Source organism: Nicotiana tomentosiformis, chromosome 5 (genome assembly GCF_000390325.3).
Source record: "Nicotiana tomentosiformis chromosome 5, ASM39032v3, whole genome shotgun sequence".
Lineage (NCBI taxonomy): Eukaryota > Viridiplantae > Streptophyta > Magnoliopsida > Solanales > Solanaceae > Nicotiana > Nicotiana tomentosiformis.
This window is the reverse complement of record NC_090816.1, coordinates 113,664,811-113,736,899: the sequence shown is the minus strand read 5'-3', so window position 1 is coordinate 113,736,899 and position 72,089 is coordinate 113,664,811. Positions and strand designations below refer to the sequence as shown.

The 72,089-nt window shown below is 38.3% G+C and overlaps 2 protein-coding genes across 2 annotated transcripts; one reads left to right on the top strand and one right to left on the bottom strand.

Moving 5' to 3' along the window:
• Positions 1–16,429: 16,429 nt before the first annotated feature.
• On the bottom strand, positions 16,430–23,009 carry LOC104107001 (WAT1-related protein At5g64700). The gene is made up of 7 exons (XM_009615678.4): positions 22,719–23,009; positions 22,159–22,221; positions 21,940–22,056; positions 18,485–18,731; positions 17,813–17,971; positions 17,202–17,353; positions 16,430–16,966 (listed from the first exon to the last, which is right to left on the bottom strand). Exons 1-7 carry the CDS (start codon positions 22,886–22,888, stop codon positions 16,774–16,776), a joined length of 1,101 nt encoding a protein of 366 aa, XP_009613973.1. The 5' UTR covers positions 22,889–23,009; the 3' UTR covers positions 16,430–16,773.
• A 28,104-nt stretch (positions 23,010–51,113) lies between these two features.
• LOC138893019 (uncharacterized) lies at positions 51,114–51,803 on the top strand. Its single transcript, XM_070176783.1, has one exon. The coding sequence runs from the start codon at positions 51,114–51,116 to the stop codon at positions 51,801–51,803; it is 690 nt and encodes a 229-aa protein (XP_070032884.1).
• Positions 51,804–72,089: the final 20,286 nt, after the last annotated feature.

Sequence of the window (72,089 nt, the reverse complement as noted above, 5' to 3'; positions counted from 1 at the left end):
TTAATATCGAGGATGACTCGAGTAAAGGAATTTCTGGATACAGGTTATGTTACACTTTATGGGTATATGGGAATCATGAAATGATTGAGTTATTATTGTGGAAGATGTAGTGCGTATAGAGTAGGACTTTGCTCGATTGCATTAAGGTGGGGTTACTTCTTTGGGTGTTGTCGTGCTAATGGGGCACAAGTCGTTCGGACCGTTTGATCGGTGCAATTGAGATTTAAGCGGAGTGGATGACTCTCAAAAAGGTTCTAAGAGATTCAAGATTTATATGTAGCAATTTAGAATTTTGCGGATTAGTATATGGCTGGAAACTAAGATTTACATTGGATGGTGTCGGGACTCGCGGTATTTCTATATCATTATGGATTCTATATTTCAGTATAGGAAGGTGAAGGAAATGACTTTAGACTCGCAAAAGGTCTCTTTAGAGAGAGTGTCTCGGTTGTGGTACTTTTGGGATGCTTAAAGAGGAATACGGCGACTTATGGGCCTTAGGGCGGTGTGATTTTATTCTGGGATCTCGTGGGGTGAGTTTTGGTTAAATATCGTGGTGTTATGGCAAGGAGAAGTGTCATCTTGAGGGTAATTCAGAAGGAACTCGGAGAAATAAGATATTTTGATAGTAGGTTGGATCAGCACGGTAATGGGTATGATCGGTTCTTTGAGTACTTATGATGTGGTGAGTCTCTACAGGTGTTTCGTAGAAATGCTCTTGGGTTTTGGCGACCTGCGTGGCTTGGTTGAGCTAGAGGAATTCAGTTCTGATAGCTTGGGTATGTGTAAATGGATTCCAAAGAGTTCTCGATAATTTCTATCACGGTTCGAGGTGGATATTTCCTACTGGCGTGAGGAACATGTTGCGTATTGGGATTTTCTCCTGGATGAGATCAAATAGAGGGTTTCCGGCTGACCGAGTATGTGTTCTGCTTGTGACTCAGAGTTGATTATTAGGCTCTCGTACTTTTCATATGATGTCATGATAGATGCGGTGTGTTGTGTGGGATTGAGATTTGCATGTGCAAGGTCACAGTTCAGTTTTGAAGGGAAGGTCACAAACTAAGATAACATGGACGGTTTCAGATGACAAGATGAATGCTATTACTACTTGGTATTGCATGAGAAGGGGCGCATTTTAGAAGGCGCACTGTGTTTTGACTTACAGATGCTTCATTAGTATTGCGGTACTTGCCTGGTTGATCGACTGCTAATGTTTAGATTTTGCTATGTGGCACGGAAGAATTATAGAAGTATTTTCTCATGAGAATGATTATGTATGAGAGACGTGTTAGTCATTCGAGTGGTGGATTTGGGATCAGATATGGTGATGCGTGTTCTATGGATTTTGAGGCTAGGAGTTCTCAGAAACAGATTGTTTCGTGGTTGTGGACTGTGAAGATGTGGCCAAAGCTAGCTAGATGATAGTATGTGTTATGGTTCAGTCATTGTGGACTTTATAAGGGTTATTCATGTATTTTTAGGCGACCAGAGTTGATTTAGGGTCCATTGGTAGGCCCAATGAGGGTGTGTATTCTATACCGAGTTAGATTGGTTGACTCCATACTGATGTTGTTGAGGGATGTGCCATTCGGTTAGGATTGAGCTTATTCGTGTTCTGATACGTTCTCTGAGTCCCTATTCTATGCTACGAGGGATTGTGCACACATGGTGCAGCTCTATTTGGGCCTTATAGCGGAATTTGAGCGAGATAAGTTTTAGGGTGTTGAATGATTGATTACGCATTGGTTATGTTCTTTCTGGACTGTGGTGTTGTGTTATTTGCTTTTCCGTGATTATAATCATGCACTGTAGGTACTTGTTGTCGAATTGCGCGCGATTGTTGATTTTGAGCATGGTGGCTTGAGGTATTTCATATGGACCCGTATTTGGATGGGGTCACGTAATGTAGCTGGGCTATGATAGGACATGATCCTTTGTGTTAGACTCGTGTGTTTTGGTTCTACTGTGTGTGATGGATACTTATCATTGCGTTGTGGTGGTACCTGTTGAGCTTTCAGGACGGTTCTCTCCTTTGAGTCATTTTCCATTTTTGGGTACATTTAAATTATTTCTTATTGGTGCACGGATTGCACAGGCTGTGATTCTAAGTAGTATTGGTGTGGCATGTCAATGGAATAGTTGTGCTTGATAAGGTAAGGTCATTGGACCTATGATGGATACTATCGTATTTGATTACGGTATGTTTGGAAGAATAATATCGACAGTCGGCTTAGGACTTGGCTTTGGTTCCCGTCGGACGAGAGAGAGCTCCATGACTTGTTGATATGATGAATGGTTATGAGTTCTGCGTGTTTCTTTCATCATCGGAAGTGTACGAAGGTTTTAGAATGAGGTTTAGTTTGATATGGGGTTATTACCGGTATTGGGTTGCTTTGAGCAGCTATTGTGATCAGAAATTTTGCTACGAGTATGTGAGTTGTGTGGTATGTCATGTGAGTATATCTTGGGTTATGGTTATGGCTTGATACACCCTGTTCAGACTTATACAGTGTGTAGATGCGAGGTTCGGGTCTGGTAGGAAATTTCGGATATTGGAAATTGGATTCCGTGGTTTACGGGCTAAGGTTGGAGTAATGATCTTCAGTATGTTGTGTTGTCAGGCCTATATGGAATAGGGTGACATGGGATCATACCCAGGTATGTGCATGGTAAGGTTACACGGTGATTTGATGGCTTAAGAATAATTCTTGACACGTTCGAGGACGAACGTATGTTTAAGTGGGGAGGATATAACGACCCGACCGGTCGTTTTGAACATATGCATTCCGCTCAGCTATTTGAAGTCTTGAGCAGTATCGTATGATGTATTATGACTTGTGTGAATCGTCGACTTTGTTTCAGGTTATTCAGAATTGATTTGGATGAATGAATTTCATGATTTAAGCTTTAGAGTTAGAAGAGTTGACCAAGTTTGACTTTTTAGTATTTGACCTCGGATTAGAGTTTTGATGGTTTTGCTAGGTTCAGATGGTGATTTTGGAATCAGGCATATGTACGAATTTGCATTTGGATATTTCAAAAAGATTTCGGCACTAATTGGCGAAAGTTAAAAATTTGAAGGTTTGAAAACATCATAAGTTTGACCGAGCGTTGACTTTGAGGATATCGGGTTCGAATTGTGGTTTCTGGGATTGGAATAGATTTGCTATGTCATTTGGGACTTGTGTACAAAATTTGAGTTAATTCCGAGTTGATTTGATATATTTCGGCGCGAGTTTTAGAATTTGAAAGTTCAAAAATTCATTAAGTTTGATTTGAGGTGCGATTCGTCATTTCGATGTTGTTATGCGTGATTTTAGGCCTCGAGTAAATCCATGTTATATTATGAGACTTTTTGGTATGTTCGTACGGGGTCCCGAGGGGCTCGGGTGAGTTCAGATAGGTTTGGGTTGTGTTGCACTCGTTTTTTTATGTTTCGACGTCGTTTCTTCAAGCATAAATGGTACCATATTAAGCAAATGATCTCCAATTTATATTTGATTAAATCGTTAGATCCGTATCGTAGTTTTGGAACCATATAAATTGGAATCATCAAGTTTTGACATCGTATGAGAAATTTATGGTCATTTTATTAAGAATTGGGTTGCCATATTGTTTCAGAGTAATTACGAAATTGCCACTAAATTCGTATTTAAAATATACACTATTGTAAATATTGAAACCAACATATCTCCTTCATTATAAGGTCAAACGGAGTAATTCAAAAGCCTAACTTGAGTGGAATTTTACAAGGAATCCATTGGAGGCATCAAAAACGAGTTTCGAGATCGTTTTTCATACAAAACGAAGTAGAACAACTGGACAAAAATATTTAATATCGAGGGTTTGTTCATTTGGTCATATTTTGAGTTGGAGAGCTCGGATTTGGGCAATGTTTGAGGTAATTTTCACCATATAGATTGGGGTAAGTATTTTGTACTCGGTTGTGATTATATTTCGTGAATCTATCTTCATATTTGGTAATTGGATTGTGAATTTAAAGAGAAATTGGGGGGGTTTTGCCTAAAGTTTTATAGAGTGAATTTTTGAGTTTTGAACGTTGATTCGGAGTCGTATTTGAGTGAAATTAGTATGGTTGGACTCGTAATTTAATGGGTTATCTGATTTTGTGAGTTTCATCAGATTCCGAGGCGTGGGCTTGGGTTTGACTTTTTGGTTGACTTTGGACTTTTGATTAAAGATTCGACCTTTATCATTTGGAATTATTTCCTTGGGCTTTATTTGATGTATTTGAGTTGATTTTGGCTAGTTTCGAGCCGTTCGGAGTTCAGTACGCGCGAGATGGTATTTTTGGAGCATCAGTTGGCTTGCTCGGTATTGTATTTTACTTGTTCGGGGTAAGTAACACTTCTAAACTTGGTGTTGAGGGTATGAAATCCTAAATTACGTCTTATATGATGGATGTTGAGGTGACACACATGCTAGGTGACAGGCGTGTGGGTGTGCACCGTGTGAATTGTGATTTAGTCGATTCCATAGAAATGTGTAGCTATCTTATCTGAACATTTTTACTGTACTCTGTGTGTTAGAGCGCCTGAGCTATAATTGATGCTATAAATCATGTTTAGGCTATATGTTAGTATTATTGGGACCCATAGTGGTTGTTCTTTGCTATTGAGTTATTGGCTTAATTGCAATTATATACTTAGTCGCATTCATCATTACATATCATATCTCAGTCTCTATTATCGTATATTGTCACATCTCGTATCATTTATTAGGACTGCTTAGCATGAGCATTGACTGAGTGAGGCCGATGGCCTGATTGTGAGTGATAATTAAGGGATTGGGCTACATGCCGCAACATGTTTTATTTATTTATGCCTGGATCTAGCTTACTATAACGCTTGGGTTGAAGGAGCTCATCCGGAGTCTGTACCCCAATTGTGAGCGCAGTGGATATTATATTTGTGATGGAGTTCCCTCGACATAGAGTTGCCCTATATATTCACATTTGGGATGGAGTTCCCTAGGCATGGAGTTGCCCTATATTTTTATATTTGGGATGGAGTTCCCTGGGCTGGATTGGCCCTATACAATACTGAGTGACTGACTGTCAGTCGATATTTATATTGAGGGATGAATCTTCCCTGGGCTAGATCTTCCCCGTACAGTACTGAGTGATTGAGTACTCTGAGAGTGTGAGTACATGAGTTCATCATTGAGATGCATTGCATTTGACATGCGTATCTGAGATACATGCATAGAGATGCATTTCCTTCTGCTAACCGGTTTTTGGCAACATTCATGAATATACATGTAGGCATAGAGATGTATTTTCCTCATGCTATCTGAAAATGAAACATCTTATTTATTGTCGAAAGGTTTTTGGGAAAAATCACAGTTTTCAAACTTACTCATATATTTTGGGGGGTTTTCAGTGAAAGATTTGGGATCTAGTGTTGTACTTGAAAATCATGCCTATTTTCCGTAACTGTGAACGAGCCGAGTTATTTCTTGTACCATCTTTATTATACTGTTATGAGTTGTTGCTGGTTATTGGAGTTGGAATCTGACCATTGTCCCATCTCATCACTACTTTCAACCTAAGGTTAAGTTTGTTACTTATTGAGTATATGGGGTCGGTTGTACTCATATTACACTTCTGCACCTTGCGTGCAGATATTGGATGCTGATGTTGCTGCGTACGCGTGAGCTGGATCAGAAGATATATCTGCGTTCCAGTTATGGCTATCACTTGTCCTTGGTAGCATTAGATTCGAATTATGTTCATTTACATTTCGAACAGATGTTGTAATTATTTCACTTCAGTCTTGTAACAATCTAAATCTTAGATGTTCGTGATTTGTACTACCAGTCCTTGGGGAGTTGTATAAAATTCAGTTATCTCATTTTTTACTCACATCAATATTATTATATTGTATTTTATTATTAGTTGACTTACCTAACAGGTGAAATTAGGTGTCATCACGACAGTTTGGATTTCTAATCGTGACATTTGGACATTAGTATAAAGGAGTATTCTTTCCCGGGCAAAGGAGTACATCTAAAATGGTTACTTGTTTATTCAGTGCTATTGTTGCACCACAATGCCCATTTTACCCTCTTAAATTAAGAGAAAACCAAATGAATGAGCAAAAATAAATTTACATCTCAAACTTTGTACAGAAGTCAAAACTCCACGGCTCCACCTTTAACATTAAGCTATAACATTCTCCACTTTTCTCAATTAAATGTTATAAATGCTTATTTTACCGAATTATCAATTTTTCTTTTTATAATTCTTAATATCATCATTTTATTTTATTTATTTATTAATCAATAATATTGGGTTCAACTATATAATAAATCGAATTTTCCTCCTCTTTTCTCTTTTTTTATTTATTTTAAGTAAGAGTTTATGGTTGCCAATAACTAAACGAGCAAAGAACATGTAGTTATGAGTTGGCCACGTTAACTCTTTGTTGGGGTCACGTCTTATCATGGTCACTTTGATTAAGTCAGCATGCATGATTAGAAGGTCGATATCCTTAAGTTTGGGTTATTTTGTGACTGAAAATTACGCACTATTAAAAGCAAGGGAAGCTGTAGACTCTTGGACTTTTCTCTTCCATTAAATTGGGGAGGGGTTAGGTATATTTTTGGAATGGATTAGATTAAGAAGAATATTTCTTCACTTTAGGTGCATGAATTAATTTCTTTGTTTCTCTTATAAGTAGTAAACACTCCCTTCATTTCATAAGGGTCCAATTGAAATTTAAAAACATAATGTTGGATATATAAGGGTCCATTTAATAGACATTAGAATTAAGAGAGTAAAAAGTTCAAAACTTTTAAATTATAAAATAAGTAATAAATGTTAGGATCAAAATAATTAGATGTCAAGCGAAAATTAGTGAAGCAAGCCTTGAACAACGACAAATCACACAATAAAAGAGAAATATATTAAAAGAGACACAAAAATTTAACGTGGTTCAGTCTATTGGCCTACGTCCACGACGGAGCAATCCACTATATAAGAGAGAGTACAAAATATCGAGAGAACAAACTCACGAAGAGACAAACACAAGTGACATACTAACACTTGTCCCGTAAAGTTTTCTCTCTAAACACTACTCTCAAACTCCATATGGCTACATTGTGAATGCTACTGAATGAGAAGGAAAGAGGCCTAATTTATAAAAGTAAAAACTTTTTCCTCTAAGAAAAAAGACTAGCCAAATACGAAAGAATTATATTTTTTTTTTCGTAAAAAAAAGAATAATTATGATAAATATATTGTCAATGATGGGAAAATCAAATATGATAAGAAAATGAATACAAACACTCAACAATATAATAAATTGTGATACGTGTGAGTTTATATTAAAATACATAACGCCAAGTCACTCCATTTAGGTAAACTAGTTTTCCCCAGGCAGCGAATAATTTGCCACGAAAAGAATTGGGAGAGGTTCATGCGAGTTTTGCAAGTATACATCATTATTTGATGTGCCAACTCTCAAAGAAACATAATTTGTAAAAAAGATTTATTACTTTCTTTTTTGTTCATAGGTTAATTTCATATATAGGTATCAAACTTTAGTTTATTGCATCAAAGACATAAAATTTAAGAGACTGTTTGGAAATTATTGTTTAATTACTTAGTTGTGTAATTATAGTCAAACTTGATTTTTCTTTTTGATTTTCACTATTAGAAATTCGGCTAAAATCAACCGCGGTCTACCAACCAATTTTGGTCTGTCAAAAAAACGGCCAAAAAATCGACCAAAGTCGGTCGGTTTTTCAAAATATTTTATTTTTTAATCTTTTTTTACGAAATCGACCAACTTTGGTCGGTTTTCTTTGGCGCAAAAATGCGAAAAACTATTTTTGAGTCCCGCGAAATTTATTTTTCAAGAAACCGACCAACTTTGATCGATTTTTTATTTAAAAAAATCTACCACAATCTGTAGGTTAATTAGTCCGGTCATTTTTTTAAAACCAACCGAATTCGGTCGGTAATTTTATTTTTTAATAAAACCGACCGACATTGGTCGGTTATTTTCGTGCGAAAATACAATTAAAGAGTATAAATGAAATAAAAGACTATCTTAAAATAAAATGTACCAATGGTCTAGTGGTAGAATAGTATCCTCTCATAGTACAGACCCCGGTTCGATTCTCAAATGGTGCACTTTTTAATTACATAATTAAAATACCGACCTACTTTGGTCGAAAAAAACCGATCAACTTTGGTCGGTTATTTCGGCAATTTTTTTTTTTAAAAATTTAATTGACCAACCAAAGTTGGTCGGTTCCGACCAACTTTGGTCGGTATGCCCTTCCGACCTTCAAAATACCGACCACACGTTAATGGTCGCGTATATTGGTCATTACCGACCTACTTTGATCGGATTTTTTGGACGATTTTTGCCGAATTTTTAGTAGTGTTTTATAGCGATTAGGTGTTATACATCTATAATAACATTTGACATTTAAATACTATTTGATAGTTATAGATAAAAATTATCCAAAAAAATTAATTTTTTTCATTCTTTATATTATAAAAGATAAGAAGATTATTTAAATATAAAATCTCAAAATATATAAATATATTTGGCTGTAGTATTCTTTATCATAAGTGATGTATTAAAGTTTCAACACATCGGTCAATATCTCTAGAACTACTATATTGATAATCTTAGATGTTCTATCTCTAGAAAGATGGTTATTATATTACAACAACAAAAAAAAGTTGTTATATAGGAGTAAGTTTAAAAGGAGCGTACTTTTAGAAAGATGGTTGTTATTGTTATAGGAAAAAATTTATTATTAAATATAAAATAAAATATAACATAAAGATCGATTCCAACAAAAGCTTTACTTTTATAGTGAAATATTATTATATATGGTGACCGTTATGGAGAGATCAAAGATCTAACTGTATTAGGATAATAACTACACAATCAAGAAATTACAAAGTATAGTAATATCATGATATATTTGTTTACTATAGCGTAACTATAGTGTAATACTAAGTATAACATTTGGTTGTACAAGTGCGATTACATAGTTTAATATTTTTTTATTTTAATTATTAAAGCTAATTAAAAAAATAAATATACTCTGTTCATTTGAACATGTAAATAAATGTTAACGTGATAAATATATGTGTATATAAGAAATATATATTTTAAAATACAAAAGAAAGAATTTGAAAACTTATTATTAATTATACCATGTAATTACTATCAATTTCTTGCTCCCTTTTGAAAATTAACGTGTAATTATTCCCCCTCAATTATATCCAAATCCTAGATTGCCAAGTAATTACTTGGCTAGCTAAATATGCAGGGATGTAATTACAGCTTAATAAAACCCTGTAACATTGTAACATGGCACATTAGGAAAGACACGGGGTATTAGGTTGGATTATAAAATGATTCTTTTTTATTTTTAAACTGGTGTTACATGAGCCATGAGGTGACTTGCTGATGTGATTATATTTACATCAATTTTTTCTCATGTCTTAACTGTGCTATCACGAACTGGATTATATATTTTTTGACATATTTTATTTTTATGTTATATATAAATGTGATCAGGGACGGATTTAGGAGGCGGAAGGGGGTTCACCCGAAAAATTATATTGTATATATTAGGCAAAATCTATTTTTTACCTCTATATATTATGTTTTGAATCCCCTTGACATAATCTAAAAGCATAGTTTAGTGGTCAAGGGCTTCAAAATCTTTGTAAGGTTGTTGGTTCAATTCTCACTAGTCATATTTTTTTAAAACCTTTTTTTTGAACCCCTTTAGTGGAAATCATGTCTTCACCACTGAGTGTGATTGAGTTATTTTACCGTTAAAAAAGATAGTTTATAACTTTGGTACAGTAAATTAGATGTTTGGTTGAACATTCATCAAATTATCCCTATGTTCATATCATCACTTCCTTGTTTTATCTTTTTCTCTTTTCCTTTTCTGTTTATCCCCCCACCCCCAGCCTTTTAATTTCACAAGTAGGTAAGATTTCTCCAGATTTTATGTTTAATGTTACATGATACATTAAGTACAACAAAATATTGGTTACTAATTTAAGGCCAAGAAGTAGTTATTGGGTAAATTAATTAGTTTTGGTGAAAAATGAATTGATGTTGGTTAGGATTTAGGAGAGGCCATAATCGTAATCACATAAGGATTTCTTATAATAAAGATACATCTGCATCCATATAAAAATGTTCAAAAAAGTTGCAATGATTTATAAAGTCTCCATTTTTGGGGCAAGTGCACATATAGTCATTTTCAAGGATGTTATATAGAGATTAGTTTGTACTTATTTTGTTTTGAAATTTTAAACTAAAAATCTTAACTTCATGACAATTAGAGACAATTTTTGTAACAACCCGACCGGTCGTTTTGATCTCTAGTGCGTCGTTCGGCGGTTTGAGGCCTTGAGTAGTTTCATTTCAGGTATTATGACTTGTACGTATGGTCGGAATTGAATTTCGAGAAGTTCGGAATTGATCCGGATGAAAAATTCTCAATTCGGAAGTTTTAACATGGAAGAGTTGACCAAGGTTTGACTTTTGAGTAAACGACCTCGGAATCAGGATTTGAGGGTTCCGATAGGTTCGTATGATGATTTCGGACTTGGACATATATTCGGGTTGAGTATCGGGTGATCCGGGAGCATTTCAGCGCTTATTATGGATAATTGGCATTTTGAAAGTTTAAGAATTTATTAACTTTGATTTGAAGTGAATTTTGGTGTTATCGATGTCCGTTTGAAATTTCGAGCCTTGGAATATGTTTGTATTGTGATTTGTGACTTGCACGCAAAATTTGACATCATTCCAGGAAGTTTAAGTATAATTCGGACGCGTTCGACGAAGTTGATTGACGTGATTCAAGGCTTCGACTAGGTTCGTATTGTATTTTAAGATGTGCTGGTACGTTTGGATGGGGTCCCGGAGGCCTCGAGTTTGAAACGGATTGAACTTTGGATTTGAGAAAGTGCTATTGTTGCTGAAGACTGGTGTCATCGCACCTGCGGAAGGAGTGGCCGCATGTGCGGTCATGCAGGTGCGGAGGGGGTCGTCGCTGGTGCGTTATTCGTGGAGGGGACCTAGGAGCGCAGGTTGAGGAATATTCCGCACCTGCGAGGTTGCAGATGCGGAGAGGAGATCGCAAAAGCTAAATTGGCCAAGAATGTCTAGGCCGCAGAAGCGGACTTGGTCACACAGGTGCGTAAGCGCATAAGCGCTTGTTGTCCGCAGAAGCGGAAATGCAGATGCGCTATTTGGGCCGCAGAAATCCACAGGTGCGGAGTTGCAGAAACGACTAGTGCATATGCGAAAGTCACTGGGCTGTGGGGTGCTTTTAATTCGAGACTTAGCCCATTTTTTTCACATTTTTATTTGATTTGGGCGATTTTTGGAGCTCTTTCAAGAGGGAATTATCATCATCTACTGCAAAGTAAGTACTTCCTACGTATTGTAAGTTGATTTCAAGGATTGCATAAGGATTTAACATGGAAAATTGTGGGATTTTGAAAAAAATCTAGAATTGATAATTTTTGGATTTTGACCACGATTTTGGAAATGGAATTAGGAATAAATTATATATTTGAGTTCGTAATGTTATGTGTAATGTTTATCTTCGAATATTTTCAGAATTCGGGGCACATGGGCCTGAGGATTGACTTTTCGAGCGGAGTTAAAAAATATTATAAGTTAATTAATTATAATGTTGGAGTATATTTTTACTATTTTTCATGATTGTTTGACTAGTTTCGGATCGATGAGCATTTGGTTTGAGGTGCTAGAGAGGCGTTGAAACCGGTTATGGAACTTCGTAGTGAGGTAAGTCTCTTGTCTAACCTTGTGAGGGGGAAATTACCCAGTAGGTATTATATTGATTACATGCTACATGTTGTGGGAGCTATGCACGTACAAGGTGACGAGTGTCCGTGCGTATACTACAATTCATGATTATGTCCGGATAGACTAAGATTCACGCCATGTTTTAAATGTGCTATTTGAGATATCCTTGCCTATTTAATTACTTTATTCCGCATTAAGACTTAGATTAGACTTGCGTAGAGTAATGGACTCGCTATTTTAGAAATTGGATGGGCTACTTGATTAACCGTGGAAATTGTGCCTCCCTTACGAGTTTCTTTTGTGTTGTGCGTATTCATCGAAATATTTCCTTAAATTTTATAACTCACACGTACATTCGTGAGTGGGGTCAAGGACCCGTTAAAGTTTCTTATTCTAATGGGATCTCGTCGTTCGCCTCGGTGGGATTGTGTACCACACTCTTATGCGATCGGGTCGTTCGCCTCGACCGGATATCATTGTAACATACTCTTATGGGATCGGGTTGTTCGCCTCATCATTGTAACACTCTTATGGGATCGGGCTGTTCACCTTGGTATTTCTACAAAAATATTCTTATGGGATCGGGTCGTTCGCCTCAGCAGGATATCATTGTAGCACACTCTTATGGGATCGGGCCGTTCGACTCGGTATTTCTATAAAGAATACTCTTATAGGATCGGGTCGTTCGCCTAGGCATCTATCATGTATCATATTCTTATGGGATCGGGTCGTTCGCCTCGGCAACTTTATGAAATACTCGTATGGGATCAAGCCGTTCGCCTCGGCAGAATTGTGCGTAATATTTGACAAGAAGCGAGCTTTCCGCGAGTTTTTCCTGATTTGAGTTGTGACGACCTGTCTGGTGGGGACCATTATATATATATACTCCGGTTGAGGAGGTATCCGATAATTGAAAGCTAGTGTTTACCATTCAGAGGAGGATCGTACCACGTACCTATATTTGCTTACACTGTTTATTTACCATGCCTCATACTTGTTTACTTCTTACTGCACTTGATTTATTGGACCACTAGTAAGTGTCGATGCCGACCTCTCGTCACTACTTCTCCGGGGTTATGCTAGATATTTACTGGGTACACGTTGATTTACATACTCATACTATACTTCTGCACTTATTGTGCATGTATATATTTTTGGTGGTCTTTTGGGTGCAAAAGCGCGGCTATTGCGAGGACTTTACGGTGAGCCGCATCCTATGTTACGATCTGCAACATACAGAGTCTCCATCGTAGTTATTTATATTTTTTCTGTCTAACTTGTATTCCAGATATATGTTATACTGTTATTATACCTTCTAGTAAATGCTCATGTACTTGTGACACCGGGGTTTAGGAGCTTGTTCTAGAAGTTGTTTTTGGATTGTTTGACATTGGCACACTTTTACTCTATATTTTAATTAAACTGTAAGAAATTATGATTTATTTTAATGGACTGACCTCTATATCTAAATAAGATTCATGATTTTAAAACTAATAAAATGAATAATTAAGTGTTGGCTTGCCTAACGACGACGTTGGACGTTATCACGGTCTATAATGAATTTTGGATTGTGATAATTTTATCCTGAAAAATTGAATTGAAAAATTAAAATTAAGAATTCGTTGGCTAATTGCTAAACAACAACTATTTAGAGTGACTACCTTCTATCCAATTTTGCAAGAAGTGATGCATTAAAAATATCAGGATCGTAAGTGGAGAAGTTGTCTATCCACTGCCAGCTAAAAGTTCTATGCATCATTGTATTATATCAGGACCCTCAAATAATGAAAAAGAATTGTTTATTGTTTGGTAAGCACATTACTGTATTTTATTCTTGTTGCTTTTTTCCCCTTTTAATCTTAGTTTTCTTAAAAATTTTAAGGTGAAAGTAGGTTCAAAGGTGCTTTCTGCTCGCACTAGTCGTGAATTATTTATAACTTTGCTTTTCTTAATTTTTATTCAGTTGTTTTGCAACATTAAGCCCTCATAAAATGACAAGTATCTGGAGAATCTACCCGCGATTCCATAGGATCATTTTCATGATAAAAGCAAAATATTGATGAAGTTTGGGAAAACAACATTATATAGCCACTCTAAAAAATAATAATCAATATATATATATATATATATATATATATATATAACAATATATATTTTTGTGTATTAACTAACGGATATAATTATTTTTGATAACTGATCAAAAGTGTAACTTGCCTATAGGGGTGGTAATTTGAGCCCAAACCCATTTGATCCCCCCCAAACCCGCCTAAGGTCGGGCTGGTCATTGACACGCTCATTTGTTGAACTCAACCCATCTTGACCCAACACATTTTAGCCCATCTAAAGTTGAGCTAATTTTTAGCTCAAATTGATCCATGAATAACTTTGCTAAAATATCTTTAATTTTTTTTTTTTTATATTATATATGACCATAACAAAAAAAAAATGTCTTATTTGATAATTAAACAATACACAGTAATCAAAGTTTGGTAAGAGTTGGACGGGTTGGGTTATAACCCAAATTTTAGCTCATCGTGACCCAGTCCATCTCAATCCAAATTACTTTTTGGCGGATCAATTGATCTGTCCATTTATTGACTCAGCCTGTTTTAACCCGTCCAAATCAGCCCAACATACCCATTTGACAATCCTGCTTACCCATAAAGTGATGCACGGGCGTCCTATCTTGCCGTTCTGGCCCGCCTCGATGGGCCCTAAGCCCAGAGCCCCAGACCATGAGAATTACGCACTTAATAGAATTTCCTTCCATATGTCCCTATGCGGCTAGAAGAATTTTCATTTGGCGGCCTATTTGCGTAGCCACATTTAACGCATAAGTCAGTTCTTGACAAATTTTGCAGTCGTAGTCAGTTAAAAAAAATTAGCAATAAAATTATTATTATTGTAACTTGTAAGTTTAATAAAGTGTCTTGAATTTTAATTATGAAAAGTGAGTTAAAATTAAGTGGATTATCAGAACTTTTTATGCAATGACAACGATGTGCTCAAGCTCATCACGTGAAGGAGCTCGGCATTAAGTGGGATTTCTTTTTTAAAAAAAAAAAAAATACCATTCAAGGTTTTTGAGAAAAATCAAATAATAAGTTTGTTAGATTTGTTGTTATTTCAATAAATTAATGATTATAGTTCAAATTTGAGCTTATTTCGAGTTAATTTGAATTTTGAATCGTGTGTAAGATTATTAAAATTCAAAGAGCAAGTGGTTTATGGACAAAACTACGTTCACATGTGTTTTGACATTCAGCCACATAAGCATGAACTTCAGCAATAAGTGCCTAAAGTTCAAGAAAAAATATGAAAGTTTGGCACTGCCAAAGGCCAAACTTCAGGCAAAAACGTCGGCCAACGACATTGGCCATTGCACAGGTCGAGCCTGTGAGCCCAGACCAATAGCGAAAATATTTCATGGATTTTCCTTTGGAATGTCCCAATGCGTCATCTGTTTTTTATTTTTTTTACATCACTGCCCTATACCTCAACTTTGGCCTAAGGGTGTACACAGGTCGGGTTGATTCAAATTTTTTAATTATCAAACCAAATTAATGGTGTCGGGTTTTTAAATTTATAAACCAAACCAACAAAGTCGGGTTTTTTAATCTCGATTTTTCTCAAGTTTTTCGGATTTTCGGGTTTTTTTCCGGTAAAGTCTTCATAGCATAAAATATGTAACTTGTGCTCCCAATATTTCTAAAGTCCTAGTAAAATACAATTATGTAATGTATTTTCCAAGAAACTAACACAATAATATGAGATAAGTCATAGCATTATACTAAAATATACAAAAAGAAAGATAAAATAATAAAATTACATAAAATAAATATTGCTAATTAATAAGCCATAATGAAAATTAACATAATCTAAAAATACTATATAGGTCATGCTAAAATAAGTATAGCTAATAAGTACTAATATTAATTACATAACTAAGCACTAAAGAAAAAGATAAACTAAGTTATGCATTTTTATTATAAACCAATGTAAAACTAAAATCATTATCCAACACTATCGTCATTCCTAATATTGAATTGAATTTCTTTTGTTAGCATTAGTATTGATTTGAACTTTGTTTGAGTTACTACATGTATGGGCTATAAAATTTATTTACCATTTAAGAATGTTAAGTCTAAACTTGAAATAATACGTTAAAAGATAAAACTGTGAAAAAGTTTAAGAAATATTTATAAATTAGATTACAATAAATATTTATATGTATAAAATATTTTAAACAATTATATAAATATACTATCGGGTTGGTTTGGTTTCGGTTTGACTTTTTTTAGTTAAAACCAAACCAATTATGGTCGGGTTTTTTTTTTCCAATACCAAACCAAACCACATCGGTTTTTTTTTCCGGTTTGACTCGAATTATCGGTTTGGTGCGGTTTATCGTTTTTCTTTGTATACCCCTACTTTGGCCTTCAAAATATTAATTTTCATTTTCATTTTTCATTTTTTATGATTTTCCCTTTCTTTTATCTATCACGAGTTCACGACCCAAAAGGAAAAGAGAGAAAATGTGATAAGTTTGAAGCTTACCACAAAAGTAAAAGATATAAGAAGAATAAAAGCTAATACTAGCGTTATTGTTTTACATGCTAGATCTTAATAAATAAAGAAGTCAAAGGATGACTTTGTTTTACGTTTCTTAAAAAAAAAAAGCCTAAACATACATTATTTCAACATCTCGATATGACATTGTTACATTTGCTTGATTTTCATCCACTAGAATATCACTCCTTTGTTATTAGTCACATTAATAGCTAGCTCTCACAATAATTAGAAACTCAAGAAATTCTAAGTCATCCTTAAATCTTTAATTATATGCTAATAATATACGATAAATTATTAGAATCGGGGACCTGCATTTTTTTCTTCCCCAAAATCCTGTAATTAGTAATTAAACTGGAAAAGAAGCATGTTGGATTCTAGCATTTGGTATTGAGGATTGTTTCTCCACAATTTCTTCTTCCTTTGATCCATTCTCTGCTTTCTCAATATCTTCAGTATTTGAAGCTGCAATCTTATGTTCTCTTGATTTTCCCCATAGTACACTATATAGTCCACCAACCAGCAAAATCCCTCCTAAAATACTGCAAGCAAAAAATAAAAAAAATAAAAATGTCAGGCCTGCACGTGAGTGAACGTATCGAAAACATAATAATTAAGTCATTACAACTGTATACTATCTAAGTTTAAATTTTAGATGAGATTGTCACATAGTTTAATATGACTAATTTTGTTCCATTCGCTCATTTTGTGCTACTTGATATTTAATATCAATACCAGAATATCAGCAGGAAAAGGGAAACACAAATTTAATATTACCTTCCCAAACTAATGATCTCTCCAAAAAGCACAGCAGAAGAAACAATTGTAAAGATTAAGGCCAAGGGTGTAGTCATGGCCAGATAAACTGGTCCTTTCTTCTCAACAACCCATGCTTGTAAGTAAAATGTAACCCCAGTCACCACTATTCCCTGCCAAATTTATGAAAGTCAGCTAATTTAAAACATAAATTTAATTTACACTAGTTCTAATTCAAACCAGAAGTAAAAAAGGTTACGAATGACATATCACTTTTTCAAATATGCAAAGTGTTACAAGAAAATAGCAAATTATGAATGACATATCACTTTTTTCACAAATGCAAAGTGTTATATCACTTTTTCACATATGCAAAGTGTTACAAGAAAATAGCAAATTATTTTTGAAGATATATATGATTTTGGTTTCACAAACCTCTTTTCTTATGACAATGAACATATATCTTGGAACATTCAATGGTTTGCACAATCATGGAATCAACTTTTTTCCTCTTCTTTTTACGAATTGCTTTGTATCTTTAATTTTCATCCTTTCACTTTTAATAATTACTTAAAGTATGTCCGTCTAATAAGCAAACATAAACGATAAAAGTTAGGCAGAATTTGACTTACACAATAGGCAACAGAGAGGAGTTTAACATTCCATCCAAGTCTCCACTCAGATGGATCTCTAGCTAGAGCTATTGCAAAAACAAATGCCTGAATTGTACTCATGAAGCATTGTAGAGTTGTACATAATAGCTTTGAAGGGTAACTCTTGAGGATTCGGTTCTGCCAAAGATATATAACACGTTACAAGACATGTATTAAACAAATTGAAGGAATAGTTTAGGTTATATCCATTAACACAGTTTGTAATAACAAGTACTCCTTCATAACAAATATAATATGATAATCTGAAAATTACAGTAAATAATTAAACAACATGATAAGTTACATTGATGGTTTAAATTTTTTTGTCAAAAGATTAAATATTTAGTCGTAAGTGAAAATAATGCATTACGTGTATGTCCATTGGCGAATCTAGCATGAAAGCTTTTTATAGGATTACGTGAACCCCTAGTGACTTTTGTCAATATCTTGTACTAATAGAATATTTAGTTTTCTGGTTCCACAACCCCACCCCCGAATTACGTACACCAAAGCACACCGGTCAACACTGTACTATAGCGCTTACTCTTTCTTGCCTCTCTCATCTCAAGTAGTCTAGTATATATCATACTCTTATTCAAATAATTATTTTTATTGAATTCTTATATGTTAACTTAAGATCGTCGTAATTACCTGCGTAACAAGCCAGGTAGCCCATAATGCATTAGCAAGCAACATAAGAAAGACACCCTTGATCCATGAATTGCCTGAAGCAGCACTGTTTTGTACTTCTCCATTATAGCTGAATAGATGGTGATGTAGCAGAAGTTTCAAAGTTGGTCCCTTAAAGAAAGCAATAGTTAAAGCTCCCCCTGCACACAACACTATGCCCATAACCTTTGCAATCCCTGCCCTTGTCCTGATTTTCGCCGTCTCCATTCTGTATATGCAATTGCAAATATAATATTGTAGAACTGTTGATATACAAATTATCAATTTGATAAGAATATTGTAGATGGCCACTCCTTATTAGATGAACATAAATGATTGAAAATCACATAATAATTAATACAAAAACTTTTGTTGTATAGATATCCTCGATTGAGGGTTTACGTGAACGGAGGTGGATCAAGAATTTTAAGATTATGAGTTTCTACAACGATCTCAAGTTAATATACATGATAATTGGACCAACGAAGAGAGTTCCAAGCTAAATATTTTTATATTTATAATGAATGTTTAGTACAAATACAGAATCTATGCAAAAATTACTGAGCTCACGTGAATCCATAACTTTTGTATTAGATTTGCGCTTGTACGCAAAGGATTTGTCATATACACAATGACAATAAATTTTATTTACACTATTACTGTATTTTAACATGAATAAGTATGGAGCTTACTTTGCTCAAATAGAACAAAGAAATACACTAAGAGAAAACCCCAAAAGACTACTAAATTCTCAGCATTGGGAAGTCAAACACTTCATCCTTCTATTTCCTTATCCTTGACTGTTAAACTATTCCATATATATCTCCATTCTATTAAATGAACCAACAGTCAATAAATTGGAGGGATGTGGTACAGGTAACGTAATGAACAAGCCTTATGTACATACAATACATCTGTTTATCTATCTATGTGCCCACCTACCTACTCCTATAATTTATAAGCATTAGTTTGATTTAAAATAAGTCACTTTTTAATAAATCTTCCAATCTTACCTTAAAATTTGGAGTTTGAATACCAAAACATCCCTTCACTTTCACTATGATTTTTGATTCGAATATTGTATATGTTCGAAAATAAATAAATGTAGGGTCAAATTTATGTTTCAAAATCCATACTTCAAACTCAAAACTCACATCGTTTAAATTTTAGATTTAACTTTAGTCTTTTATATATATATATATATATATATATATATATATATATATATATATATAAATATATATACCATATGTAAACTTAAACTTAATGTACACCGGGATTTAGCATATGCCAATTTTACAGAGAATGGCATACCTGGTGCGGAAGCGATTATGGCGAAGCGGAGGAAGTACCAATTTATAGAAATTGTGGTCCATTTAAGTAAGTACTACTCAGTACTTAACTATTAGAAAAACGCATAAAAATATTTTAAAATTACAGATATTTCAACATGGACTAAATAGAGAATTCTTGCACAAATATGAACCATATAATACCTTTTGTATATTTTTTTGTGGATTTAAATTTAATTCACCAAGGGAGGAGGAGGAAAAAATAGAAAGAGATGCTATGCTACTAATGGAATTTGAACGTTCCACCTCAACTATAGGAGGCAGAAAGCTCACTTGCTGATCTAGTTCCCAACCCCTAACCGTAGTACTTAATTTTTTTATGCAACAAGAACAATAATATACCCATATAATATTACAAGTAAGATTTGGAAAGGATAGTGTATACACAAATCTTACTCTTATCTTGTGAAGGTAGATAAACTATTTCCGATAGATCTCGACTAGATCAATTGTTTCTCTTTCTGCCCTCTTCTTGATTCCTTTTGTAAATTCCTATCAACCCTCACCTTAGGTTCACTACAATTTTTCCTTTTTAGTGTCCCCACCCTCTTCTCTTTAGCCTATTTTTGTACCTGAGTTTACTTTTTCTTGTCTAGTAAGCTAAAAAATCAAATGAGACCCCCTTTACCTTATGTGCAGCTTTTGCCTTTTAGTACAAAATTCCGAATCTATCTGATTAAAAAGAGAAAATGGCAACAAAATTGACTCCTACTGTAAGTATATTTGCCTTTTCATTTGAGTTGGTGCAGCTGATTGGACTTTAAATATCTAAAATTCACTTGTCATGACCTTTTACTTTAGCAATTTCTATGTTATCATACATTGCTATTGAAGTTTTCAAATTGTACTAAGTTATCACATTAGAAATTTTCATATCATACACAGTACATTGAACAATGCAATTATCTTTCTTTTTTACTTTTGTCATTTCACTTGTAAGTATTACTCAATCAAGTTATTTTTGTTCCCTATAGGCAAGACAAGGCACATAAATCTTGTTAAGTAGTAACATACTTTATTTTGACATAGATAGCATGTATATCCCTTGCTTTTAGCTAAGGTCTTTATTTACTTTTTTTCATCCCCTCAAAACTACAAATTAACAAACAGAACAGCACGACAACATGTTATACAGCTTAATTCTATCAAAATTACGCAATATGTTAAGGATTTATCTCTCAAGGGCTAAACTCATATGAGACAGAATTTTGGAGATGAGTTTAATGAAGTCAAATTAGTTAATTAATTTTAGTCATATGTTTGCTGCGATTGAAAGGGCAAAATTTCACAAAAACTTTAGATGAGAGTCTTTTTCTTGAGTCCACCATATTGATAAAGTTTTGGGCTATCAGAAGGCAAGTCAGTAAAGCTCTTCAACAAGATTTATACTAATTAAGTATTGCAGTCCAGATTTAGAGAATGTTTGGGAGTTTTTCGTATTAACTTTTCGTTTTTAATGAGGAAACAAATAATAAGCAAAAAACAAAAAAGAAAAAAAAAGGAAAAACAGTTACCAGATCTTTTTGTGTCTTTTTGACCAAAACAATTCCCCATAATGTCATATTGATTAGCATAAAATATCAACTATTACTGAACCTAACAGTCCCTTTCTGCAAAGTATATTCTTGAAACCACAACGTAGATAGAAAATATTACATATAATTTATATTTCTTCGGTAGGATTCCATTATTAGTCCCTGTACTCAGGCCTAACTTTATAATGCACTTTGATGAAAAGGATATGATGCTTCAAGGACACCTGAGGCTTCTCTTTTTCATATTAATAATAAATGCATATTCCATACAATGACAGATTTATTGACACATTTTTGCGGAAAAATTATATTGTATGGTTAGATAATTTTTTCTTTAAATATACACACTATATTGAATCTCTTTGGTTTTTTGTATATTTATTTTTTTATATTTTAATTTTTCTTGGTAAAAATCCTAGCTTTGCCAAAGATGAAAACTATGAGGAAACGAAATGGAGCATAAATTTTTACCATTTAAAGAAACCAAAAGAAGACTAAAAGAGAACACAGATAATAAGCTTACTAATAGTGTAATAGTTTAAACACATACCTGAGTAAAACTGCAAGGATAAAAGTAGTAACTGGAAGGCTGTTAGTAGTAGCAGCAGCTAAAGTTGCAGAAGTGTATTTAAGTGCCACCCCATAGATATTCAAGCTCAATGTAACCCTAAAATTCATACTCGATAAGACACGAATTCCATCATACATAAAAACTCCTAAAATTCAGAATCACAATATCATATTACAAAAAAGTTAACTAGTAACTTACCCACATAGAGAGAGCATAAAAATCTTGAGGCAGATCAAGAATGAGATTGGTGGTGCAGTTTTCCTAAAAACAGAAAACAATTAGGTCAATAATGTTTGAAGTGCGAGCACTTCACCTAAAACTTAAGCCGATAACACTTTTATTTACTTAATTATGTTCTCAACATAGACTATGACATGTAGCCTTGATTCTATTTTTATTTTTATTATTATAGGTGTGGTGGTCAGACTTGATTCGAGGATCGGGCCGGGCCGCATGGAACCGGAACACTTAAAAATTTTCTGAGCCATCAAATACGACCTAAGAAATCATAGTCACCGCCCCGCCATGACCGTTCCTCATTTTTTTGTGTTTTACGGCCAAAAAACTAGAATTCTGTCTGATTCTCATATTTTCGTGTGCTATAGCCCGCGCCTTCCGAGTGTAATTTGCTTGCTCTCGTATCATGCAAATTGTATAATCATCTAATTTAAAAACTTTATAATTAAAGTTTAAATTTATATATATCAGCTTCATAATATTAAAACTATAATAAACTAATTAACAGCAGCACTACTTACCGTTTAAGGAACAAGGCGATGGGAGCTAAGAAGACAGTAGCAGCAGCTTGTCTATAGAAGACAAAAACAAAAGGATTCATACCAACATCAAACGCAACTTTTGAAATCAAGAACATGCCAGTATAGATGGCTTGTATAAATAGAATTGCTCCATATATTTTTCTATCCATTTTCTTTCTTCTTTTGGTTGGTTTTCGCTACTCTCTTTAGTTTGTTGAGAAAAAAGAAAAGGGTAAGCTCTGGTTCTCTATTTATTTTAAGTTCTCAATCAATTCAAACTAAGAAAAATTGGGAGGAAGAGGTGGGGTTTATATAATGGTGATTGGAAGCACAAACTACATAACTCTAATTTTAGACGTGTGTGAGGTTATATTGATAGTGATATATAAGTTGCTTTACAATTGGACCATGAGGGACCAGCAATAAAGTCTCTAAAGTTATATGACTATATAGGGATGCTTCTCTTTTTTCTTTTTGTTCTTCTTTTTTTCTTTTTAGTATAGGGTAATTGTTTTGGATTTTTTTTTTTATAGTGAGTGGATAATTAGTAGTAGTACTTAATTAGCAAACACTAATCACCTTTTTAGCACGGCCTTTTAGGATCATGGAACTATCAATAGTTATTTAATCTTGGTAAAGATAATTGACTGAAGGATCCTTTTCCTAATTATAATTTGTTGTTTAACTTTTACAAAGGGGCCTCACAGGATGGAGCAATAGTGAGATTATCTGCGCGACACTAATAGGTTACGAGTTCGAGTCGTGAAAACAACCACTAATACTTGCGTAAAATGTCTACATCACACCCTTACGTGCGATATTTTCCTGAAATGCGGGATACTTTATGTACTGTGCTGCCCTTTTGTTTAACTTTTACCATCATATTTTCCCCTTAATTCTCTCGTATTATTTATATTCATATAAGTTCAGTTCTAACTTCCTTGGCCTTAAACTAATGAGTAGGGAAAGTTTTTGGTTCGAAACCTGGGAATAAATTTTTTTCTTGATAGAGAGCATTTACTTTTACTTTGACTTATTCGATTCGGATCCAAATTAGTTAGTCGAGCTAGTTGACTTGAGGATAGTTAAACTAACCGAAAAAAAAGAGTTCCAACTCCCTTTTGCATTAATTATTTTAGGCAAAGCGGGTAGAATAATCTACCAAAATTCCAAACATTGTATGCTTTCTTCACACCATCTTGTTACTTTGTCTGCAATAACAGTAAACATTATCGAATAATCTAGAAAATAGTGAAAGTAATATGTTGAAGAGGTTAATATATTAATGGTGTAAAAATAATATACATTGTCTATGTATGTAACTTAAATCCGATTAGAATATATCTATGCTAAATTTAAGTTACGACTGAAAGGATGTATAGGTATATTTTATCAGATATATTTCACATAATTTGGACAAAATGTCATACTAGTTGAACTTGGGGCTTGGTCATAGTATGACAACTTCGATGACTTAAAACAAAACTACATAATTTAGCTCATCAGTTAGATGCCAAAACTTGTGATCCTGGTTACGGAATGTAGTTGGTAAAATTTATGGATTTTTTAATTCTTTTATCTTCATTTTGAAAGAGTTCCATTAGTTTGAATACTTTAACACTTGATCTCTTAAAAAGCAAGATTAGATTTGGAATTTTCACTGCCCTTGCATGCAGGTGTAACATGCCATGCACTATCGAACAAGATTATCATTTACTCGATTAGACTTGGTCTTTTAAATTATTACTTTACTTCTACTTGAACTATACCAATTTAAAGATGCTTGCTTTTGGTTAATTGGATTCTAAGGCAAAGTTATTTTATTAGTAATAATTTAGCAGTAACTACTTTATCAAATATTTTATAGATTACTGATTATACTCGATCTGATAAAGCGAAGATCAAAATGATTGATTCTCCTTTCCTTTTGTGCTTACCTCCTTTCGACAAGCAATTGGACAAATAATTGGTTCCTTTTGATTTAAATTATTAAAATATTTATAGAATAATAAGAGATAGAGAGGTCAATCAAGCATTTCTCGAAAGAAGCTCCATGAGTTTTCATTTCGATAAAATATTCTATTAGAGGAATTTCCTTTAAAATGGCAATCGTCTATCTTATCTACCTTAGGCAAAATTTAATTACGAGTCCACAGTCCACGCTGGATATAACTAGAGATTATTATTTAAGAAAATTTCATTTATACTCCTTGAGTTTAGGACAAGAACTCTTATATAATAAATTGTGTGCATGTGTTTGCTTGTAAAGAAACGTACCAAATTTTACGTTAGACTAATTTTCTGCCGTAAACTGAACCTTTTCCTTGTGGGTTTTCTATAATTTTTTAGTATAACTAATTGGTCGTTGGTTAGTCATAGATTCTTCTATTATAAAACGAGAATTAATAACGTTAGATTCATTGATCTTAGGAATTTTCCTATTTGTTAATGGAGAATCATAGGTCACAAACGAGGACCATAAACTAATTAATTAATATTTAATTATAACAACTCGATCGGTCGTTTTGAACTCTAGCACGTCGTTCGGCGGTTTGAGGCCTTGAGTACCTTCACTTCATGTTTTATGACTTGTAAGCGTAGTCGAAATTTGATTTCGGTAAGTTCAGAGTTGATTCGGAAGGAAAATTCTAATTTTCGGAAGTTTTAAGTTGGAAGAATTCACTACAGTTTGACTTTTGAGTAAACGACATCGAAATTGGGATTTAAAGGTTCTAATAGTTTGTATGATGATTTCGGACTTGAGAGTATGTTCGGGTTGAGTATCGGATCACCCATGAACATTTCAGTGCTTATTATGGAAAGTTGGCATTTTTGAAAGTTCAAAATTTCATAAGTTTGGTTTGAAGTGAATTTTTATGTTATCGATGTCCATTTGGAGTTTCGAGTTTTGGAATAGGCTCGTATCGTGATTTGTGACTTGTGCGTAAAGTTTGGCGTCATTCCACAGTGTTTTGATAGGATTCAGACGCGTTCGTCGAAATTTGAAAGTTAAAAAAAGATTTCGATCGTCGATTCATAGTTTCGATATTTTTGGCATAATTTGAGGCCTCAACTAAGTTCGTAATGTGTTTTGGGATGAGTTGGTATATTTGGTCCCGGTCCCGGGGGCCTCGGGTGGATTCCAGATGGTTAACGGATCGAATTTTGGACTTGAGAAAAAGCTGGAGGATTTTTGTTGGTGGTGCAACCGCTTCTGCGCACGGAAGCTTCATCGCAGAAGCGGCTAGAAGGGAGCTGGGTAGATGCCGCATGTGTAAAGGAATTCTCGTACTTGCGTGACTGCAGAAGCGGCCCGGGGGTCGCAGAAGCGATAGGAAGTGAGGCAGGTTGGAGGCGCATGTGCGAGGTTTGTGCCGCACCTGCGAGACCGCAAAAGCGGATCCTTGGTCGCAAGTGCGACTCCACAGAAGCGCAGTCTGGTCCGCAGATGCGAAGGCAAGAGGGATGAATGGGGACCGCAGAGGAGGTATTTTTGGCTGCATTTGCGGAAGCACAGAAGCGGTCAAGTGGCCGCAGATGTGATGAACGCTCGGCAGAGGGCTTGGTTTTATACGGGATTTTGGCCCACTTTCTTTCATTTTTACTTGGATGGGGCAATTTTTGGAGAGCTTCAAGTGGAAGTTTTAATTATCTATGGCAAAGTAAGTTATTCTCACATATTTTAAGTTAAATACATAGATTCTATAAGGATTTAAATATGGAAATTAGTAAAAATTGTGGGAGGGTTTGGTAGAAAACCAAGAATTTTTGGTATTTTTGAAATTTGATCACAAAATTGGACATGGAATTATGAATCAATTATATATTTAAGTTCGTGGTGTTATGGGTAAAGTTTATCTTCAAAACTTTTTAGAATACGGGCGCGCGAGCCCGAGGGTTGACTTTGTTGGCTTTTGAGCGAAGCTGGGAGTCATTATAAATTGTTAAATTATACGTATTAGGGTGTATTTTGATTGATTTTCGCGTTGTTTGACTAGTTTTGAAGAAACTGGCATCAGGTTGAGGTGTTTGAGTGGCGTTGGAGCTGGTTATGGAACTTCAGAGCGAGGTAAGTCTCCTGTCTAACTCTGTGAGGGAGAAACTACCCCTAGGTATTGTATTTGTTATGTGTTACTTGTTGCGGGGACTATGTACGCACAAGGTGACGAGAGTTCGTACGCAACTAGATTTACGTTATGTCCGGGTAGACTTAGGTTCCCTCCATGCTATAACTGTACTATTTGAGTTGTCTCTTGCCTATTAAATTCCTTTATTTTATGTTACAACTTGAGACTAGACTTGTGTAGAGTGATGGACTTGCTATTATAGAGATTCGACGGGCTTCATGATTAGCCGCGAAATAATTGTACTCCTCTTACGAATTTCTCCCTCGTTATGCGTTCTCATCGAAAGGTTTCCTTAAAATTTATAACTCACACGTCTATTTGTAAGTGGAGTCATGGACCCGTCAAAGCTTCTTGTTCTAGTGGGATCAGGCTGTTCGCCTCGGTAGTATAATTGATACATCTATGGTTCTTGCCGTTCGACCCTCGGCAGTGCGCACATTATGATGGGATTGGGTCGTTCGCCTCAACAAGATTATGTATCACACTCTTATGGGAGCGGGTCGTTCGCCTCGGAAATAAAAATAGATGTATCTATAGTTCGCATATTATGATGGATCGGGTCGTACGCCTCGGCATTTTTATAAAATACTCTTATGAAATCGTGCGTAATAATTGGCAAGAAGAGAGTATATCTGTGAGTTTTCCTGATTTGAACTGTGACGACCTATCTAGTGAGGTCCATTATATATATATATATACTCTGATGGAGGAGGTAACTACTAGCTGGGAGCTTGAGTCATTGATGGGAGGAAAATTTTACCACGTAATTATACTTGTTATTTCGTTTATTTACTCTGACTCACATCTGTTTACTTCTATTGTATCTGTCTTATTGGACAACTAGTAAGTATCGATGTCGACCTCTCGCCACTAATTATCTGGTGTTAGGCTAGATACTTACTGGTTACGCGGTTATTTACGTACTCATGCTACACTTGCTGCACTTATTGTGCAGGTACATATATGTCTGGTGATCTTTTGGCCGCAGGGGCGCAGTGTAGCAACCCGACCAGTTGTTTTGCTTTCTAGATCCACGTTCCCCTAAATAAGACTCCTCGTATATAATTTTACTATTTTATGACTTGCGGGAATGGTTAGTTCGGGATTTGGAAGGTTTCAGGTTGAAATTGGAATACTTGGTTCCTTAGTTTGGCTTTAAAAGGCTAAGTTTTACGTTGGTCAACATTTTCAGTAAATGATCTCAGAACCGGGATTTGAGGGTTCCAATAGGTTTGTATGATAATTTTGGACTTGGGCGTATGTTCGGATCGGGGCATTTCGACGCTTAATGTTGAAAGTTGGCTTATTGAAGGTTCAAAAAGTTCTTTAAATTTGGTTTGGAGTAAGTTTTGGTGTTATCGAGGTCTGTTTGGGATTCCAAGCCTCACAATAGTTCCGTATGGTGATTTAAGACTTGTACACAAAATTTAGTGTCATTTCGAGTAGCTTATGTATGATTCGGCGTGTTCGGAGCAAGTTGAAAAAACTTGAAGTTCATATGTTGATTCGATTTGGTTTGGGGTGCGATTCTTAGTTTTGGTATTGTTTTTCACGTTTCGCGGGTTCAAAAAAGTCGGTATCATGTTTTCAAACTTTTTGGTATGTTTGGACGAGGCCTCGGGGGCCTCAGGTGCAATCCAGACGATGCACGAATCGATTTAGAGCTCAAAAGTGCTATTGCGCTAGTTCTGATGTGCCCGCACCTGTGAGCTTTTGGGCATCGGTGCGAACCCGTAGATGCAAGCTCTTGGCCGCAGAAGCGGCTTTGGAAAATTGGCCAGTGGTCCGCAAAAGCGGAGAATCACGCACAGAAGCGGCCTCGCTTCTGCGATGAGTAGCCCCCAGGTGCGAGGGGATCCGCAGATGCGCTTCACCATCCGCAGAAGCGGGATCCCGTCCGCAGAAGCAAAGCCAACCAACCTAGGCATTTATGCAGAATCATACTTTATTTCGTAGAAGCGGTGCCTCATATGCAGCCCTGTGACCGCAGATGCGGAAGTCCTGGAGGCAGAAGGCTTCATTTATTACGGGACTTAAGCCATTTCTATCCTATTTCTCTCACTTCTTGGGCGATTTTGGAGCTTCTTAGAGATGGATTTCACCTAGCTATTGGTGGTAAGTAATTTCTATCTAATATAAGTTAAATACATAGATTATGGGTAGATTTTAATATGTAAAATTATAAAAATTATAGGTTTAGTTGAAAAATCTAAATTTTGATAAAAATGGGATTTAACCACGAAAATGGTTGTGGGTTTGAGTGAATTATATATTTGAGTTCGTGAGATTATAGGTAACATTTATCTTTGAAATATTTTGGAATCCGGGCACGTGGGACCGGGGGTGATTTTAAGAATCTTCCAATTTGGGTTGGGTAATTACTCTAATAGTTAAATTATTAACTTTTGAACATGTATTGATTAATTTATATAATATTGGACTAGTTTCGGATCGTTTTGCACTGAGTTGAGGCTTTAGAACTAATTTGAGGATCAGAAGTGAGCTTGAGAACGAGGTAAGTCTCTTGCCTAACCTTGTAAGAGGGAAATCATCCATTTAGGTGCATTTTGTTGTGAATTACTTATGTGGGGAGCTACGTAAGCACTAGGCGACAAGAGCCCGTGCGTAGCTATATTCCATGTGATGTCCGGGTAGTCTTAGATTTACATCATGCCTTGTTTACACTGTTATGTTGATTATGCATATTAATTGTCTTGAATAGAGCCGAGATTAAGGATTTTTAGATTTAAAGTCTCTAGTTTGGATTTCTTATGTTTGGAAAAAAGTGAAGAATTTTATAATAACTATGATAAATCCATGTTCACTTGCGTCGCAAGTATTTCTGCGAGCGAGGTAAATTTTCTTTACTCTAATGGGAGTGGACCGTTCGCCTCAGCAGGTTAATAGATGCATCTATGGTTCGTGCCATTCGACCCTCGACAGTGCACCTAGTATATTTCTGGATTGGGCCATACGACCTCGACATAAATCATGCATGATAATACTCGAAGCCTAACTATACTTGATATTAATTTATGGCTTGGGCGGTTATAATTATTTAAATGACAGGAATTGACTTGGAATTTATTATTAGTGAAAAAATTATTATTCACTGCATGTTACTGAGTTGTATTAATTATTTACATAATCCATGCTTATTTATAATTCATGCATTTTATGGTTAGCTCATAGTAAGTGTCGATGTCGACCCCTCGTCACTACTTCTTCGAGGTTAGACTAGATACTTACTGGGTACATGTTGTTTATGTACTCACGCTACACTTCTACAGTAACCGTGCAGGTTCTTAGGCAGGTGCATCTGGTGGTTATCCTGACGCGCACTCCTGATACCCCGAGACTTAGCGGTGAGCTGCTTCCCGAGTCCGTTCTGTAGCACCCGAAGTTTTTCTTTTGTGTTTTGCTTTCTGTCTACTTTATTTCAGATAGTAGCTTAGTATTTTTGTAAATTCTACTAATAGCTCATACACTTGTGATACCAAATTTTGGAATTTTGCTAGTAGACACTTGATGATTTTGAGTATTTACTTCACCGCATTTGTTCTTATAATTGTTTACACTTCATTTTACTACATTTTCTCACCTCTTACTTATTTAATAATTAAAAATTAACTATTTCTAAAATGTTTAAAGAATAAACACATGGTTAGTGCACCGTTGGATTGCCTAGCGACGACGTTGGGCGTCATTACGGCCTGTAGGGAAATTGGGTCGTGACACGCGACTATTGCTGGGACTTTACCGTGAGCTGCATTTCATGTAACGATCCGCAGCCTGTAGAATCTCCATCAGAGTTATTCATATTCTCCTGTCTAATTTGTATTTGAGACATATGTTGTATTTTATTATATTTCCTAGTTGATGTTCATGCACTTGTGACACCGGGTTTTTGGGGTTCCTATAGACTGTTCATCATCGTAGTTCGTGTAAATATTATCATTCACCGTGTAAATTCTATTTCATACTATTTAATTAATGAAAATTATGATTTTATAATTGCTAAAATGAGTAAGTAAGTTGATAGATCACCGTTGGCTCGACTGACGACAGTGTTAGATGTCATCACGATCTTTAGCGGATTTTGGATCGTGACAATAATACAATAATGTTTTAAGGAATATTAGCAACGCTATACATAGAAAGGCTAATCAATATCTTAACAAGGCATTTAGTAGCATGAGTATGATATTCGATCACAATTAGTAGATGCAATCAACGTGAGAAGTCATCCGATATAATATGATAATTATTTTTTATTTAATTGATCCCCATAAATTATATTTAAAAAGGCAAATAATTTGACATGGTTTTTCTTTATTTAGACCTTTTTAAAAATTTCAAGAAGATACTTGTTTCTTCTATCTCATATTTAGTGATGTTAGGTTGATGTCCTACTTCAATTTTGTTTCTCAAAAATTTATTCTCTAAAATCTATATTATACATACTAAAGGAATAAAGTTTGCGTTGTGGTTAAGTCAAGTGACAAGCTACTGTAAAGCCACTTGACAATTTAGGACAATATTGGTTAATAATATTTAATTTAAATTGAAAGTTATGATTATTTTTTGTAATTAAATGAAAAGATAGTGAATAAGATTCTTTTGAATATGAATAGAAAGAAAGTCAATATTTTTATAAAGAAATAGCCTACTGACCTATCTTAACTACTAATTTTTTTTTTAAAAAAACATTAAACTAAAAGATTAAAATAACATTCATATCTTAACTATTATAAAGAAAAAGATGAAAGTATTATTAGCACATACTACTGAATGGAAAGAAAGTGAATTGTTTTCTAAAGATATAGCCTACCCCCTATCGTAAAGTGAGTTTTTTTCTAAAGATATAGCCTGCCCCCTATCGTAACTAATAAGTTTTTTTAAAAAAAACAATACTCTTACTTAACTAATAATAAAAATAAAAAACAGAAATATTATCAGCCTCATAATATCTATATCTATACAATAACAATATACCCAGTATTATCTCACACCGTGGAGTATTGGAAGGGTAGTGTGTACGCAGACCTTACCCTTACATTGTGAGGATAGAGAGGCCGTTTCCAATAGACCCTCGGCTCAGGAAAGCATAAGCACCATGTTAATGAAAATATAGACAAGAAGGGACAGTACCAAAAATCCATATAAAAACAGAATAAAAACAACGAGATAGTAAGGTAATCAAAAATGAAAGAAAACAACGGTTTGTCTTAAAAACTTACTACCCACAGAAAGCGAGACTGCGTGTCAATACTACTGTTATGAACACTCTAGACTATCTACTCTACTACCCTAATCCTCGACCTCCATACTTTCCTATCAAGGGTCATGTCCTTGGTCAGCTGAAGCTGCGCCATGTCTTGTCTAATCACCTCTCCCTACCTCTTCTTTGGCCTACCTCTACCTCTCCAATGTCAACCTCTCACACCTCCTCACTGGGGCGTCTGTGTTGCTCCTCCTCACATGACCAGACCACCTAATCCGCGCTTCCCGCATCTTGTCCTCAATAGGGGCCACACCCACCTTGTCGCGAATAACCTCATTTCTGATCCTATCTAACCTGGTGTGCCCGCGCATCTATCTCAATATCCTCATCTCTGCTACCTTCATCTTCTGTACATGAGCGATCTTGACTGGCCAACACTCAGCCCCCATACAACATCGTTGCTCTGACCACCACTCTATAGAACTTACCCTTAAGTTTCGGTGGCACCTTCTTGTCACACAAAACATCGGTTTTCGCGAATGCAAAGTTGTCCCGCGTTCGCGATTGGTGGACTGGTCGTGCTTCTTGATCGCGAGTCTTCAGACACGATCGCTTAGAGCATTTTTGGTGGCAGAGGTCGTATTGTTTCACGATCGCGAGGCTTCAGACCGCGATCGCGAAAGACAATGCGTGAGCATAATATATGTCACTCAATCGAGATTTTTACTCATTTCACTCATTCTTCTTGCTTTGGCGATTTTTGGGCAATTTGGAGGATCTAACTTCATCATCTACCTTGAGGTAAGAAATTTCTACACATTGTGAGCTAAGTACATGAGCTATACATGGATTTAAACAAGAAGTTTTGTAGAAATTGTGGAATTTTTGGAAGAAAAACCTTGAAATGATATTTTTGGATTTTGACCATGAAATTGGATATAGAATTATGAATAAATTATATATTTGAGTTAGTGGTGTTATGAGTAATGATTATCTTCAAGAATTTTTGGAATCCGGGAACGTGGACACGAGAGTTGACCTTGTTGACTTTTCAAGCGGACCTGAGAATTGTTATAGATTGATTAATTATGAGTGTTGGAGTATATTTTAATTTGTTTGCATGTTATTGGACTAGTTTTATATTGATGGGCAACAATTTGAGGTGTAATAGGGGAATTAGAGCCGGTTATTGGGACTTTGGAGCGAGGTAAGTCTCATGTCTACTTTGTGGGGGGAAACTACCCCATAGGTGTTTAAATTGTTATATGATACTAATTGTGGGTGTTACGTACGCATAAGGTGAGGAGAGTCCGTGCGTAGCTAAAATTCATGTTATGTTCGGGTAGACGTAGGCCTTATTTATGCTATTACTTGCACTATTTGAACTCAGTTTTCTAGTTTGAATTGCTTGAATTAATAAGTAAGAATTTGGTTAAAGATTATGTTAACTCGAGATTCATTATCTAGAGATTTGGCGGGCTGTTAATCATTGATGAGAATTTATATTCTTTATGGGCTTACCTTGAAGTTGTAAATACATAATTCGCAAATCCGAAGAGTTTTTCTATTCCCGTGGATCAGGCCGAATGCCTCGGCTATATTTATATATATTATGGGATGCATCCATGGATTGGACCGTACGACCTCAGCAGTGTATGCACACAACTATATGGATCAGGTCGAACGACCTCAACATAATTTGTGCGTAAAATCTTTATGAGTCAGAATACCCATGAGACTACCCTCTTCATTAAACTTGGAGATTACGTAATATTTCTTTATGACGTGAGATCAAATATCTAATTGAGGGTTCCTATTTGTTGAGATAACATGTGGCCCTTGGGGACATTTTAACTGATAATTGTCGTTAACGTATTTTGTTATCTATTGATCCTGTTGTATTTCATGCCTATTTATGATTCCCGTATTTTATTTATTGGATTACTAGTAAGTGTCGATGTCTACTCCTCATTACTACTTCTTCGGGATTAAGCTAGATACTTACTGGGTATGCATTAATTTACGTTCTCATGCTACGCTTATGTACTAAATGTATAGGACCTGACAGGTTTATTCGATGGTCATCTTGGAGCCTAGGCGCAACTACTGAGGAGACTTTATGGCGAGCCACTCTCTATGCTACGCACCACAGCCCTCAGATTCTCCATCTTATTTATTTACTTTATCATGTCTATTTCATATTCCAGACATATGTTGTATTATTATTGCACTCTTTAGCAGATGCTCATGCACTCGTGACACCGAGTTTTGGGATATCCTAGTGGTTGTTATGGTTTGATTCGTTATTATCATCTTTTATTTTATATCTTACTAATATTTTAAGTATTCATGTTTTTTAAATTCATTGAATTCTTTACCCAATAAAACTTATGATTTGAAAAATAACAAAATAAATAATTAAGTCGGTAAATCATCGTTGGATTGCCTAACGATGACGTTGGGCGCCATCACAGCCTATAGTGAATTTTGGGTCGTGACAACTTGGTATCAGAGTTCTAGGTCCACTTTGGTATCATGAGTCATGAGCGAGTCTAGTAAAGTCTTGTGGATCGGTACGAAAACGTCTGTACTTATCTTTGAGAGGCTACATAGATGTTAGGAGCACTTCCCTTCTTGATTCCTCATCGTGCGATTTGGTTCCATTGAAGCTTATGCCTTCATTTTCTTCCTACTCATTCTTATACGATGTTGAGCGCTCACTATCAATTGTGCATCAAGGAGTTGTGGTGCAGGATGTTTTTCCTTGAGTATTCGAGCGGATTATTATCGTCGTCTTGTGGAAGGGTGCTTTGTCGTTTTAGCCCAGTGCTAGTGTTGCCTATGGTTTTGAGTCCATGTACAGTGTATTATGATGTTCATGCGTTGTTATCGTGCAATGTTGGTGTGAATAGTAAAGTGCTTATCTATGTGTCGCAACAGTGAATGACTCGAAAGAAGGATTACTCGGTTCATGGTTTAGAAGTTTGGCATTTAAGTCCGCCGGAGGAAAGGCAATTGGACTATGGATGTTCAGGCCTTGGTTGACGGAGTAGCAAGACTTGACATTTTTTAACGTGGTAAAATTATCATTGCGGTGTTGTATCATCGTCTTTGTTGGAACACATTAAGGATCATCGGTGTTATGGTCTCCTTTGGATTGCCTTCAGGGAAAGGGTATTGTGGAATGGTGCCTAAGTAGCGGTTCTCAGAGATGGCAATGCATGGAAGCTTCAGAGTAGGAGCAATATTTCTAGCGTTGATGGCTCGAGAGAGATGATCTTCGAGCATGCTTAGAATTGGTAGCAATTTATTAGTTCGGGTGCTACAAAGATGGATTATGATTGGATTGTACAACAAAGAGTGAGAAAGGACATGGTGGGAGGTGTCTTGCGGAGGTTGAATTTCTAGAGGCCGAGTAGTTCGTTTCGGAAGATGGTTAACTTAGAGTGGGAATTTTAGCTTATCGTATGGATTTTATGGTAGGATGGCCACATGCTTCCAGAAAGCTTGGCGCAATTATGGGCATGGAGAACACGGGATTAGGGCTGTGTATTTCGTCTGAGATAGTGGGTTTGTGCTTCGGAAGTTTGAATATGACGGAAGGAGTTTCTTGGGATATAATAAGATTTCGAGTTTTGGATGCGTCATTGGACCTTCATTTGATGTTGATAGAAATGATTGGGCGCTTTCGACTGGTGGGCGAGCGTGGGCTCAGGAGGATTAACTGATTTCGTGATGGCTATAATCAGGTCAATGTTGTTGGAAGATGTCGATATGGGGTTATACATGTGGGCTATCTCCTGTGAGGTGTTAGAAGTTGCGTGATTCCTAGTAAGGGTCCTCTAAGGAACTTTATTTTCTATCCAACATGAAATATATACTACGATGTGAACTGGAATCTCTTGAATAAGATGGTGTAGCGGTCATGAATCCGAGTGTGTGTTTGGAAATGAAAATTCGAGTTATGCCATGCAAGTTTAACAAGAGATTGCGAGGGATTTGGCGGGGCAACAATGCTAAATTATGGCAACTGAGGAGGAGGAGTCATTGTGAATTATGGACTTAGGTAATTATGGTTTGAAGCTAAGTGGGGGAGCCTACCGTCTACGATTGGGTCACGTGGTTGTGTGCCTTGGTAGTATCGGGTTATCGGTACATTTGTAGATTAGTTATGACTAAGGAAAGAAAACATCAATGGTAATTTAGGCAAAGGACTTGACGATTGTGTGCTATATTTTACCTTATCGATTCATGTGTAGATTTTTGAATGACTTAGAGTTTATGCTTCTTGTGGATGTGATGTACAAGGAAAAGAATTTGTCCGATTGTTTCTTTGGAAGTGTTCATATGCTAGCAGAGCACCAGTGTTTGAAGTATCATAGACTGATTTCTTTGTAGGACTTGTGTTTAAACGACTTGAATAATTGATTGACCTTTGTGTTTCTTATTTGGTTTTAATGTTACTTCATAGTGTTCTTATTGCTTTACTATTTATTTCACTCTTTGATTCTCGTCACCATCTATTGATTTTGGCTTTCCACTATTAGTTTTATACTTCTATACTGCACAAGTTATTTTGTCTAGTGAGTGTATTGACTAGTACCTTGTCACTACTCCACCGAGGTTAATCTTCATACGTACTGGGTACCGACCGTGGTGTACTCATACTACACCTCTGCATATTTTTGCGAAGATCCAGGTACTCAGAGTATGTGGATTATTAGATAGCAGGTTAGATATTATTGTGGAGACTTCAAGGTATACTTGCCGTTGCGTTCACAGGCCTCAGAGTCACCTTCAAAAGTTATTTTTGTGCAATTTATTTCTATTCAGGAACAATTATACTTACAAATTTTCTAGTGAACATTAGTAGAGCTTATGACTTGTACTACCGTTTTTGGGATTTTTGGCTTTGTATAGAAATTTCTGCTTCATATTTAATAGTTGTTGGTTGAATTTTGCCATTAATTCTGTAAGTGTTAGACTTACCTAGTCTTAAAGACTAGGTGCCATCACGACATCCTACGGAGGAAAAATTAGGGTTGTGACACGTTAGTATCATAGCTCTAGGTTCATAGGTGCTACGACTCATAAGCGAGTTTAGTAGAGTCTTGTGGATCAGTACAGAGACGTCTATACTTATCTTAGAGAGGCTACAGAACTATTAGGAAAAATCTCCACTTCTTTCATTCATGTCATGCAGATTTGTTTATTTCGAAGTTTGAGCCTTTGTATATCTATTCTCTCACAGATGGGGAGAACACACGCTACCGCATCAGCTGAGCAGACATCCACACCCCCTGCTAGAGCTGCGAGAGGTCGGGGCTAAGGTAGAGGCCGAGAAGGGGCACGTGCCACAGCTAGAGCACCTATCAGAGAAGAAATTGAGGAGCCTCCCGTAGCTCCAGTTGGGAGACAAGCACCGAATGTGCCTATTGTTACCCCCGGACTTCATGAGACTTTAGCGCAGATCGTGAGCATGTTTGGTACATTTGCGCAAGCGGGATTGATATCTGTTTCACTAGATACTTCACAGATTGGGGGAGGAGCTCAGACTCCCACCGCCCATACTCCAAAGAAGCGAGCTCATATTGGTCAAGTTCTGGGTGTGGTGCCGGTACAACCTATTATTCCGATTCAGCCTGAGGTCAGGCCTGGGGCATCAGAGAAGGAGAAGAAGAGGCTTGAAAGGTTCAAGAGGTATAGTCCACCTACTTCCAGTGGCACAACTACTGAGGATGCACAAGGATTTCTAGAGAAGTGTTACCATATTCTCCACACGACGGGTATTGTAGAGGTGAGAAGAGTTGCTTTGACTACATTTCAGCTGTCGGGAGCAGCGTATCAATGATGGAAGGTTTATAAGGAGGGTAGACCAGCTGAGGAAGAACCACACACTTGAGCTCAGTTTTCACACTCCGGATGTGTGACGTACATAGTTTGAGTAGCTGCGTCAGGGCACCATGATGGTGTCAGAGAGCGAGTCCGCAGATTTATTGAGGGGCTCAATTATGATCTTAGATTCTACATGGCTCAGGAGTTGAATACTTATAATCCATTTCAATAGGTGGTGAAAATTGCCAAGATATTAGAGCGCATTCGGGGTGAGAAGAGGGAGGCTAAGTAGACCAAGAGGTCTCGAGGTTCTGAACGGTTTAGTGGATTCTACTTTTCAGCTATGACCTATCATGGCGGAGGCTCGGCCAGTCGGCCAGTTTAGTCCACACTTCAGACTACTCATGGTGCTCTAGTTAGTCAGGGAATTCATGTGGGGCAATCATCCTTTAGTGTACCACTGGCACGAGGTTCCTACAGTGGTTATTCTAGTTATCCAACACAGACTCAGTACGAGCAGTCACGCCTGCAGAGGGGTTGTTATGATTGTGGTGATACTAGGCACATTATGAGAGATTGTCCTAGACTCAGGAACGGCAAATTTCTTTAGAGCACTCATGCTACGGGCTCCATTCCAGTTGCTACTCCACCTGCACAACCGGTTAGGGGTAGAGGATAGGCAGGTAGAGGTCACCCTAGAGGGGGAGGCCCAACCCATTGATATAGAGGAACATAATTCTTATTTTGTTTTGGTTCTTCTTATCGGGGTGAGTCCTCTTATCTTTCTTCACATATGGGTGAGTTTCGTAATTTTGTACTCTACTTATGTGTTCACCCCATGCTGGGAGATTCTGTAGTGGTGGCCCGTGCCAATCATTTTATTTTGTTCACTATTGAGAGCTATGTTACTAGAAGTGACTTTCTGTTACTCATTACAGTAGGTTTTGGTGTGATTTCGGGATGGTTTGGTTACGATTTGTGATTTAGATGCTTTGCCGGTATGGGGAGTTTGTCACGTGTTGTGATTTTGTTTTACAGAATTGAATTAGTGGAATTTTCGGCCGGTATGATATGTATTCTCCTTGTGACTCAGAGTTCAGGATGGGATCCTCACATTTTCATGTGGTTTGATATATTTGGACCGGACTGCGTGCCGCGGTGGAGTTATATTAGGATGAGATCCTTGTGATTAGTTCATATATTTTGATTCTCCCTTGTTGAATTGATTCGTAGTATGGTACTGATAGGGAGTTGTGCATGTCAGTCTTGTTTGAGAGTTCTCTCGCGTGTTTCTCTTTGCATATTTAGTCATATTCGCGTTGTGCTTATTGGGTTTTATCTTACGAAGTGTGTGCCAAGGTTGCGTTAGATGTGACTTGTTGATTCGGGTGAATAGTTATGAGGTCCTCATTTTTCTTGCATTGTTGTCAACATTGTGAATGCTTGGTACGAGGTTTTAGCTTAGATGGGGTTATTGGTCGGTGTTGTATCTTATAATGGGCAGCTATGGTATCAGAAATGCTATTATGGGCTTATGTGTGATGTTTTATGTCATGTGGTTGTACCTTGTGGGCATAGGCATAAGTTGTTGCAGCTGGTTGAGGCTGATACCGTGTGTTGATGTGGGAATCAGATCTTTAGGAAATGATCGGATGGTGAAAATTTTGGTTCTAAGGCTTATTAGTGTGGGTTGGAGGAGATATTTTCAGTTGAGATGGTGTTGTCGGGCCAATGTGGATTAGAGTGACGTAGGATCACCTACAAGTATATGTACGGTAAGTTCATTCAGTGATTTGATGACTTCAGAATAGTTCTAGGCAAGTTCGAGGACAAGCGTTTATTTAAGAGGGGGAGGATGTAACGACCCAACCGATCATTTTGAGAATTAGCGTCCCGTTCGGTGGTTTAAGGTCTCGAGCAACTTCATATAATGTATTATGATTTGCATTTGTGGTCGAGTTCAGATTTCAATTCCGGGAGTTGTTAAAGCTCTATTATGTCATTGGGAACTTGTATGAAAAATTAGGCGTCATTCCAGTTTGATTTGATATGATTCAGCGCGAGTTGTGGAAGTTGAAAGTTCATAAGTTCATTAGGTTTGATCTGAGGCACGATTCATGGTTTTGATATTGTTTGATGTGATTTGAGGCCTCTAGAAGGTTCGTGTTATGTTATGGAACTTGTTGGTATGCTCGAATGGGGTCTCGAGGGCCCTGGGTGTGTTTCGGATGGGCTTCGAGCTATTTCGTCATGTTTTAGAATTGCTATTTTTCTGATGCTTCAGGTACTCTATGCGATCGCGGTACGTTGTGGGAGATGTCATGGTTCTTCTTTGCATTCACATAGCTGTTTCCGCGTTCGTGATGCTTGAGTTGGTTGTATGTAGCGTTCGCATCATGAAGATCACGATCGCGTAGTGTTGTGGAAGGAGGCAAGCTCGTTGGCCTACGCGTTCACGCCTTCGCGATCACACGATTTTTCTCGCGATTGCGTTGTGCATTCTTTTGGGAAGTTATTGTTTCCTCTTCGCGATCACATGTTTATTTCCGCGATTGTGATGTGCAAATGCGTGGGTAGCAGATAGTAATTCCCAAATCAAGGGTTTTGTTACATTTATCATCTTTTGAGCTAGAGACACAAGATTTGAGCGATTTTTGAGGGGTTCGTCACGTGTTGGATTGGGGTAAGTGTGCTTCACCCGGAATTGATTATATTTCATAATTCCGTTATTGTTTTTATCTTTAAATTAGTGATTTGAATTGGAGAGAATGAGATTTTTTGTAAAAGCTTTCAAAAATATAAAATGTGGATTTGAAGACCGATTTTATGTCGGAATTGGATAATATTGGTATGGTTGGACTCGTATTGGAATGGATGCTCGGATTTTGTGAATTTTGTCGGGTTCCGAGGTGTGGGCCCAAGGTCGACCTTTTGTGTCGACTTTTTAGTTTTTATTAAAGATCGAAACTTTATTATCCGGAATTGTTTCCTATGGTTTATATTTATGACATTAAGTTATTTTGGCTAGATTTTAGCCGTTCGGAGGTTATTTCACACGAGAAGGTCATTTTAGAATGTCGATCTAGTTTCTTTGAGGTAAGTATCTTGCCTAACTTTATGTTGGGAACTACCCCTTAGAATTTGAGTCGTTTGTACTAATTGTATTAAGTGAAAGCCGGGTACGCGAGGTGAGGAGTACGTACTCGAGCTTATATGTGAAAATTGACTAGTTTAGACTCTTAGGTTTCTTTCATTTATTCATTTGGAATTGTTAGCACATGTAGTATCTTTAATTCGTCATGTATATTATCATATGCTTTATTTGAAGTTGTCGTTACATGTCATATTCTTCACTTGTCGAGTTTGCTCTTATATGCTCTATATGAAGTTGTCATCACTTTTATCATTACATGATTTCTTTTATTGTGGAGATATTCTTAGTTGAAATTGATGTACATGATATCCCTTTGTTGCCGGGTTATTCTCATGCATTTAGACGTAGTACTAGTTCGTGCCTTCTCTTTCATTGTTAGCCTAATTCATGTACTAGGAGCCGAAGTTTGCCATTTCATGGAAATACTTTCACTATTGAGTTTATCCTTAAACAATTAATTGGAATTGAGGTTATCAAAAGTCATTAAATCTATTTTAATTGAAGTTGTGTTAAAAAGGGGGTGTCATTCCTTGTTGAGTTACTTTCCTATTCTTTTTGTTATTATTGAGATTTTATACACAGTGTGTTTGAGCCGTGAGCTATTTGTTGTGAAAATATTGATATTGTTAGATCTTTGGAAAGGTTGTGGCCTATGGGCACTTGTGATATGAGTTGATATGTAGTGTTGTTCTGATGTTAGTATTTTTGAATTGTTGTGTGGTTTTGGTTGTTGTTGTGCGGAGTATAAGGGTGGCATTTCACCTTTGTTATGCGGATCATAAGGGTGGAATTTCAGCGTTGTTGGTATGCAGAGCATAAGGGTGGCATTTCACCATTGTCGAATGTACGGAGTGATAAGGGTGGCTATTATTTTATTTTCCGGGCGGAGTAATAACTGTGGCTATTATACGGAGTGATACAGGTGGATATTAGAGAGATAAAGGTCGCTAATAATGTTGTCAGGGTGGAGTGATACATGTGGCTATCAGAGAGATAAGGGTGGCAATATTAGGGATGATGTGTGATGGCTTGGGGACATTGTGTTGGTGATCTTCGTGTGATGGTGTGGTTTTTTCTCGTGCATGTCATACACCCTACATGACTTGTTATGTTGCTTCGATGAGTTACTCGATGTCTTTGATATTACTTGTTTAATTGGCTACAGTAGTACACTCGCACAAACATACACTATAGCATGCCACTTATTAGGAGTATGTGACTTGACATTTATCGGTCATTCCCATGTGTTCTTGTATTATCTGTTTCCATGTTGATATTATAAGTCTGTGACCATATCGGGCGGATTGTCATTATGAGCTTGTGACCATGTCAGGAGGATTGTGGTTGTGAGCCTATGATTAGACCGGGCAGAGCGTGATATTAACATATGAGTTGTGCATGCGGTTGTGATTCGATATATGGGCACGAAGTGCCGTGAGTATATGATGGTGGGTTGAGACCTACGACTTGTGAATTTGAGCAAAAGTATCACAGAGTGATTTCGTTGTTGGACTTGTGTTTAAACGACTTGAATAATCTGTTTAACTTTGTGTTCCTTATTTGGTTTTAATGATACTTCACAGTGTTCTTATTGCTTTACTGTTTATTTCATTTATTGATTCTCGTCACTAGTTACTGATTTCCGCATTCCATTATTTTTTTTATACTTCTATATTGCACAAGTTATTTTGTCTAGTAAGTGTCTTGACTTGTACCTCGTCACTACTCCACTGCGGTTAATCTTGCTACTTACTAGGTAGCGACTATGGTGTGCTCATACTACACTTCTGTATTTTTTTGTGTAGATCAAGGTACTCGGAGTCTGTGGATTTTTAGATAACGGATCAGATATTGCTGTGGGGACTTCAAGGTATATTTGTCGTCGCGTTCGCAGGCCTTAGAGTCACTTTCGGAAGTTATTTTTGTACAATTTATTGCTATTTCGGAACAGTTGTACTTAGAGATTTTCTAGTGAACATCAATAGAGCTTATGACTTGTACTACTGGTTTTGGGATTTTTGGCATTGCATAGAAATTTCTATTTCATATTTGATAGTTGTTGGTTGAATTTTGCCATTAATTTAGTAAGTGTTAGGCTTACTTAGTCTTAAAGACTAGGTGTTATTACAACATCCTACGGAGGGAAAAATGGGGTCGTGACAATATCAAGACGATGCGGTCTCGTGATTTGGGTCACTCGGGATAAGTGTTGTTTGTGGTCCGTTATGTTTTTGAATAGGATTATTATTCCAAAGGCAAGTCAAGAGTATATTGGAAGAAGTTGAGTCAGTTAATAATGGTTTGAATCAGCGTGGTTGTGGGAATGACCGGTCCCTTTAGTGAGTGAAGCTATATGAGTGATTCGTGACTGTACATGCGGGCTTGACAACAATTACGGTTATGGGAATTCGGTTGCGTGTTGCAATTGTTCTTCTGAGACGAGTGGAGTAAAAAGGGATTCTAGCCAATAAAGTGTATATTCTACTGGTGGTTCAGGGGCTATGATGAAATTCTTGGACTCTCGCATAACGGTATGATAGGTACTGTGAGTGGTATGGAAATTTGAAGTTGAGGATCAAGGTTGTTGTTCGGTTTTGATAAGAATGTCATGAGCTCGGAGGAGCAAGGGAGGATTTCAGATGTTCAGTGTATGCTGGCACTATTGTCGGGCAACCTGAGGATGGTCTATTTTGTGGTAGGAGTGTTAGGTTTTGAAATGCTGATGATTGTCTAGTACTGTAGAAATAGCATGGTCGATGGCCATTGATGTTTAGATTTTGCTACATGGTGCGGAAGGTTGTGGGAGTATATCCCACAGGAAGATCGTATAAGTGTAAAGTGTTAGTCATTCGATTGTATAGAGATTGAAATCAATTATGGAGACTTTGGTACTGTCGCCAATAGGAGAAGTGATAACTGAGAGACGTTCTATTCTTTTGGTTGTGAACTATGGGAGTTTGTTCCGGATTTGACGCCTACTTGTATGCGTCATGAATAGGGTCATTGAGTATCCTTGAAAGGTTATTGTCCTAGTATGGGATGGTCGGAATTGGCTTGAGGTCCATTAGTAAATCTAATATGAATGCATGCTCTACATCAGGTCGGATGTGTTCATATGACATATGGGGTAACATTGCTTATGGAGGAGTCTTGCTTATGGAGGAGTCTTCAGGTTTTGGATGTTATTCATGTCGTCAACTATTCTATGTAATACTCTATTATGCCATATGGGTTTTGAGACGACTTGATTATTCGCACATGTGTTGTGATCCCGAGTAGTTTGTTGTGTTATAGGAGCAAGATGGATCTCAAGATGCAAATCGTTTAATACACCGTAGTCGTGCTTGGCATTTTGTAGCGCATGGTGCTATCTGTCTCCCCAGGGTTGTGTTTATGCACTTAACGTACCTGTGGTCGACATTCTTGCATTTCGTGGGTATGAGCATTTTGGCTCGATAGGTATATCCTTATTGATTGTATGTGTGTGGATCGGGTGGCACACCACCACGGGTATCATGTGTGGATCGGGTTGCACGTCGCAATAGTGAGATGTAGTATAGTCCCTTATACTTATTTTGTGTATTTTGTTTTTCATCTCTGAGATAGGTTCATAGCATTGGTTTGGTTGTTTTTTCGTTGCGCAAGCCGGATAATCTTGTATTCGGGTTCGTTGTTCCTTATTGGTCATAGTCGAGTTGTGGCTTGTTGGCACATTGATGGTATCATATGAGATTTTAGATGGTGTTTGAGGTAGCTTATTGCCCGAGCAGCTTGTACTGGGTGAGACGAGGTTATTGGACCTGAGATCAGTGCGATCAAGTTTATGTAGGGTATATTAAAAGGAAAATGTCACTATTCAGTTCAGAATGAGGTAATGGTTCTTGTCAAGTGGAGAGACTACATGAGTTATTAATTTGGGAGGAGGTTATGAGATTCTACGGGTCACTTTCATCGTTGTAGTGTCGCGAGGGTTGGAGCAGGGCTAATGCACGTCATGAGGTATACTACGACATCTGGTTAGTAAATTTACAGTTTTTATAGTTTAGGTATGTTATTATGGTCATACGAATTATGCGGTGCATTGTGTAATTTTAGCATGGATGCATGATCATATTTGGTACAACGGGTTGAGATTGATACAATATTCGTATGTTAGAATCAGTCCTCGTAGGGAAATCCAGACATTGGAATTTGGTTCTAAGGCTTTTGGGCTAAGGTAGAAGGAGGGATCTTTAGGTTATGAGGGAAATCCAGACATTGGAAAAGGTGCTCACATGGGTTGTGGTGACACAAGCAGGTTATGAGGTGTTAAACATTGATTTTGGTAAACTCCGGAGTAGTTGTTGGCACGTTCGAGGACTGACGTATGTTTAAGTGAGGGAGATGTAACGACCCAACCGGTCATTTTGAGATCTAGCATGACGTTCGGCGGTTTGCATCCTTGAGTAGCTTCACTTCATGTATTATGACTTGTACATGTAGTCAGACTTGAGTTTCGGGAAATTAGGAGTTGATTTGGAAGGAAAATTCTCAATTTAGAAACTTTAAGTTGAAATAGTTTACCAAGGTTTGACTTTTGAGTAAATGACCTCGTAATTGGGATTCGAATGTTCCAATAGGTTTGTATGATGATTTCAGACATGGACGTGCGTTCGGGTTGAGTAACGGGTGGCCCGGGAGCATTTCGGTGCTTATTGTGGAAAGTTAGCATTTTGAAGGTTTTAGAATATCCTAAGTTTGATTTGAAGTGGACTTTGATATTATTGATGTCCGTTTGGGATTTCGAGACTTGGAATAGCTTCGTATCATGATTTGTGACTTGTACGTAAAGTTTGGCGTTATTCCGGAATGTTTAATTATTATTCGGACGCGTTCGTCAAAGTTTATAAGTTTGAAGGTTTAAAGAAAGGTTTTAATCGCCGATTCATAATTTTGCTGTTATTCGTGGTGTTTTGATCCCTTGAATAAGTTTGGATAAGGTATTGGGACTGGTTGGTGTGATTGGACGAGGTCACGAGGACCTCGGGTGTGTTTTGGGGTAGTTTCGAACCAAGTTTGGGTGATTTGAAGTTGCAATTTTCTAGTCCCTCGGTTGTAATCATACTATACTCTGCACTTCTTGTGCAGATACCAGAGTTGGTCCCAGCGACGTATAGTAGATTTGCTCGGATTGAGCTATTCGCAGGAGACTTGAGGTATAACTGTATGGTGTTCGCAGTTCTGAAGTCCCCTTCTACTTTATTATAGCTGTGGGCTTTCTTTCAGACAGCTTTATTTTATTTAGACCCTTGTTTGTATTATTTTAGATGCTCGTGCACTTGTGACTCCAGTTCTGGGATGATATTTAGACATCGCTATTATTATGGATTATTCACTTTATTTCAGACTTTGTTTTTGCATTTGTTCCTTTGTTATTAATTGATTTTAAATTATTTAAAAATGGCTAATATTATTCTAACGTTGGCTTGCCTAGAAAGTGAAATATTAGGCGCCATCACGGTCCTGAAGGTGGGAATTTCGGGTCGTGACAATGGGTAGTATGTGTCAGCTTGCCTGGCGACCACAGAGATATTGGCTGACATCACGACACCCACATTGATCGGGTACCCGGCCATGATGGAAGCCACTAAAACTGCATGCGGGATAGGGAGATATGTCTCATTCTGGCTCGGGTCTAGTCGGCTGCATACAAAGGTTTGCCACCCCTTTGCCTCAAAGCTCAGTATACTCCGGTGAATAGAAACCCCTACTGTGATCCATGGTGGTGGTGGCCCAGGAGTTGCTAAAATCTCAGCTAGCCAAGGACGAGCTGCATCCCCAAGGGCACATTTCTCAAGGTACTCTGTGGGCTCGACATCATCAAACCCCAGGTAAGTTTTCAATGTGTGATGATCAAAATGCACCTTGAGGTTCCTCACTTTAGTCACCCTTTTCACTTTCTTGATACGCGCCACATTGGCATAGATCTCCCGGACAAGGTATTCCTTCGCATCCACCACGCACTGGGTGAACCACATCCACCCCTTGCGCTCTCAAAATTACCTCTATTCCTTCGCATCCACCACGCACTGGGTGAAGCACTTCCACCCCTTGTGCTCTCGAAACTACCTCAAAACTGCAAGGTTTTACTTTTCTAGATCTCTCAACTGGAACTGTCACTCAAGAGTGAGCGGCCTCACTGGCCTCCACTCACGAAAGCTAGAAAAGGCAGCCAATTTGACGAACTGGTCCTCCCACACCTCTTTCTTTTTCGACCGCTTAAGGCCGGTAACTGTAGCATCTCCCCCTCTGCCATCATCTGGGATGTCCTGAGCTGATGTCTCTGGTGCCTCGGGGACAAGTGTAGTGGAAGGATCAGAATCCTGACTAGCACTCTCTTAACCGTAGGAGGTGTTATGTGATGAAGACAGCTCATCCCTGAGGTGATATCTCCCTGGTGGCCTTGATTTCACGTCCGACTGCTCATGAACTAAGGTTGAGTTTCCCTTGAAAACGTCCCTAGACAGGACATAAGGCCTAGTCTCCAAGAGGTCTGCACTTCTTCCTCTGCCGACTGCTAACTTCTTTTTGCTTTCAGGTTGTTGGGCACTGGGTAAGGGTCTCTTCCCTCGTCCCCGAGAAGGGTCACTGATAAGTGGGGATTTTGACTACTTATTAGAGCTTTTTAGCTTTTGTTTAAGTCCAAAAGAGTTTAATTGTTTTACCGAAAACTAATGAAATGTGCTTTATTGAAGAGATATTAGAAGATGAACTCCCGATAAGAAATCCAACTCAAGAAGGAATAATCTGAACTCAAGGACATAAAAGGCACAAAAGCTCAGAAGTACAGACCATTGAATATCATCTGCGGCCGCAGGTTATGAAGTAAAAGCCATCAGAGTTTGGTGCAAAGTGCGATCCGCACATGAATTGTGCGGCTGCAAAAGCTAAGCCAAAGCAAAGTTCAAAGAAGTTGCATTCCAAGTCCCCCCAGAAGTGTGGACCGCACAATAATTGTGCGGCCGCAGAAGAGGAGCTATGCAGCCGCAGATATAAACGTGCGGACCGCAGAACAGCAGGTTGAGACCGCACATGTAAAAGTGTGGACAACAGAAAGAGTGCAGTGCGGCCGCATATCAGGATTATGCGGTCGCAGAACTTCCAATCCTGACAAGTTAAAGAAAAGTGCGGACCGCTCATGGAATTGTGCGGCCGCAGAACCTCCCGAAGGGCATTTTTGTCAGAAATTTCCATCCCTGTATAGATAGACGAGTTTCATATTTTAGGTTACTTTTTGACATCAGCTGCTACAGTAGCTGTTTCCTTTTACTCTTTTTAGTAGTTTTCCATATTTTGAGCTATTTTAACTTAGATTGTATCATTTTAATCTTGTAATATGAGTGTAATTATCATTTCTTCTTCTATTTCTTCCATTTCAAGCATGAGTAGCTAGATTTTCACTAGGGTTGTGACCCAACCCTAGTGTGTAGACTTAATGAGTGTTTAATTTAGTGCTTGTTTATGGTTGGGTGTTTATTATTTAGCCTTGTTCTTTCTTTTATTTGCGAAATTAATGGTTGAAAATTATTAGTTCATGCCTATTTGACTTGGTCTCTACTTGAGAAAAAGAGACTTAGTCTAGGAAAACTTGGCTAACAATAAATTGGGTCTATCGAGAGATTGATAATCCCAATTAAAGGGTTCAACCTAGAGATAGTAAAAACCCGACTTGAGCTTTTTATCAACCGTTTTGTTCAATGCCCATTAGGACTTGAGGAAGCCAAATTGGGCCAAATCACTCTCTGACCGAGAGTTATTGAGTGTGTAATTGAGTGTTGATAGCTATAATACACCTTGACCAATAAAACAAGCTTTAAAGTTTATATCCCATTGGGCAAACACCTAGGTGAAGGTCATATCCCTACGCTTTTTACAACATTTGAAAAACAAAAAAAACATTATCCTAGTTTTATTTCTCAACTTGTAATCGTAGTTTAAATTAACCTTTAAAACAACCAAATTTTGAGGAAGAGTAAATTTAGATATTCAAATTCACACGCTACGCTATATACTCCTAACTCCCATATATAGTTCCTTGTAGAAATTGATCCCGACCCTTGTTTGGATATTATTATTGCAATTGACCGTTTCATAACCTTTAATTGAGGTGTGAAATTGGACGAGATTAATTTTTGGCGCCGTTGCCGGAGAACTTAAAAACGGTGTTAACTATATATTTAGGTAAGTTTTTGAAATATCTTCTTTTCCTTCCTTGATACTAATGTTTGAGTTACTGTAGGTGCAATCATGGCAAACAATGATCTCGAAAACATAGCTTTGGGGAACGTGGACGTTGAGGATGATCAAATGAATGAGGTCCATCTTAAACCTCAAGAAAATAGACGAGGTTGAGCGCCTCAAGAGAATGTAACTGCTCCACCCCCACCTCCACCACGAGCGGCTCCACACCAGGTGTTGCCGAATGAAGGGTATGCAAGTGCTATAGTCCCTCCCCGTATTAGGGTGGGCAACTTCCAAATAATAAACGTGATGCTTACTTTTCTCGAGCAACGAGGTTTCTTCACCGGTGAACCGGGTCAAAATACATATAAACACTTGAAGGGGTTCGTAGATACGTGTTGGGGGAGCAAACAAACTAATGTCTCCAAGAATTCTTTGAGGCTAAGGTTTTTTCCCTTGTCTCTTCGGGGGAAAGCTTTATATTGGTTGGAACGTTTGCCAAATCATTCTATTCATACGTGGGATAAATTAGCGGAGAAATTTATTTCTAAGTACTTCTCTCTCGGGAACATGGTTATTCTTCTGGATGAAATTCCAGCATTCAAGCAAGAGCCCAATGAACCACTACACGAGATATGGGAAAGGTGTAGAATAATGGTGAAAGAGTGCCTCAACAATGATATGATGGGGAATATGATTCAACAAACTTTCTATCGCGGGATCAATACAACCAACCAATGTGTAGTGAATCAACTTGCCGGTGGGAACTTCATGACTACGCCTTATGCATAGGCATGTGTTATCTTGGATGATATGGCGGGTACTTCATCAACGTGGCAATCTCGGGCTAATGTTCCACAAAGTGATCACAATGTGATTCACCTTCACAAAGAATTGTATGACCATGGGCAAGCCATAGCCGAATTGACCACCACCATGAACCAATTGGTAAAGGCTCAACTTGAACAATTACAAAACCCGAGGCAAGTCAATGCAATGGAGGGAGTAAGTATGATGGTGAACAAACGGAGAACAAAGGGTCCACAAGTGCAACAAGGAGTAAAAAAGTTTGTGCAAGATGATAGTGGATTTGATCAAGATGAATCTTACAATGACCATGAAGAGGAGGTCCAATATGTGAACAACTTTCAAGGGAAAAGAAACAACTACCAAGGCCCTAGCCAAAAACAATGGAGACCTCAAAATAATCAAGGGAATTGAAATTCTCACAACTAAGGTAATTTGAGTGGTGGAGACAATCAAAGAAATTGGAATAACAACAACAATCAAGGTAATTGGAATGGAGGCAGTAATCATGGGAATTGGCATAACAACAATAACCAAGGCAATTGGGGAGGCAACAATCAAGGCTGGTGGAATAACAATCAAGGAAATCGGGGGTCAGGTTCTCAAAGGCCCCCGATGTATCAACAACCGAGTAACCCACCTACTTATCCTTCCCATGGTCCTAGTTCTTTCAACAATGAAATGGTCCATATAGAGAACATGTTCAAGAAAATTGTGGAGAAGAATTTCGATTCCGATCCCCAACTTTCTTCACACAACACATCGATTCGCAACTTAGAGGTGCAAATCTCTCAAGCTTTAAATTCTCGTCCTAAGGGGGCACTATAAAGTGACACAGTGGTGAACCCAAAGGGTGGGAACAATATAGGGCAAGCCATGGTTGTTTCTACAAGAAGTGGAAGAGTTAGGAATGCACCCACCTCAAGTCAAAGGCAACTTGTGGATGATGAGCAAGTGGTAGAAAAAAAAGAGATCCCGAATAATGTGATGCAAGCAAATGATGAAATGTGGGTTGATATGATGACACAATGGAAGAGACTCAAGAGGAAGTAAACCAGTCTAGGGATCATGTTATTGACATACTGGAACCGTTATTGAAAAATGCTAAGGAACTATTGCCTAAGCCACCTCCTTCATACCCTCAAAGGCTCACCAAGCAAAATGGCGAGAATCAATTCAAAAGGTTCATTGACATGATGAAGAGTCTCTTAATAAATGTGCCATTAATTGAAGCCTTGGAGGAAATACACGGGTATGCACAGTTTATGAAGGATTTGGGGACAAAGAAGCGGTCGATGAATTTTGAAACTATCAAAGTCATTAATCAAGTGAGTGCAATTGTGCATTCGATGGCTCATAAATTGGAAGATCTCGTTGCTTTGACAATCCCTTGTACCATTGGAGGTGCCGAGTTTGCTAAAGCACTATGTGATCTTGAGATGAGTATCAATTTGATGCCCTATTCAGGTTTCAAGACCTTAGGAATTGGGCAACCAAGACCCACATCTATGAGATTACAAATGACCGATCGTACAATGAAGAGACCGCTGGGGGTGATTGAAAATGTATTGGTTCGTGTTGATAAGTTCATTCTCCTAGTGGATTTTGTTATTCTTGATTTTGAAGTGGACTATGAGGTGCCGATTATTCTTACTAGACCTTTCCTTACTACGGGGAAGGCTCTGGTTGATGTGGAAGCCGGAGAAATCACTTTCTGAGTAGGTGATGAAAGGTGGTGTTCCACGTGTGCAAATATATGCAACAACCAAATTGCAATGAAGTGTGTTCTTTCGTGTACTTAGTGACCGATGTGATTATTGATGATAAAAGTGCCACGGTTAATATGGGAGATATATTGGAGGTCGTCTTGCTCAACTTTGACAATGACGAGATGGATGGCTTCATGGAATGTGTGAATTCTTTGGAAGGAATGGGGTCATACAGCTATGCACCTTGGAAACTTTCCTCGGATCTTGAGAATAAGAAAACTCCTCTTACAAATCCTTCAATTGAAGAGCCTCATACCTTGGAGTTGAATCCATTGCCTCCATATCTCAGGTATGAGTTTCTTGGCCCTTGTTCCACTTTATCGGTTATTCTTTCCTCTTGTTTGACTAATGTCCAGGTTGACTATACATTGGCGGTGCTCCATAAGAGGAAGAAAGCTATTGGGTGGACTCTGGCGGATATTCGTGGAATAAGCCCCGCATTTTGCATGCACAAGATTATTTTGGAGGAGGATGCCAAACCGTCTATTGAACATCAAAGGAGACTCAATGAAGCTATGCAAGACGTGGTCAAAAAAGAGATTATCAAGTGGTTGGATGTCGGGGTTATTTACCCCATTTTTGATAGTTTGTGGACTTCTCCGGTGCAATATGTCCCCCAAAATAGGGTATGACGGTGGTCATCAATGAAAAGAATGAGTTGATTCCTACAAGAATGGTGACCGGGTGGAGAGTGTATGCACTATCGCAAACTAAACAAAGTCACGAGGAAAGACCATTTTCCACTCCCCTTCCTTGACCAAATGCTTGATAGATTGGCCGGTCGTGCTTTCTATTGCTTTATAGATGGATATTCGGGCTACAACCAAATCCTTATTGCCCCGAAAGATCAAGAGAAAACAACTTTCACCTATCCTTATGGCACTTTTGCTGTCAAGTGAATGCCATTTGGCGTATGCAATGCGCCGATGATTTTTCAAAGGTGTATGATGGCGATCTTTACGGATATGGTATTGGACTATCTTGAAGTCTTCATGGATAACTTCTCAGTAGTCGGGGATTCCTTTAATGATTGTTTGGCAAATTTGGATAGAGTATTGGCAAGGTGTGAAGAAACGAATTTGGTGTTGAATTCGGAGAAATGCCATTCATGGTCGAGGAAGGCATTATCCTTGGCCATAAGATTTCAAAGAAAGTCATAGAGGTTGACAAGGCGAAGATAGAGGTGATTTATAAACATCCATCTCCAACCTCAGTGAAAGGCGCGAGAAATTTCTTGGGTCACGCAAGTTTCTATCGGCGTTTCATAAAGGATTTTTCTAAAGTGGTGAACCCATTGTGCAATCTCTTAGAGAAGGATGCTAAATTTCACTTCAATGATGATTGCATGAGAGCCTTTGAATTGCTAAAGTTCAAGTTGACAACCACTCCCATTATCACCGCTCCTAATTGGAGTATTCCATTTGATCTCATGTGCGATGCTAGTGATGTAGCGGTTGGAGCAGTTTTGGGATAACGCATCAACAAGGTTTTTCATCTGTTCTACTATGCTAGTAAAACTTTGAATGATGCCCAAGTAAATTACACCGTTATAGAGAAAGACCTCATTGCCATTGTATTTGCAATTGAGAAGTTCCGCCCATACTTGATGGGTGCAAAGTTTATTGTTCATACGAATCATGCGGCACTTCGCTATCTTATAAGCATAAAAGATTCAAAAGCTCGATTGATGAGATGAGTGCTATTGTTGTAAGAGTTTGATATTGACATCCAAGATCGGAAAGGGAGTGAAAACCAAGTGGCGGACCACTTGTCTCGTTTGGAGGAGAAGGGGAGGCCACATGATGGCCTTGAAATCAATGACTCCTTCCCCGACGAGCAACTCTTGGCTTTCCAATGAAGAAACTGCCATGGTTCACATAGCAAACTTCCTTGTGTGTGGAATCATCCTGGATGAGTTTTCTTCAAATCAAAGGAAGAATCTCAAATGAGATTGTCAATATTTGCACAGATGGGGTAATTAGAAGATGTATACCGGACGAAGAGCAAAATGTTATTCTTGAGGCTTGCCATTCTTTGCCTTATGGTGGTCACCATGGCGGAGCAAGAACGACGGCCAAAGTACTAAGTTGAGGTTTCTATTGGCCCACTCTCTACAAAGATGCAAGTGATATGGTGAAAAAATGTGATGAATGCCAACGGGCCGGTGGAATCTCGAATAAGAATGAAATGCCTCTAACTACCATTTTGGAAATTGATATCTTTGATGTGTGGGGTATTGACTTCAAGGGCCCTTTTATGAGTTCTTGTGGAAATACCCACATCTTGGTCGTTGTAGATTATGTGTCTAAATAGGTTGAGGCCATTGCTCTACCCAACAATGAAGCAAGAAGTGTGGTGACGTTCTTGAAGAAGAATATTTTCACAAGATTTGGTACTCTGCGGGCTATTATAAGCTGTGGGGGATTGTATTTTTGCAACAAGGATTTTGACACTTTGCTTGGCAAGTGTGGTGTCACTCATAAAGTTACGACTCCCTATCATCCACAAGTTAGCAGTCAAGTAAAAGTCTCCAACCGGGAGATGAAGAGTATACTGTCCAAAACATTAAATGCTAACCAGACGGATTGGTCAAAGAAGCTTGATGATGCACTATGGGCTTATCAGACTGCTTTCAAAACTCCTATCGAGATGTTTCCATACCGGTTGGTGTTTGGAAAAGCTTGTCATCTTTCGGTAGAACTTGAGCACAATGCCATGTGGGCTTTAAAGAAGTTGAATCTTAATTGGGATGCAGCCGCTAACTTGCGGGTTGCATATTTGAATAAATTGGACGAGTTCTGATACCATGACTATGCAAGTTTGTCCTTCTACAAAGAAAAGATGAAGTACCTTCATGACAAACACATTCTAAACAAGGAGTTCAAGGTGGGAGATCTTATTTTGTTGTTCAACTCGCGGTTAAAGATGTTTCCCGGGAAGTTGGAATCTAAGTGGAGTGGTCCCTTTGAAATTGTGGGTGTGACACCTTTTGGTGCATTGGACTTGAAGAACAAAAATGATGAGGTATTCCAAGTCAATAGTCACCAGGTGAAGCATTATTAGGGAAAGTTTGATGATGGCCACGTGGTGGCAGTTATTCATTTGAAGGGATGGTAATCTACGTCGTGCGGCGTTAAATCACGCGCTTCTTTGGAGGCAACCCATGTTTCCTTTTCTTTTTCTTTTCTTCTTTTGTGGATAAGTGTTATTTTTGTGCTAACTGGATTTGAAGTGTGTTGCAGGAATGAGTGGGCTTTACAGGAACTATACTAAAACAATTGGCTAAGTGTGGAAAAAGTGCGGACCACATGCGTATTATGCGGACCACACAATTGTGGTCACTACAACAAAAGTGAACTGCGGTCGCACAATTACAGTGATGACCGTACAATTACAGTGTGGACCGCACAACTTGAAAAGGGAAAATACAAACTCTATGAAGTTTGGTATGTCAGAGAAATGGCCAAAGTACGGCCGCATATCAAAATCTGCTGTTCGCAGCAAATATCTGTGGTCGCTCCACAAATTGTGCGGATCGCAGACCATCAAGGGCATTTGATCATCCAGGTAATAGAGTGCGGACCGCATAAGGAATTCTGCGGCCACACTCATCACTTTGTCCCTCAAGTCAGCCCGTCTAGTATAAATAGTGAATCTACAACTACTATATATTTTTCCCTCTCTGAGCACTCAAAATTCTAAAATATTGAAATCGTTTGTTCAATCATCTGCCACACTCAATCCATATCCATGTTCACTCTTTTTCACTACTTCATATCTGGTATGTTTCAATTACTCATAGAAATTTTTAATTTTTAGTTTAATTTATAATTTGTTAGGTAGCTTTAGGCCATTTGTCAATAGATTTCAATTTTACAACCATGTGGGGTTTAAACTTTAGTGGGCCAACTGATAATTGCTCTATGGGGAATGGGTGAATTGATTTTAATGCTCAATTGTTAATACCATGTCGAATTTGTGCAAAAAATGAACAGCGCTAGAAAGTCTGCTCGTAACTATTTTGAAATATTCGGTCGCACAAGAAATTGTGCGGTCCGTAGAAGTTGAGATTAGGGTTCTTTAGTTAAGGCTGATTATGTGGCCGCACTTGTAATTGTGCGGCCCGTAGAAATCCCATTGCGGCCACAGAAAAGTGAGTGCGGTCAAAATAACCCAATCTCTGTCTTCAGAGAGTTGATATGTTAATGAGTCTGATATGCGGCCGCGGTGATAAAAGTGCAGACCGCACTCCAAATCAGCGGTCGCACTAATAATTGTGCGGACTGCAAATCTAGTTCTGCGGCAACAAGATTAAATTGGGTGGTCCGCACAGCCCAACCTGCGACTGCACTTGTGATTTTGCATACCACACTTCCCTACCCTGCAAACATGTTCTATACTATGTGTTTACTATCTGTTTGTACTTGCATTACAATTGACTACTGTTGTTTCTTGTTATAGAAAATGGTTAGATCTCGAGGCCGTGGAGATACGTCAAAGGGGAGGGAGAACCTTCTAGAGGTCAAGGCAAAAGTACTTTACCCCTCGTCCTCCAAAATATAATCACCAAAAAAGCTACAGTCGGATGAGGTAGAAATCCAGAACCCTCTGAATCTAGTTCATATGGCCCATCTCGAGAAGCATCGAAGGGCGACTCATTTCAAGAGCAGCCGACTGTCCAATCATAGCCACAAGGAAGGTATTAACTCCGGGACGAGCCTTCCTCCTCACATAGCACCTATGAGGGATCAGAGAGCACCATTCAGGCTTCGGAGCCCTCTTCTACACCTATCCCTAAGGCACCAGCAACAATTGTGTCCTTGAGAGGTCAACGAAGAAAGAGGTCTGGGATGGCTGTTTCGTCAGTCTAGCTGCCTTCGCCAGCTTTTGTGGGTGGTGGCCGGTGAGATCGGTCACTCTTGAGTGACAGTTCCAACTTAAAGATCTTGACAAGTATAATCCAGCAGTATTGAGATAGTTCTGAGAGTGAAAGGGGTGGATGTGGTTAACCCAAAGTGTAGTTGACGCCAAGGAGTATCTGGTTTGGGTATTCTACTCCAATGTGGCACACATTAAGAAAGGGACCAAAGTGAGGAATCTGAAGGTGAGATTTGATCAACACACACTGAACTCTTATTTGGGGTTTGAGTATGTTGAGCCGACACAGTAGCAATGGGTGATGTAGTTTTCCCATGGCTAGCTGAGATTCTTGCATCCCCGGGGCCTATTCCACCATGAATCACAGCAGGGGTTCCTATTCAGCGGAATACCCTAAACTTCAAGGTGAAAGGATGGCAGACCTTCGTATGTAGCAGACAAGACCCGTGCTAGAATGAAACCAACCTTCCTATTCCGTGGACAGTTCTAGTCACGTCCATTATGGTCGGGTACCCGATCAATGCGGGTGTCGTGATGTCGGCCAACATGCTTGTGGTCACCAAGCAAACTGATACCTCCTACCCGTATCCCACCACCACCACTGAGTTCCTTACGGATGTACGGGTGGAGCCGAGGGATTTTGACACGAAGGTTTGGGCTAAAAAGCCTTTCTTGTGGTATTCTCTGATGGATGCACATAACCCAAAGAGAATGGGTCAGCCGACTACTACCGTAGGCCAGTCTGATGAGCCATCGGAGGTAGCTGCAGAGTGAGAAGATGTGCCTTCCACTTCAGTAGAGCCTTTAGCCAGTGCAACTACCATACCTCCACCTTCAGCCTCAGTGCCTATGCCCTCTGCTCCACTCTCTGTGTTGTGAGTCTCTCAGGTACCGACGAGACTCAACAACAGGATGCAAATAGCTACTGCAAAGCTATTTGACATATCCAGTCATGTTGTAGCACAATCATCCAGTCCGGCATCCCAGATTCCCCCCACAGTTGAAGAAACCTTGAAGAAGCTCCTAGAAAATTAGAAGACAATAATGGCCACTCTAGTGCAGCATGGAGCAGTCATAGAGGAGCTGGGAAAGGAAGTGAAGAAGATGCGGAAGTCCCAAGCCTCCAAGAAGTCAGTGGACAAGCTCCGACAATAGGTTACCAAGCTTACAGCAACCAGAGACATTCCATTTGACATGCTGATAGACCCGCGCCACCCAAACCCAGATCATACAGCACCTACAACACCAACTGGCCTGTTTGACGAGCCAGACATTGCTGCTGACACTGCCGAGGCAGTCCGTCAGCTGTTCACCAATCCAGCCACTCCCGAACTTGAGGATTATGAGATCCAATTGGATGAGGCTGAGGTTGGTGCCACTGCTAGAGACATAGAGATGGCCACAGAGCCATATGGAGTTTTCTTCACTCTCACCCTTCCTTTACTCTTATTTTGTTAAGCATTGAGGACAATGCTTATTTTTATTCTAGGTGTGTGGAGTTTATTTGCTACATTTTGATGATTCTGAAGACATTTGGCATGTAATTAACTTAATATTATTTTCTTCTTCTTTATCATTATGTATATATTCTCTCTACTCTCTCATTATGTATATTCATTACACTTTCAATAGTTTTTGCTTCGTAGCTTCTTTGTGCTTGTTTTCTTATTAGTTAGTGTTCAACTAAATAGCTTATTTTTGAATTAGTAGCTTCTTCTTGATTTAATAGCTTCTTTCTATGTTTTAGTGGATAATAAGCCTTTGGTTTTCTTAATACCACGGTTCTTTCCAAAGGTAGTTTTTGTGTGAACCGGGCGACTCTTCCCAATGATGGATGGCGTGACAATCTTCTTAAGGAATTGAGTCCGTTTTTTGGTGATTAGGTAATAATAGTAGTAGTAATGAATAAAAAGACCTAATTGAGTCATGCTCGAGGAGTCAAATATGCTTCACTTGGTACCAACACACTTAACTACATGATTATGATTTAAAACAAGGTTTTTGGAAAAACATAGCTCTAGTTAGTGACCTTGTGACTCTTGTGTTGACTTAGGCAATCATCAAGTGGTTTAATCGAACCATAGTGATTTTTAATCTTGAATATGGTCGTGGTAGGCCCTCGACTCTATCCTCTTTAACAATCCAGCTGCGTGAGAGGTGATATATTTTTGTTGCAAGACCAAGTACCCGTGCAAATGGTCTAGAACTTGCCCTGATTGTGTTTCTAGGCAAAATTTTATGTTCTGATTGGCTTGAGAAGTGATTGTAGGCTCTCCTTGACCCGCTTGAAGTTTTCCATTGCCCACCAATGTTGTTATCCCTATTCAACACATTTGAGCTTTGAACCTTTCTCATTTGATAACCATGTTACAAGCCTTTACCCTTTTTGTTGTGACCCTCTCTTGTCACCCGAGCTTTCCTTAACACTCTTGTGAAACAATTGGCTAAAAATGTATGTTTGGGGGAGAGACGAGGAACTTGAAAGAGGCATAAAAAGAGAAAAGAAATGAAGAGAAGGAAAGGCAAGAAAAGGAAAGAACAAAAAGAAGAATGCAAAAAGAAAGTGAATAAGTTGAAGAGTTGAAAGGATTCAAAGAAAAGTAATGTTGCAAAGCATGGAGAAATTAAAGCGGGAGAAAATGAATGTCATGATCAAGAAAGAGTGATGTTAATTCTCTCTATTTCCCACAAGGAAAAGAAAATGCCTCAAAAAGTTGGAAAAGCTTGAGCCTAGAAAAGAAAATTGAGTGCTTAAGGAAAGATGAACATGTTCTATCATAGTATATCCAAACTTAGTCCAAAATCCTTCATTGCATTCCGAAAAATCCCTACGTGATTTCAAGCTTAGTGAGCTTACATTAGTGGTGATCTACATGAGGGGCAAGCCTATGGTACTAAAAGTCGTACTTGCGACATTCTTTTGAGAGAGATGAGTTAACCTTTCATAAATTTTTGGATTGAGTGCTAAATTCTTAAGAGAGATAGGCAAATAGAGAGTAGAGGAGGAGGAGTTTGGGATTCACAATGACCTACATGAAAAAGCGAGCTTCCTTGATGAATAAAGTCAACTCTTGATACTCAAGTGTAACATTAGAACTATTTATGCATAAACGTTTAACTTGTTGACTTGTTGATAATTCATAAGTGGTGTGGGTAATTGTTGGTCCCAATTGATGTGTAAATGACTCACTTTTGATTAGTTGGAATGTCTCTTAACTTGTGGAGGTGGTAACTACTTTATTTGCTTGAGGACAAACAAAAACTTAAGTTTGGGAGAGTTGATAAATGGGGATTTTGACTACTTATTAGCACCTTTTAGCTTTTGTTGTAGTCCAATGTTCCGAAAAACTAATGAAATGTGCTTAATTGCAGGAATATTGAAAGATGAACTACCAAAATGAAATCCAACTCAAGAAGGAGTAATCTGAACTCAAGGACATAAAAGACACAAAAGCTCAGAAGTGCGGACCGCAGAATATCATATGCGGTCGCAGGTTATGAAGTAAAAGCCATCAGAGTATGGTGCAAAGTGCAGTCCACACATGAATTGTGCGTCCGCAAAAGCTAAGCCAAAGAAAATTTCAGAGAAGGTGCATTCCAAGTCCCCCAGAAGTGAGGACCGGACAATAATTGTGCGGCCGCAGAAAAAGAGCTATGCGACCGTAGATATAAAAGTGTGAACTGCAGAAGAGCAAGGTGCGGCCGCATATGTAAAAGTGCGGACCACAGAGAGAGTGCAGTGCCTCCGCAGATCAGAATTATGCGGCCACAGAACTTTTTATCCTGACGAGTTGAAGAAAAGTGCGGACCGCACATGGAATTGTGCGGCTGCAGAACCTCCCGAAAGGCATTTTTGTCCGAAATTTCCAGCATTGTATAACTAGATGAGTTTCAGATTTTTAGGTTAATTTTTGTCATCAGCTACTACAGTAGCCGTTTCCTTTTACATGTTTTGGTAGTTTTTCATATTTTGAGCTATTTTAACTTAGATTTTATCATTTTAATCTTGCAATATGAGTTTAATTATCATTTCTTCTTCTATTTCGTCTATTTCAAGCATGAGTAGCTAGATTTGCTCTAGGGTTATGACCCAACCCTAGTGTGTAAACATAATGGATGTTTAATTTAATGCTTGTCTATGGTTGGGTGTTTATTATTTAGCCTTGTTCTTGTTTTTATTTGTGGAATTAATGGTTGCAAATAATAGTTCATGTCTATTTGACTTGGTCTCTACTTGAGAAAGAGAGACTTAGTCTAGGAAAATATGGCTAACAATAAATTGGGTCAATCGAGAGATTGATAATCCCAATAAATGGGTTCAACCTAGAGATAGTAATAACCCGACTTGAGCTTTTTATCAACCGTTTTGTTCAATACTCATTTGGACTTGAGAAAGCCAAATTAGGCCAAATCACTCCCTGACCGATAGGTATTGAGTGGTTAATTGAATGTTGATAGGTATAATACACCCCAACCAATAAAATAAGTTTTAAAATTTATATCTCATTAGGCAAACACCTAGGTGAAGATCACAGCCCTAGGCCTTTTACAACATTTAAAAACAACAAAAACATTCTCCTAGTTTTATTTCTCAACATGCAATCGTAGTTTAAATTAGACTTAAAACAACCAAAGTTTGCGGAAGAGTAAATTTAGATATTCAAACTCACACGCTACGATATATACTCCTAACTCCCATATATAGTTCCCTGTGAAAATCGATCCTGACCCTTGTTTTGGGTATTATTATTGCAATCGACCGTTTCATAACCTTGAATTGAGGTGTGAAATTGGACGAGATCAGTCACCCCTTCCTTTTGAAGTGTCGCCTCGTCCTCTAGATCGAACCATGTTCTGTACCAAGCAAACGCGAATGTTAGTTGAAATTCAAGTTCATACACAGAATGAATGTAAGGACACACAAGAGATTACAGTGAAAAACACAATAGAGACATGCTTGTAGGGTAGGGAATTATGGTCCGCAGAATTGTCATTGCGGATGCAAAATGGGCATTGCAGACCGCACAATTTTCCTTTGCGACCACAGAAAGGGATTGCGGTCCACACATTTCTTTGACCAAGCATCATAAAGCTTCTTTGACAAATTCGCCCGGTTATCATTCACTATTTTGGACAAGATACTCTTTATCTCCCGGTTGGAGATTTCCACTTGACCGCTAACTTGTGGATGATACAGAGTCATAACTTTATGAGTGACACCATACTTGCTAAGCAAAGTATCAAAAGCCTTGTTGCACAAATGTGACCCCCATCGCTTATGATAGCTCGCGGAGTACCAAACCTTGTGAAAATATTCTTCTTCAAGAACGCCACCACACTTCTCGCTTCATTGTTGGGTAGAGAAATGGCCTCAACCCATTTAGACACATAATCAACTGCGACCAAGATGTAGGTGTTTCCATAAGAACTCACAAAAGGACTCATGAAGTCAATACCCCACACATCAAAGATATTAATCTCCAAGAATATCACTTTTCTCCGCCATGGTGACCGCCATAAGGCGAAGAATGGCAAGCCCCAAGAATATCACTTTGCTCTTCTTCCGGTACACATCTTCTAATTACCCCATCAGTGCAAATTCAGAAAATGTATGGCTCATCCCAATAATAATCTTGACAATCCTGTATGAGCTTCTTCCTTTGATTTAAAGAGAACTCATATGGGATGATTCCACATACAAGAAAGTTTTCTAGATCCACAAACCATGGAACCTCCTTCATTGAGATCGCCAAGATTTTCTCATCGGGGAAGGAGTCATTGATTTCAAGGCCACCATGCGGCCTCCACTCCTCCTCCAAACGACACAAGTGGTCTGCCACTTGATTTTCACTTCCTTTTCGATCTTGGATGTTAATATCAAACTCTTGCAACAATAGAACCCATCGCATCGACCGAGCTTTTGAATCTTTCTATCTCATAAGATAGCAAAGTGTCGCGTGATCCGTATGAATAATAACCTTTACACCCATCAAGTACGAGCGGAACTTCTCAATTGCAAACACAATGGCAAAGAGTTCTTTCTCCATAACAGTGTAGTTGACTTGGGCACTATTCATGGTCTTACTAGCATAGTATACCGGATGAAAAATCTTGTTTATGCGTTGCCCCAAAATAGTCCCAACTACTACATCGCTAGCATCGCACATGAGCTCAAAAGGGATACTCTAATTAGGAGTTGTGATAATGGGAGTGGTTGTCAACTTGAACTTTAGCAATTCAAAGGATCTCATGCAATTATCATTGAAGTGAAACTTTGCATCTGTCTCCAAGAGCTTGCATAACGGGTCCACCACTTTAGAGAAATCCTTTATGAAGTGCCGGTAAAACCCCGCGTGACCTAAGAAACTCCGCGCGCCTTTCACCAAATTCGGAGGTGGAAGTTTATAAATCACCTCAATTTTTGCCTTGTCGACTTCTATGCCATTTTTTGAGATCTTGTGTCCAAGGACAATGCCTTCCTCGACCATGAAATGGTACTACTCCCAATTTAGCACCAAGTTCATTTCTTCACATCTTGCCAATACTTTATCCAAATTTGCTAAGCAATCATCAAAGGAATCCTCAACCACCGACAAGTCATCCATGAAAACTTCAAGGTATTCCTCTACTATGTTCGTGAAGATCACCATCATACACCTTTGAAAAGTCATCGGTGCATTACATAGACCAAATGGCATGTGCTTGAAGGCGAAAATACCATAGGGACATGTAAAAGTTGTTTTCTCTTGATCCTCCAGAGCAATAAGTATTTGGTTGTAGCCCGAATATCCATATAGAAAGCAATATAAAGCACGTCCGACCAACATATCAAGCATTTGGTCAAGGAAGGGAAGTGGAAAATGATCCTTCCTTGTGACTTTGTTTAGCTTGCGATATTCCATGCACACTCTCCACCCGGTCACTATTCTTGTGGGAATCAACTCATTCTTGTTATTGGTGACTAGCGTCATGCCCCCTTCTTTGGGACACATTGAACCAGAGAAGTCAACGAACTATCAGAAATGGGATAGACAACCTCGACATCCAACCACTTGATAATCTCCTTTTTGACCACGTCTTGCATAGCCTCATTGAGTCTCCTTTGATGTTCAAACAATAGCCTTCTTACTCTTATGGAGCATCGCCAATGTAGAGCCAACCTACACGTTAGTCAAACAAGAGGAAAGAATAACCGGTAAAGTAGAACAAGGGCCAAGTAATTCATACCAAAGATGTGGAGGCAATGGCTTCAACTCCATGGTATGAGGCTCTTAATTGGAGGCTTTGTAGGAGGAGTTTTCCTATTTTCAAGATCCAAGGAAAGTTTCCGGGGTGCGTAGTTGTATGACCCCATCCCTTGCAAAGAGTTCACACATTCCATGAAGCCATCCATCTCGTCATCATCAAAGTTGAGCAAGACGACCTCCAACATATCACCCACATTTATCATGGAACTTGTATCCTGAATAATCACATCGGTCACCAAGTCCACAAATGAACACACTGCATTATTATTTGGTTGTTACATAGATTTGCACACGGGGAATACCACCTTTTCATCACCCACCCGAAAGGTGAGTTCTCCGGCTTTCACATCAACAAGAGCCTTCCCCATAGCAAGGAAAGGTCTTCCAAGAATAATAGGCACCTCATAGTCCATTTCACAATCAAGAATGACAAAATCCGCCGGAAGAATGAACTTATCAACACAAACCAGTACACTTTCAATCACTCCCAACGGTCTCTTCATGGTATGATCGGCAATTTGTAATCTCATAGATGTGGGTCTTGGTTGCCCAATTCCCAAAGTCTTGAAAATCGAATAGGACATCAAATTGATACTTTCCCCAAGATCACAAAGGGCTTTAGAAAACTCGACACTTCCAATGGTACAAGGGATTGTGAAAGCACCGGGATCTTCCAATTTAGGAGCCATTGAATGCACAATTTCACTCCCTTGATGAGCGACTTTGATAGTTTCAAAATTCATCGACCGCTTCTTTTTCACCAAATCCTTCATAAACTTTGCATAACTGGGAATTTGCTCCAAGGCTTAAACTAATGGCACATTGATTGAAAGACTTTTTATCATGTCAATGAACTTTTTGAATTGATTCTTGCCATTTTTATTGGCAACCCTTTGAGGATACGGAGGAGGATGCTTAGAAAATGGTGTCTTAGCCTTTTGAACTACTGGTTCCGGTATGTCAACAACATGATCCCTAGACGACTTCCTCTTGAGTCTCTTCCACATTGTCAGCAATATCAATCCAAATTTCATCATTTGATTGCATCACATTGCTCGGGGTCTCTTCTTCTTGTACCACTTGCTCAACATCCATATTGCCTTTGACTTGAGGTAGGTGCATTCCCATATTTTCCACTTCTTGTAGTAATGACCATGGTATGCCCCGTATTGTTCCAACCCTTTGGGTTCACCACATTTTCACTTATTAGTGCCCCCTTAGGATGATAATTTATACCTTGAGAGATTTTCCCTATTGGCACTTCTAAGTTGCGGATCGATGTGTTGTGTGAGGCATGTTGGGCATCAGAATCGCCATTCTTCTCCATCATCTTCTTGAACATTGTCTCAATACGTCCCATTTCATTGTTGGAGAAACTAGGACCATGGGAAGGACAGGGAGGCGGGTTGGTCGGTTATTGATACATCGGGGGTCTTTGAAAACCCGACCCCTGATTGCCTTGATTGTTACCTCCCCAATTGCTTTGGTTATTGTTGTTATGCCAATTCCCTTGATTATTTTCACAACTCCAATTTTCTTGATTGTTATTATTATTCCAATTACTTTGATTGTTTCCACCACTCCAATTACCTTGGTTGTGAGAATTCTAATTTTCTTGAGTGTTTTGAGGTCGCCATTGTTGTTGGCGTGAGACTTGGAAGTTGTTTCTTTGCCCTTGAAAGTTGTTCACATATTGGACATCTTCTTCTTGGTTATTATAAGAGTCATCTTGATCAAACCCACTATATTACCCAATAAAACTTATGATTTTAAAAATAATAAAATGAATAATTAAGTCGGTAAATCACTATTGGCTTGCCTAACGGCGACGTTGGGCGCCATCATGACCTATAGTGATTTTTGGGTGGTGACAAGTATATATAAAGCAGCAAAAATAACACGAAGATCGATAGAATATTAACTAGTAGGGGACATGCGAAAGGGAAAATATCATAAAAACTGCAAGTACGAAATCACGGAATAATATTTTTTCGAATTAAGCAACAATATAACCAAGTAAATTACCAAAATCATAAATCAAATAAATCAATAATATGAAAATGGTACGGCATCAGCCTTCGTGCTTTTACTCTCGTCCTCACCATGCAATATCATGAATATAATGGCACGACATCACCCTTCGTGATTTTACTCTCAAATCTCCCAATTTATGATAATGAATGCAAATAAGGCACGACAACACCCTTCGGACTTTTCTCTCTTCCTCACCAGGTAACAATATAAATCCGAATAATAAAACAAGGTGGGGACTGGTTTTACTTCAAATATGGTACCATGATATCAAACTTCAACTTCCAAAATATTCAACATCTTTAAAATAAACAATAAATATGAAATGAATAATTAAAGAAGTATTATTTTAACCTAAGAATGGTTAACATTATTAAGGAAACAATATAATACAAATAAATAATTTCCACCCGCATGCTTTAACCCAATGACAATGCATAGGTACGCGTCACCTCACATATGCGTTGTCCCCACACATAAAACACGTAGCAAATAGACCAAGAAGTCCTAATTTCTCAACTCAAGGTTAATGACGACACTTATGTCACTCTGCAACCAAAACAATGTTGAAACAAAACTTTTCCTCTAGATATCGGCTCTAAACCAATCAAATCTAACCAAATGTAGTTCAAATAATTCAAAATAAGCTTCAGAAACTACCCACGAGTGAAAAAGATTCAATCTTTAAAATTTTTGGAAAACGTCAACCTCGAACACGCTTGGTCAAAATGATTTTTGAATCAAAACTCAATGACCCATTCACCCCGAGCCTGGTTATGTGATTAGTTTCGAAATCTGACCCCAATTTGAGGTCTAAATCTCAATTTCTACCTAAATCCCTAATTTCTACCATGAAAAAGCATCGATTAAAGGTTAAAACCAATATTTGGTTATGGAAATGTAAGGAAACAAGTTAAAATCTACTAATCTATGAAGTTGGGATGAAAAACCTCTTCAAAATCGCCTCTAGGCCGAGCTCAAACTTGAAAATGGTGAAAATTGAGATGAATCCCAATTTTTAGAAGTTTGTGTACGACCCGCACATTTGTTTTGAGTATTTGAGCGTTGTTCCCCATTTTATTACCTCCTTTATGTTTTATTGTGGTTATGTGACTGGTGATGGTTCAGGTGAATTTCAGAGTGAAATAGGACACTTAGTCCCAAGGTTGAAAGTTTGAGTTAGAAATAGTTGACCGTATTTTGACTTTTGTGTAAACAACTCCGAAATGACATTTTGACAGTTCCAGTAGTTTCGTATGGTGATTCTGGACTTAGGAGCGTGCCCGGATATTGATTTGGAGGTCTGTAGGTCGTTTTAGCTTGAATTGATGAAAGTTAGGAAGTTGAAGGTTTGGAAGGTTGAGAGAGTTTGACTGTGAGTTGACTTTATTTATATCAGGATCGAATTCCAATTCCAGAAGTTGGAATAGGTCTGTTGTGTCAATTATGACTTGTGTGCAAAATATGAGGTCAATTTGAGTTATTTTGGTATGATTCAGCATTAGTTTTGGAAGTCGGATGTTCATAGTTTCAATAGGCTTGAATTGAGTTACGATTCATAGATTCGATGTTGTTTGATGTGATTTTAGGGCTCGAGTAGGTCCGTTATGCATTTTGAAACATGTTGGTATATTGGGACGGGGTCCCGGGGCCCCCGGATGTGAGTCGAATTGAAATCGGATCATTTTTGGACTTGATTGAATAATTGAAGCTGCTGGTTTTCTATCTAGTTTCCTTCTATGCGTTGACGAAAGTTCTCCCATGATCACGTAGAGGGACTGCTGGGAATTATCTCTTCGTGTTCGTGAAGGTAAGGGTGCGATCATGAAGTTTGCTGAGATTGTTGATCGCGAACACGTGAGGTATGTCATGTTCGTGTATAAGGAAGGTGAGGCTAGGGGATGAGGCACGCTTGTGCATCGCGTTCGTGTGACCTGGGACGCGGTCTCATGGGTAGAGGAAGCTGGTCATCGCGTTCCCGACTGGCTTCATGCGATCGCAGAGAGTGTTTTAGTGAGCTGCAGTGAATTATTCTACACGATCGCGAGTCTTTATCCGCGATAGAGGACGACTAGGTAGTAGTATTAAAATTTCAAAACGAGGGTGCCATTTCATTTTTCATCTTTTAGACCTAGAGATCTCGATTTGTGGTAATGTTCGAGGGATTTGCAAGGAAATTATCGGGGTACGTGATTCTAACTCAGATTTGGCTATTATACATGAATCCATCTTTATTTTTTCCATCTAATTAGTGATTTAAGGTTGAAATTTTGGGGAAAATTTGTGAAACTTCTTAGACTAAATTTTGGGGATTTGAAAGGCGATTTGAAGTCGTATTTAAGTAATTCTTGTATGGTTGGACTCGTTATCGAATGGGTGTTTGGATTTTGTAATTTTGGTCGGGTTCCAGGATGCAAGCATAGGGTTGACATTTTGAGTTGACTTCTTGTTTCTCTTTAAAGCTTTCAGCTTTATTATTCAGAATAGCTTCCTATAGTTATTATCTATGGTATGAAGCTGTTTTGGCAAGATTCGAGCCGTTCAGAGTTGGATAATCACGGGAAAGGCTTACTAGTGGATTGAGTTAGTGTGTTTTGAGGTAAGTACCTTGCCTAACTTTGTGGATGGGAAGGGGGAATTACCCCTTAGGATTGGGGTTGTTTGAGTTAATTGTGGTATGTGGAAGCCGTGTATGCAAGGTGCCGAGAATGTACGCAGGCTAAATGTAGTAATTGGCCGGTTTTAGCTATGTAGATCCCTTTCATCCCTTTAATTGATTTTCTATAATATGTTATATTCATCATCATTACTCTATCTTCACATGCTTTACTTGACGTCGTTAATACTTGTCTTATCTCTTACTTGTTAATTGTCTTTACACGTTTAGTTGAAGTTATTGTTCTCCCTATTTCATTATTCATTATTTAACCGTTGTGTTCCTTACTTGAAGTTGTCATTTCTTGGAATATCTCATTGTTGAATTTGGTGTTGAAGTTACAAAGATCATGATTCACGTTTTGGCAAGGTTGTAATTTGTTGAAATACCATTCTTGTTGAGTTATTCATTTCGGTTGCTATTGTTGAGACTCTTGTTCTTGTTATGGTTGAGCCATGGGCTATTTATTGTGGAAACACTATTATTATTGACTTCTTTGGAAAATTGTGGTATTGACCACTTGAGGTGCGATTTGTGATATGTAGTGATATTAATACGCATGCGGTGGTATAAGGAATTTGGGGTTGAAACACATGCGGTGAGATAAGGTAGGATTGATACGCGTGTTGCTAGTAAGGGAACTACGTGAAGCCACGCAGTGTGATAAGGTAGGCTAAAACCTGGGTAGCTATTTCGGAAAAATGATTTTCAAAACTAAATGCAAGGCTTACGTGGTGATATACGGAAAGATTGTGATTTCATTTGTGAAATGAGACTACGAGGCAGTACCTCGGTAGTGATTCTTGTTGATACCTTTCATTTACAACACTTTCATTTGTTTGCATTGTTTTCCTGTGGCATTATGACTATGTGTTTACTTTTGTAATGTCTTAATTGCCTTAGTTCAATGTAGCTAATCTTATCATATTTATTCATTGTATCATTTCCTTTGTTTTTCATTATCACACTGTCATATACCTATTCAATTTTCTTATTTAATTTAATTATGGTCTTGACCTGACCTCGCAACTTACTGGATATAGGTACCTCTTACCAGCATAGGCGCCAGTGATTCGAGCTCGGGTTTGGAGACTACAATGAATACCTGCCGGCGATCGCAGGCCTCAGAGTTACCCTCTATCTAGTTCTACTTTTTTCCTTTGTGATAGATGTTGTTGTATAGGGATATTCAGTATATTCTTATACAGCTTGTGACTTGGTATCACCAGAATTTGAAAGTTTTGCTCTATTGAGTTGCAGAGTTCTTTTATGGTAGTTGTTGAGTTATGTGAAAGTTTTTATCATTTCTCGGTTATATTCTGCATGTATTTTAGGCTTAGCTAGTCTTAGAGACTAGGTTCCATCACGACATCCAACAAAGGGAAATTGGGGTCGTGACAAATTGGTATTAGAGCTCTAGGTTCATAGGTGTTACGCGTCACAAGCAGGTTAAGTAGAGTCTCGCGGATCGGTACGGAGACATTTGTACTTATCTTCGAGAGCCTATGGAACTATTAGCAAAACTTCACTTCTTTGATTCCTTATCATGCGAATGTGCTGACTTCTAATTCTAAAACTTTATCTTTCTATTCTCTCACAGATTGTGAGGACACACATCACTAGATCGGATGATCAGACACCCGAGCCCCCAACTAGAGCCACGAGAGGCCGAGGACTAGAACGTGGTGCAGCAGAGCACCTGCCTGAGCTGCGTCAGAGGAGCCAATAATAGCTCTCGTTGGGGGTAGGCACCTGAGGCACCCGTTACTACCCCTGCACTCCAGGAGACTCTCGCCTAGTTCCTGAGCATATTTGGTACTCTAGCTGAGGCGGGATTGATTCCACTTTCACCGGCCACATCTCAGGCACGGGGAGGAGCACAGACTCCCGCAGCCCATACCCTAAAGAAGCGGGTCCACGTTGACCATGTCCAAGAGGTTATACCAGTGCAACCGGTTGTCCTAGTTCAGCCCCAGCTTAGGACAGCAGCATCATATGTGGAGCAACTCAGACTCGAGAGGTACAACAAGTACTACCCTCCTACCTTCAGCGACCTAGCTACCGAGGATGCACATGGCGTTTTGGAGAAATGCCATTATATTTTCCGTACTATGGGTATAGTGGAGATGAGAGGGGTTGCTTTCACTACTTTCCACTTATCGGGACCACCATACCAGTGGTGGTAGTCTTATGTGGAGGTTAGCGCTGTCGAGGTAGCTTCACTCACATGGTATTTGTTTTCAGAGATGTTCCTGAGAGAGTTTGTTCCCTAGAGTCTTTGAGATACATGGCACATGTAGTTTAAGCGATTGCGCGAGGGTGCTACTACAGTATCAGAGTGTGTTATTGGGTTTAGTGAGTTGTCCAGACATGCACCCGCCTTGGTTTCAATAGTAAAAAGTGAGTCTGTCGATTTATTGAGGGGCTCAACTATGGTATTAGATTTAGTATAGCTCGAGAGTTGGAGACGGATACCCCATATCAGTAGTTGGTGGAGATCACTCGGAGATTGGAGGGTATAAAGGGCCGGAAGAGAGAGAGGACGGGAAGGCCAAGAGGTCGTAAGATTTTGGCACATATAGTGGTGCTCTTGCCCCATTTGCAGCCCGTCATGGTAGAGGCTATATGATCCGTCCAATTCATTTATCATTTATACCTTCCAGTGGTATTCTAGCTACTCCCAGGTCTCATGTTACCCATTATGCACTGTCACTGTCTAGTGCACGTCCTGCACATAGTGCTTTCAGCGGTTAGTCCAGCCGGCCATGTCCAAGCCAGATTTAACAGCCACATCCTCCGAGAGCTTTGTTTGAGTGTGGTGATACTTGTCATATGGTGAGGGACATGCCCAAGACTCAGGAGGGATACACTTTTACAAACTACTCAGGCTCCACCTATTCCACAGGGTCCCTAGACTTCTCAGTCTGTGGTTATCACACCAGTTGCCGCTCCACTTGTACAACCAGCTAGGGGTGGAGGTCAGGCGGGTAGGGGTCGCCCTAGAGGGGTAGGCCAAACCAAATGTTATGCTTTTCCGAGTAGGATGGAGGCAGCTGCATCAGACTCAATTATCACATGTATTGTTCTGGTTTGTCATAGAGATGCATCAGTCTTATTTGATCTAGGCTCCACTTATTCATATGTATCTTCTTAATTTACTTCGTATTTGGGTATATCTCGTGATTTCTTGAGTTCTCCTATCTTTGTATCCATGCATGTGGGAGATTACATTATTTTTGACCATGTGTATCTATCATGTTAAGCTGTTTTTGATGGTTTTGAGACCATAGTTGACCTATTGTTGCTTAGTATGGTAGATTTTGATGTTATTTTGGGCATGGACTGGTTGTCTCCCTACCATGCTATTCTGGATTGTCACGCCAAGACGGTGACATTGGCTATGCCAGGTTTATCGCGGTTAGA

Coding starts and splice junctions, on each gene's coding strand:
- LOC138893019 (XM_070176783.1), top strand. CDS start 51,114: ATGGAAGAGACTCAAGAGGAAGTAAACCAGTCTAGGGATCATGTTATT.
- LOC104107001 (XM_009615678.4), bottom strand. CDS start 22,888: ATGGATAGAAAAATATATGGAGCAATTCTATTTATACAAGCCATCTAT. Junction 18,732..21,939: donor ATCCTTGCAGTTTTACTCAG/GTATGTGTTTAA, acceptor TTGCATATACAG/AATGGAGACGGCGAAAATCA. Junction 17,972..18,484: donor CTACCTGGCTTGTTACGCAG/GTAATTACGACG, acceptor TATCTTTGGCAG/AACCGAATCCTCAAGAGTTA.